The sequence below is a fragment of the Eptesicus fuscus genome, chromosome 22, assembly GCF_027574615.1.
Source record: "Eptesicus fuscus isolate TK198812 chromosome 22, DD_ASM_mEF_20220401, whole genome shotgun sequence".
Classification (NCBI taxonomy): domain Eukaryota; kingdom Metazoa; phylum Chordata; class Mammalia; order Chiroptera; family Vespertilionidae; genus Eptesicus; species Eptesicus fuscus.
In genome coordinates, this window is record NC_072494.1 from 41,571,894 (window position 1) to 41,626,400 (window position 54,507).

The 54,507-nt window shown below is 55.1% G+C and overlaps 1 protein-coding gene across 1 annotated transcript; it reads left to right on the plus strand.

Annotated features, from left to right (window-relative positions):
* The first annotated feature begins 241 nt into the window (after positions 1 to 241).
* Positions 242 to 41,274, plus strand: ILDR2 (immunoglobulin like domain containing receptor 2). The gene is made up of 10 exons (XM_054712269.1): positions 242 to 278; positions 359 to 691; positions 1,538 to 1,657; positions 23,017 to 23,073; positions 25,414 to 25,560; positions 26,715 to 26,891; positions 35,221 to 35,334; positions 38,954 to 39,170; positions 40,141 to 40,741; positions 41,239 to 41,274. Exons 1-10 carry the CDS (start codon positions 242 to 244, stop codon positions 41,272 to 41,274), a joined length of 1,839 nt encoding a protein of 612 aa, XP_054568244.1.
* The last annotated feature ends 13,233 nt before the right edge of the window (positions 41,275 to 54,507 follow it).

The window sequence follows — 54,507 nt, forward strand, 5'->3', positions numbered from 1 at the left end:
GCGGGCACATACCCACTAGGCAGTGTGCAGGAGGCAGCTGATCGATGTTTCTCTCTCATCGATGTTTCTAACTCTCTATCCCTCTCCCTTCCTCTCTGTAAAAAAAAAATCAATAAAATATAGTTTTTAAAAAATGTTTAGAAGGCGGGAAGGGTAGTAAGGATGCTGAGATCACATTGACGTGACTCAGTGACTGGTTGGGTATTGGGAGCGATGGCAGGTTTCTGAACAAGGCGACCGGATGGAGACTGATGCCATTAACTTGAAGGAGAAAACAGGTGGGGGTGGGGGGCAGGGCAGGGAGGGGAGGCAGGAGGGCATGTACGGGTGCCGTATGGACATTCCCTTTGTGTTGCAGCCCTGGCGGGTGGTCTCCAGGTCACAGTGCCCGACAAGAAGAAGGTGGCCATGCTCTTCCAGCCCACGCTGCTCCGCTGCCACTTCTCCACGTCCTCCCGCCAGCCCGCCGTCGTGCAGTGGAAGTTCAAGTCCTACTGCCAGGATCGCATGGGGGAGTCCCTGGGCATGGCCTCTCCCCGGGCCCAGTCTCTCAGCAAGAGAAACCTGGAGTGGGACCCCTACCTGGACTGCTTGGACAGCAGGAGGACCGTTCGAGTGGTCGCTTCAAAACAGGGCTCGACCGTCACCCTGGGCGACTTCTACAGGGGCAGAGAGGTCACCATCGTCCACGGTAATCAAGCCTCTGCTTTGAATTAGGATGGGAGGGACCTTAGTTCCAGTCTCCCATGACCCAGGGATGCTGGCCTCTCAGCCTCTCAGCCCCCCAAGACTGATTTTCTGGGACAGGGGAGCAGCAAGAACCCCATTGACTTGCTTTAATGGGCTCCTGGGGGGAGCATGTGACAGCCAGAGCAGTTGAGCTGAGCTTGGGGAGCGTCCTGCCTGCCCTGCCCTCCAGTTGGAGGGTCTTGCTGTCAGAACCGAGATTAAATAGGTTCTAGCAAAAGAACTGCCTCGGTCAGACACCTTGACGTCAGTCTGCAGGGCCTTTCCTGACTCAGAAAGCAGACTCCTCCCTGGGGGAAGGATGCACGCCTGCGGGGTCCTGAGCCAGGTGGCTGCCATGCCCACGCCCCACGTGGTTTTCTCTATCTTCCACCCTTGCTCCTGCTCCCTACAGCTTTGGACAAGAAAGGGGCCTAAGAGTCTGATTTGACCTATTGGGTTATTTGCATTTTGAAGAACTGCTGTGAAGCCAGCTCCTTTTGCAGTAGTCCAGGTAATTCCAGAATGTACCTGGCTCTCGGGTCCTCTGCGCCCGCTTGGTTGCTTGGTCTTCTGTTCCTGGCCCCGACCTGGAAGAAGACCGATTCTGCCGGGGCGCCTGGTCTCTGGCCTCAGGGACGCTGGGTTTTTATTTTGCATGTTTGTTTAGATAAGTCAAACACCTTGTCGGCCACCATCCAGGTAGACCGGACACTGCGGACTCGCCCCAAGGGCCCCCTCAGCCCCACGTTGTTTATTGCTCTTCTCAGAGGCCAGGTGTAGGATTGGGTTCTTCTTTCTGTGATGACAGATGCAGACCTTCAAATTGGAAAACTCATGTGGGGAGACAGTGGACTCTATTACTGTATCATCACCACCCCCGATGACCTGGAGGGCAAAAACGAGGACTCGGTGGAGCTGCTGGTGTTGGGTGAGTGGAGACGCGAGCATCTTAGCTGCTGGCCAGTTCCTCCTCTCGACACCCTGACAAAGCGCTTCGGGTGTCCGGCGTTTCTCCCATCTCGTTTCTTGGTGGCTATGGCCCGCTACTTAGCAATGTCCTGAACGTTTCTTTTGCTCTGTTAGGTTTTTGTTTTTTTTCCTTTTCCTTCCTTTCACTTGCATCATTAACCCAGCTTTCTCTTGCTCCAAGCTTTACTTATCTTTATATGCTAACCGTGAAGGAACCGCCTGAGGCCCCTGAAGAGGGTAGAGACCCAGGAGAGCTGGGAAATCACTGGTGAGTCAGGACCTCTGAGAATCAGGAATCCTTCCCATTCATTAGCTCCACTTAGGACAATTACGGGAGAGATGGCTGAGAACTGGAGAGTTTCATGCTGAATGGTGCCATTGCAAAGAGCTTCTGGGGAATGTGGCAGCGTTTAATTGGAAGGCCAATTTCTTGAGACCTAGAAGTGTCTGAGTTCTTCTCAAAGCAAATATATATCTAACCCTTATTAATAGCAATTTCTCCATAAATGCCAACTCATTACTTTGGGTTACTGCTCCTCTTTCGTGGACTGGAGGGATGTCAGTGGGGTGACCTCCTATGAACTTAAAACTGAGCACGTATTTCGTGCTCCATAAGTGTTGGTTGAACAAGGAAATTGGAGTAAAATATAGGCATGAAAAAGAGAAACTACATGAATTGTAGGGAAAAAGTTAAACATTCGATGCCAGTTTTTAAAAGAAATTATGTTTTTTGTAGCTTTCAAGAAACCATGTGATAACAATTTGGGGGAATATTTAAGGTTTAAAGGCAAATGAGGTTGTAGGTTAATTTTCACCCTCCCTGGGGAATTCAGTCCCCAGGGACAACTTGAATTGGCTACTTAGGATTTCGTTTCACTCAACCATGACTGTGATTTTGGCAAATCAGTGGTTCTGCTGCCTTAACTTTGTAACTTACAGAATGGATGAGGTAATAATTATTAAAAATTAACTCTTTATTGTGAATAATCAACCCTTATTGGAGGGTTGACTTAATTCAAGTGCATATACCTTGGGCCAGTGCATCATACAGACACACTGCTGTGGTCCGGGAAGGAATGGGAGCGGATTGGAAAGGAAATAAAGGAATGCAGCTTCTGTGGGTTTTGTAAAAGGACCCAGGGAAACCAGATGGGGGTCGGCTGGGTTTTGGTGACTCAGAAGGAGGAAGAGATAAATGTCTGCATAAGCACACACCACTAGCGGCCAGGTCAGAAACCAGCGGCTCGGTGAGCCTGCAGTTAGCTGACTGGGCGGTTATCGGGCCAGTGCTGCATCGTCGGGAAATGGTTGCCTGTCCAGGGGAAGCGGCCAGGTAGAAACCACTCTCAGTAGTCCGGCCCCGGTTCCACGCGTGGGGAAGGAGAGAGGCGGTGCTGTGTGTTTGAAGGGGGTCAGAGAGCCTATAAAGTAACCTGGGCAAAGATGCGGTCCCCGGGATAAAAAGGTGGAGAAAGGAATGCTCAGATGGAAAAGGTCGCCCACGATGGGCAAAAAGATGGAGAGCAGAAATCAGTGCTACTTAAAGCGAAGCAGAAAGGAAAACAGGGCCCTAGCCTGTTTGGCTCAGTGGATAGAGTGTTGGCCTGCAGACTGAAGGGTCCAGGGTTTGATACCCATCAACAGCCCATGCCTGATTGTGGGCTCAATCCCCAGTAGGGGTCGTACAGGAGGCAGCCAATCAGTGATTCTCTCTCATCATTGATGATTCTATGTCTTTCTATCTCTCCCTTCCTCTCTGAAATCAATAAAACCACACACACACACACACACACACACACACACACACACACACACACACTGGGGAGGCCACAACGCAGCCCATCACAGCAGAGGTGGCATGTCTCACAATTCCACTGTGTTCCATGGGAATTAGAAACATGCAGAGCCCAATACATTTGCCATGTAAACTTTTTAGGGCAACTCTAGATGTGTAGTTACCTAAAGGGGTTACTTTGACATCTACAGGAATATTCTGGGTGCCGTAAAGGACTGTATTTACTTTCCAAATGCAAAATTCTGCGTATTCGTGCCTTGACTCCCTTTATGATAGAGTTTTCCAGAATACTGTCAGTTTCTAGAAGCCAGCTTATTTGGTTGTTGTACCCTGCAGGCCCATCTGTTAGGTGTTCTTTTCAGGTGAGACCAGGAGAGCATCCTGATTTGTGAGATCGGCCTCGAGGAGCTGAAGGCCTCCGTGGGAAGGTGACAGGTCCACAATCTGCTTATTTCAGTCCCATGAGCCACCGGCTCGGGCACTGAACTTGACATGAGGAGGGGTTGGAGGACCTGATCCAGGGGAGCCTGGGACGTGTCTCCGGAGGGACTGGAAGCTTGCTGTGTGTGGCCGGATAAAGTGAGAGCCAGGAGTGGACGTCACAGGCTGGGGAGTGCGTTTCCGTGCAGAGCAGGAGCTGCTGACAGCTGGAGACATGGGAAGACAGACAGTCTTCTCCGGAGCAGTGACTCCCGTGTCCATAGGGGGTTGGAAACTTTCTTATGAGTTACATCAAGCATTTACGCTTAGGAAACGGTGCTTAACTAAGTTACTTCTGAGCTTTATTTCAATTCTAAAATCTCACATTAAAGTGTAGATGAACCTGAGTGATGCGACTACCTTGAGAAAATGACCTCCTGGAAATTTGTGGCAGAGATGAAAGGGTTACAGGTTGGTTATAAGGACACGCAGGGTGATGCTCGTTCACAAAGAAGCCAGGGGGCGTGAAGGGTGGCCTTCTGCAGACAGGCCAGGGCTAACAGGGGTGGTCCCACCGCAATGAGAAGACTCTTGATGGTGATTGAAGGAGCTGAAATGTTAGCTCTCCTTGGAGTTGATCACAAAATGGGCAGCAGAAGACTGGTTGGAATTTCAGAGGACCAATCAGTAAAGATGGGCAAATTAGAGCAAAGATCAGAAGAATTTAGTTTTCTGTTTATACTCACGAAGGTGAACATGGAGAAGTGGCTGGAGCAAGATTGTGAAGTGTCTTATACGTAGGACTGAGAAGTTTGAACTTCATCTTGAAGACCATGGGGAGCCGGTGAAGAAACTTTAGCAGAAGAATGAAACTAGATCTCAGGGTGGGAGTATTGATTAGCAGCAGGGTAGACAATGCACTGGGGACGATGTGCTGGGAGAGGGGTCAGTCAGGGGGCTGCTGGAGAGCACAGGGGTGGATTGACAAAAGACAGCGTAGAAACATTTCTGAGGTCACTGGACTCAGCTCGCTGGGTAGCCAACTGTTCCACCAACTCAGAGAGAGGACACAGGGTGGAGAGCAGGTTGGGGGGCAGGAGAATGAGTTTGGTTCTCGATGTGTTGAATATGAGAGGCCTGTGGGGCACCCAGGCGGTGTCCCAATTAGAAATATAGGCCTGGAACTCAGTGGAGAAGTGAGGATGAGAGACAATAGATTAGAGAACCATGAGTGATAGTCAGAACCATGAAAGAATAGATGAGTCAGCCAGGAAGATTATATAAAGTGAAGAGGGCCAAGGACGGAACCCATCAGGCATATGTCCTACTTTCACTTCAGGAGAGTGGTAGCATGGCCACTGCCCATGGGCATGTCTTGATTTCCCCACAACACAGGGAGCTCTCCAACAGCGTGGGCAGAGGTGCGGACCACTCTCATCTGTGTTTGCATCTGCGCTGCCTGACAGAGGGTCTGCAGTAAGGAAGCTTGAGGGCATGTTTTTCCCCTCAAATGATAAATGGGCGGAATCTGTAATTAATACTTACTTTGTTCCTCTTAAACGTTAGTCAGCGCTGAGCATTTATTTGTTGACTGATAGAGTGTCAATACAATAAGCATCTACAGTCTCCAGAGAGAGCATGCTTTAATCTCCTTAGTCCTAATTCTCCAGCTGGGTATTTACATTATTACTCATGGTCGATCCATCGGGGACTGTGGTGGAAAGCAACAGAATTACATGCTGGGGAGCAGAAAGGAAATCATTGGAAGGAAATTGCAAGGAAGACAGGAAAGTCAGTCTCTGAAAAGGATAGTAGTACATCAGGGTAACGCTTGTTAACTTCTGTAAAAGCAATGCCCAAATCTCAGTGACTTACCACCATGGACGTTGGTTACTTCATCTGGTCATAGATGAGGGTAGGAGGCTCACCGATCGCTCCCTTCCAGGTGGTGGTCTAAGGGGTCTGGCTGCTCCATTGTTCAACTCTGCTGCATGGGAGACCGTTGGTCCCAGCCGCACAGAAAGATAGAATGAGGCAGGTCGGATGGGAGTTTTTAGAGACCAGGTCTGGGTCACTTCTGTTTTGTATGTGCCCAGGAAGAGAGTTAGACTGTGTAGATGAACTGCCTAATCCCTGCCCTGCCAGAGATGCCCCGGGGTCTGTGTAGCAAGAATTGGTAGGCAATGTGTTGAGGGTTCCATAGCCAGAAAAAATCAGTTCAACTGTTATATTTTCTGCTCTTGCATTTTCCCACCCAAGAATCAGTCTCAGGAGAGAGTCCCGTTGGCCCAGTTTGGACAGGTGTCCACGGCTTAGCCTTGGGTGATCAGGGGCTCCTGGGTGGCCAGTCTCTCAAGATATGAAAGAGAATTGATTTCCCAAGTAAACTTTGGAGCATGATGACAAAAAAGGAAGACAGGACATGAGATGCCCCCAAAGCAATATGTGTGCACCTAAGTGATGCCATCACTGCATCTATTATTACTGTTAATGTACACAGGTAATAATGTGTAGTTCATAAAACTCTCCTATGATAACCTGGTCAGGTAGGCGAGCAGGCAGTATTGTCCTCATTGCCCAAGTGGAGAACTTCATGCTCATTATCCTGGTGCACAGACACCCAAGGGCGTTGGTTCCCAGCCCCACCTCTTCCCACACGGCCCGACCTGTCCGTCTTAAGCGGCTGTAAAACGTGGCTGCTGCTTGAGGCCCAGGGAACGATTTTTACTTGTCCCAGGTTGGCTTTGGAGTTTCATTTTATTTCTTAATAAAACTGCCTTTGACCACTGACCGAGGCCCCCACTTCAAAGGCATAGCTGTTCTTGTCTAGGCGGCCCCTCCCCACTGCGCCTGGGTCTCCTTTCCCCAAACTTCCGAAGCATCTACAAACCTCCACGGATGCTCCTTCCGGAGGGTTCAGAAATGTCCGAAGACAGTAAGTGACTCGGGAAATGGGAGGACCTCCGCGGACTCGCTGTAAGCACGAGAACTATCTGAGCCCCTTGTCTCTGATGCTTGAGAAGGCAAAGCCGTTCTGGAGTCGGATGTGCTCATGGTGTTTGGGTGCCTCGAGTTGACACTGGCAAGTACCTTAGAAATGGTTAGACGGACGTTTGGGGTTGTGGGGCCGGACCTGCCCAGTCCCGAAAGGTGTGGGAGTGTCCAGAAGTCCGCCACCCGGGATTAGACCTGGGTGTAGGGTCGCTGGCAAGGACAGGGTCTGGGACCTGGAGCCCGGCCACTGCTGGGGCAGGAACGAAGCCGGGGCAGCCCGGCTGGCAGGAAAGGACTCCGCTGGTCAGGAAGGTGCCAGCGGGGAGGCTGTTATTTAAAAATCTAAAAGCAGCTCGCTTTGCTCTGCCCGCTTCTGTGCACAATGTGAGGGCCTGGCCTCTTCCTTCTGAGGCCCCACGTGGCCGCTTGTTTGTTAAGGGCCTTCAAGCAGAAAAGGGAGGGGAAGGGCCGGGCAGAAGTAGGGCGGGATGCGTATTCGTGCCTGTGGCCGAAAACAGACCAGGAGGCCATGGACCAGGGCGTGTTTAGATGGAAGCTAGAGAAGCCTTCCCCATGGGAAATGGCAGTTTTTGGAAACGGTGGTGAGTGAGGGGGAGCGTAGGTGCTGCCCCTTGGTGAGGGGAGGCAGGCCCTCGCCCAGGGTCTGAGTGAGCACGCCCAAGACGGGGTTCAGAGCCCTTGCTCTGCCCCTGGCTCCATCTCCCAGTCCACAGTTTGCAGAGTTAATTCTCCATGCAGGCCTGTGACAGACGCCGCAGACGCTGCTGTCTTGTTCTGTTAATACTGTTTGTTGGAGGGGAGAATAATGCAGGTTTCTTGAAAATTTTTCAAACAAAGTAGGAAAGCACAAAAGGAGAAAATATCTCCTGAACTTGGGCCACGCAGAGCTGACAGGCTGCTCTCCAGAGCTCCCGCTGCACGGGCAGCCCGAGTCTAGGACCGCGTCCAACGGTGTTCCCCGCGTCAGGCCTGGCCGTGCCAGTGTGGGGGGCCAGAGAGCCGCCTCCTGCCAGTGTGGGGGTCAGAGGGCCTCCTCCTGCCAGTGTGGGGGTCAGAGGGCCTCCTCCTGCCAGGGTGGGTGTCAGAGGGCCTCCTCCTGCCAGTGTGGGGGTCAGAGGGCCTCCTCCTGCCAATGTGGGGGGTCAGAGGGCCTCCTCCTGCCAGTGTGGGGGTCAGAGGGCCTCCTCCTGCCAGTGTGGGGGTCAGAGGGCCTCCTCCTGCCAGTGTGGGGGTCAGAGGGCCTCCTCCTGCCAGTGTGGGGGGGTCAGAGAGCCTCCTCCTGCCAGGGTGGGGGTCAGAGGGCCTCCTCCTGCCAGGGTGGGGGTCAGAGGGCCTCCTCCTGCCAGGGTGGGGGTCAGAGGGCCTCCTCCTGCCAGTGTGGGGGTCAGAGGGCCTCCTCCTGCCAGGGTGGGGGTCAGAGAGCCTCCTCCTGCCAGTGTGGGGGTCAGAGAGCCTCCTCCTGCCAGTGTGGGGGTCAGAGGGCCTCCTCCTGCCAGTGTGGGGGTCAGAGAGCCGCTCCTCCTGCCAGTGTGGGGGTCAGAGAGCCGCTCCTCCGTGCCAGCCGCTCCCGCACGGGCTCCCTCCAGCAGGTTCGGCTTCCTGGACTTGAACCCCTCCTACCTCGGGTGGAGTATAAAGTACTTTCCTCCTTAGTTTCAGCAAAAGTCCTGTTGCTGGGGATGGGCCACCGTTTCCAAAAGAAGAGAACGCCAGGCAGGCAAAAGCAAACACTGCCAACTGCCAACTGCCCGCATGTTGTGGCTTCATCGGCTTCTGCGTCTTCCCTGGCCAAACGCAGTGCTACTCCAGGGGCAGGTTTGCCCCGGCAGGCCCTGGTGAGGAGGTGCTAAGTTGGGGTTCACTCTGCTCCTGCTTCCTTCCCCCTCCCCCTGTCCTTTCCCAGGTGAAAGGCATATACCACCTAGGAACAGGTGTGTGTGAACTTTTTAAAATATATATTTTTAATCCTCACCTGAGGATATATTTATTGGTTTTAGAGAGAGAGGAAGGGGGGGGGTGGGGAGAGAGAGAGAGAGAGAGAGAGAGAGAGAGACATGGATTGCTTGCCTCTCATCTGTGCCCTGACCCAGGGCTCAAACCCTCTACCTAGGTGTGTGCCTGACTGGGACGCCATCCTGCAACCATGTTTTAGGGATTAAAAATTTTTGTGTGTTTGTTAGTGACCATTAACACACACTATTGTATTAGTTTCGTGTACAGCATAGTGATTAGACATTTATGTTCCGTATGAGGTGATCACCCCGTCCGTCTGGTACTCGTCTGGCTCCACGCGTCATTGTTAAGTTATTACAACAGCACTGGCTGTATTTGCTTGAGGGTTTTATGGGCGCGTCTCTCAGGCTGTGCAGAGATCCCTGCACTCACCCAGGGTCTGCGCCTACACTTGAGCCCCCCCCCCCCCGCCCCCAGGACATTCCTCTGGCTCTTTAGAAAGGCTACCTGTTGCCAAGGCTCCCCTCCCCGCTCTCGGCCTCTTTGCCAGCCCAGCGCTCCTAACTGAGGAGATTTGCCAATTAAAAGGGCTGCAGCTCCCAAGTTCCCATGGCAACAGCCTCCTTGGAGGTCTTTTTGGCCTGCTCAAACTTTGATCTCTGAGAGTGGCTGCTCTGGCTTCTCTGGAAGGTTTACAAACAGAAAGAGGGAAAAGGAATTGGAGGGGCAGAAAGAAAAAGCTCCCCCTGCAGAAGGGAGACGGCGTTAATTACAGCCACACTCTGGGTGTAAATCTGGGGGTGACGCCTGTGGAACACCCTCGGATTTGGGCTGAGCCCACATTTTCATTTGTCGAATCAACTGCCCTTCAGAGGGTGGCCCCACATGAAAGACCGAAAGCGGAGTTGATTCTGGAGGCGGGTGGAAGGGCCCTTTCTGTCCTCAGTAGACACTGGAGCCTTCCGATTTCTAGAGGAGCTGAGACAGGTGTTCTGGCTCCCCGACGGGAGAGGGAGAAGACTAAAGAGGAGTGACCTTCAGCCTCAGCCCTTGCCCTTTCTCCCAGCCCGCTGCCCCATGCTGGCCTTCCGCCCTGAGCTCACTAGGTGCCTCTGTTGCTCTTGGTTTTGAGAGGAACCAGGAAAATGGGTTGAAGGGATGGAGGAGAAGGAAGACCTGGGAAAGTTAGCCAGGTGCCAATCAACCAAAACCTGATTCTGGCTCATGATTGTCAACAACAAGCCGCCCCCGCAGTCGGAGTGCAGTGGGGGCCGGGAGCCTCCAAGACCCCCGCCAGGCCTCTCTCTCTTTGCAGGAGGTGGGAGGTCGGTGCGGGGGGGGGGGGGGCGGGGAGGGTGGTCTCAGACTCTCCTGCATCCTTGCCACCTTGCTCTTGGGAAGGTACCATGGAGTGCAGTCAGTTTTGCTTCAAATGTGATTTTTATCAAAATTATTTAAACGTAATCAGTATTTTTGCATGCTAAGTGCCTAGCACAGTGAGGACTCAAAATGACAATCTATGACACAGTCTTGTCCCTATAAAAAATCACTGCCTTTTGGTAAAGATAAAAATTATGTATTTGAAGCAATTAGAGAACAACACAAGAAAAGATGAGAACTGTATTTGGTATGAAACATCCAGGCTGCTGATGCTCAGGAGGGGCTGCTTTGCCCCAGGAGACAGTGGGCAATGTCTGGAAACGCTGTTGGTTGGCACACACGTGGGGTGCTAGAGTCTAAGGAGGCTGTTCCAATCCTGCATGCACAGGACAGACATCTCCTACACCCTGCATGCACAGGACAGACAGCCTCCTAGACCCTGCATGCACAGGACAGACATCTCCTACACCCTGCATGCACAGGACAGACAGCCTCCTATACCCTGCATGCACAGGACAGACATCTCCTACACCCTGCATGCACAGGACAGACATCTCCTACACCCTGCATGCACGGGACAGACAGCCTCCTACACCCTGCATGCACAGGACAGACAGCCTCCTACACCCTGCATGCACAGGACAGACATCTCCTACACCCTGCATGCACAGGACAGACAGCCTCCTACACCCTGCATGCACAGGACAGACAGCCTCCTATACCCTGCATGCACAGGACAGACAGCCTCCTATACCCTGCATGCACAGGACAGACAGCCTCCTATACCCTGCATGCACAGGACAGACAGCCTCCTACACCCTGCATGCACGGGACAGACAGCCTCCTACACCCTGCATGCACGGGACAGACAGCCTCCTACACCCTGCATGCACAGGACAGACAGCCTCCTACACCCTGCATGCCCAGGATAGACAGCCTCCTACACCCTGCATGCCCAGGACAGACATCTCCTACACCCTGCATGCATAGGACAGACAGCCTCCTACACCCTGCATGCACAGGATAGACAGCCTCCTACACCCTGCATGCACAGGACAGACAGCCTCCTACACCCTGCATGCACAGGACAGACATCTCCTACACCCTGCATGCACAGGATAGACAGCCTCCTACACCCTGCATGCACGGGACAGACAGCCTCCTACACCCTGCATGCACGGGACAGACAGCCTCCTACACTCTGCATGCATGGGACAGACAGCCTCCTGCACCCTGCATGCATGGGACAGACAGCCTCCTACACCCTGCATGCACGGGACAGACAGCCTCCTACACCCTGCATGCCCAGGACAGACAGCCTCCTACACCCTGCATGCACGGGACAGACAGCCTCCTACACCCTGCATGCACAGGACAGACAGCCTCCTACACCCTGCATGCACAGGACAGACAGCCTCCTACACCCTGCATGCCCAGGACAGACATCTCCTACACCCTGCATGCACAGGACAGACAGCCTCCTACACCCTGCATGCACAGGACAGACAGCCTCCTACACCCTGCATGCACAGGACAGACAGCCTCCTACACCCTGCATGCACAGGACAGACATCTCCTACACCCTGCATGCACAGGATAGACAGCCTCCTACACCCTGCATGCACGGGACAGACAGCCTCCTACACCCTGCATGCACGGGACAGACAGCCTCCTACACCCTGCATGCATGGGACAGACAGCCTCCTACACCCTGCATGCACGGGACAGACAGCCTCCTACACCCTGCATGCCCAGGACAGACAGCCTCCTACACCCTGCATACACAGGACAGACAGCCTCCTACACCCTGCATGCCCAGGACAGACAGCCTCCTACACCCTGCATACACAGGACAGACAGCCTCCTACACCCTGCATGCACGGGACAGACAGCCTCCTACACCCTGCATGCATGGGACAGACAGCCTCCTACACCCTGCATGCATGGGACAGACAGCCTCCTGCACCCTGCATGCATGGGACAGACAGCCTCCTACACCCTGCATGTGTGAGACAGACAGCCTCCTACACCCTGCATGTGCGAGACAGACAGCCTCCTACACCCTGCATGCATGGGACAGACAGCCTCCTACACCCTGCATGCATGGGACAGACAGCCTCCTACACCCTGCATGCACGGGACAGACAGCCTCCTACACCCTGCATGTGTGAGACAGACAGCCTCCTACACTCTGCATGCGTGGGACAGACAGCCTCCTACACCCTGCATGCATCGGACAGACAGCCTCCTACACCCTGCATGCACAGGACAGGCAGCCTCCTACACCCTGCATGCACGGGACAGACAGCCTCCTACACTCTGCATGCACGGGACAGACAGCCTCCTACACCCTGCATGCATGGGACAGACAGCCTCCTACACCCTGCATGCATGGGACAGACAGCCTCCTACACCCTGCATGTGTGAGACAGACAGCCTCCTACACCCTGCATGCATAGGACAGACAGCCTCCTACACCCTGCATGCATGGGACAGACAGCCTCCTACACCCTGCATGCACAGGACAGACAGCCTCCTACACCCTGCATGCATGGGACAGACAGCCTCCTACACCCTGCATACACAGGACAGGCAGCCTCCTACACCCTGCATGCACGGGACAGACAGCCTCCTACACCCTGCATGCATGGGACAGACAGCCTCCTGCACCCTGCATGCATGGGACAGACAGCCTCCTACACCCTGCATGCATGGGACAGACAGCCTCCTACACCCTGCATGCATGGGACAGGCAGCCTCCTACACCCTGCATGCACGGGACAGACAGCCTCCTACACCCTGCATGCATGGGACAGACAGCCTCCTACACCCTGCATGCATGGGACAGACAGCCTCCTACACCCTGCATGCACGAGACAGACAGCCTCCTACACCCTGCATGCACGGGACAGACAGCCTCCTACACCCTGCATGCATGGGACAGACAGCCTCCTACACCCTGCATGTGTGAGACAGACAGCCTCCTACACTCTGCATGCGTGGGACAGACAGCCTCCTACACTCTGCATGCATGGGACAGACAGCCTCCTACACCCTGCATGCATGGGACAGACAGCCTCCTACACCCTGCATGCACAGGACAGACAGCCTCCTACACCCTGCATGCATGGGACAGACAGCCTCCTACACCCTGCATGCACAGGACAGACAGCCTCCTACACCCTGCATGCATAGGACAAACTCAGAATGTCTAGGAAAAGGGACAAGAGGGTCACACCCAGCAAAGAAGATCCGGCCCTAAGTGTCAATAGCCAGGTTGCAAAATCCTGATCTGACCACAGGTCAGTCTGGGGACTGGAGAAGGTCACTGCCAAGAGCATGGCTGTGGGGTCATAGTCCCTGGACTCGGTGCACCAGTGGAGCTTGGACAGGCCAGTGTTGCTGCGCCTGATGTCCTTATCTGTAAAAGCGGAGGAGGAGGAATAAAATTTCCTGGAAAAACTGTTGTGAGGCACATGATCAGGACCAGTAGTATGAGTTCCCTTCCACCCTGCCATCCCCGCATCTCTTTGCCAGCCTGTCACCCCTGGTCTGAGGGACTCCGCAGGGAATTCTTCATTGTGGGACTCCTGCTAGGGGGCCGACTTTCCTAGCCCGTTCCACAGACAGACTTTGAGCCACTGTGAATTGGCAATCCTATTTCTAACAGCCACGTTTTCGCGGTGACATCTGTGCAGTGCCCTGCGGAGGTGACCTCTGCAGCCCTGTGGGAACCTCCTGCCAGGGTGCTTTCGGACATTCCGTCCCAGCGTGCTGTCTTTTGGTTGCCCCCAATTCGCAGTGGATGGCCCTTAGGTAATTACAGGGTGTTTACCACCTATACAAGGATTAGGTGCCACAGGGCCCTCGGTGAAGTCTGGAAGGCTTTGGGGAGCACCCGGGGCTTTGAGGAGAATACGCGAGGTCCTGGAAAGTCTAGATAGGGTGACTTTATAATTTATGGTCCAAACTAAGAGACTCCCAGAGTGAGAAGGAGAGCCTGCTAAGCTATGTCAGACAACAGGCAGAAACTGAGAATGTCTAGGCAAAGCGGCAAGAGGGTCACACCATCTTTAGAGATGACCCCCCTGAAGGTCCTCCTCTCAACTGACAGGAAGTGAAGTTCCAGAGGAGCTGGGGGCAACCTGGTGTCAGCTCAGCTGCACCTGGGAGCCCTGGCTGCAGCTGGCATTTCATTCATGAGCACCTACTATGTGCACATCTCCAAGCAAAGGGCCCATACAACAGATGGTGGTTTGCATAGTATCTTCTAACTGAAAAATTGGCGCTAAGATTTCCTCAGGGTAAGGGAGTTCCATTTAGGCTCTTCCAGTCCGGGGTTGTTAAGAGAACAAAGCAGGTCTTGGAGGTGGGGGTTGGCCCCGCCCCAGCCCCAGCCCCAGCCCCAGCCCCAGCCCCAGGCCTTGCTGCAGTGTGCTCCCTGCCCGCCCCCCCCCCCTACACACACACACACACTCCCACCCTCTTCCACAGCCTCCTCCCAGCTCACTTGTTGCTCTTGGAGGTGGGAGGAAACTGGCCTTCAATTAGTGCGCATTCTTCCAGCCCCGGTTGCCCGTTGCTGTGGTGACGGGGGTGGGGGTTTGGGGGGGCGGGGGGCGGGGAGCAGCTGGGTCCGCAGCCAGCCTCATTGTAGTCCCTGGAAAGGCTGCAGGCCTGTGCCTGTGCGCGGGAGAGGGGGTGTCACCGGAGAGTCGGCTCAGCCCTGCACAGAAAGAATGGCAGCCCTTGGAAGCCGGTCAGGAGACAGTCATCCCATTTTTCTCCAAAGCCAGCTGCCGCTATTCAAGTGCGCAGGGTTGCGTTCACACGGAGAGGGGCTGGCCTGGGAGAGGGCAGGAACTCTGACATCCCAGGGCTGCGGGGGCGTGCCCCCTGCATGCCCCAGACTCCCGGGCTGTTTCGGTTAAGGAGAGGAGCTGTTCTTGGTATCTTTGTAGCTAAGCGGCCTGGGCCAGTCTGATGCAAGGAGCCCCGCAGCTCAGGAAATCCCCTGGAATCACACCAAGAAACTCAGTATCTTCTGTCCATGAGCCCCCCCTCCTCACAGCATTCTGGAGGCCATTGTGGCCGTCCTCTGCCTTTCATCCCAGGCCACCTGGAGCACCTTACATGACTGATCACATTTTACACCTGTGCACTCTCTGGGGCCCGGGCTTGGCTCACTAGCACTTTTGGAAGACCGAGTACTTTGCAGTTGGTGTTGATTGGGTCCAAGCCCCTCTGCCAGGGACTAAACCTCCTGGGACGCCGGGTATTCGATGGAGAAGCCATGAGAAGTTGTAGATAAGTAAGAGAGTCTTTATTGTAGCCCAAGTAGCCATTGCTAACAAGGAGCCACCAGACAAAACAGTTCTTCGAAGTAAAGTCCCATACAGCAGCCACTGTACCTGCAGCAGCAGCCTGGTGGGCAGTAACATAATTTAATACCAACTCAGACAAAAGAGGCTTCTTTCCAAAATACTGACCTCACTATGTTGGGTTATAGACGGGCACGTTTGCCCAGTGTACATAGTCAGACTATTGTGGCCTTACCGTGCACCTGCGTATACTATCTTAGCCTTGAACATTCTGATTAAGAGTCCCACGCTCAGAGTGGCCTTGCACATCCGGCGTACTCTGACCAGGTCCCCGTGGTGTTATCATTGTTTATTTGTTTGTAGCAGCATGGTGAATGCCCTTTCATTAGATCATAGGGTCACGACTACTCAGTAATCGTTTTCTGGCTGCAACTTTAAAAGGTGCTGAAATTTTCAACCACTTCTAACATTTCTTACATCCAAAAATTACACTTTAATTATTTAAATAGGGCAATGATGCCACAAACACATTTGAGGGTCCCTCACTGCAAATACCAGGAGATGAGGAAGCAGTTAAATTTAAGGACAAGCAAATCTGGAGAGGGAGTGAGGTATTGGCAAAAAATAAATCTATACATATAAAGAGGTAATATGCTAATTTGTCTGTACGGTGGGTGTCCCAGTTACGACCAGTCTGTGGACGGGGATGGGGCGGGGACTTCTGGCCTCAACGCTGACGTCACACTGCCTGCCTGCATCCCCGGCTACTGATGTGACACTGCCTGCATGCATCTCCATTCAGTGCTGACGTGAATCTGCGGGGGGGGGGGGGGGGGGAGGGGCAGGGGGGGGAGGTGAGGCCTGGGCTTGACAGGGCACCTCAGGCCACACCCCCTGCCCCAGCGCCAGGCTGGGACACCTCAGGCCATGCCCCCCACCCCAGCACGAGGCCTGGAGACCTCAGGCCACATCCCCCGCCCCGCAAGGCTTAACAGGGGACCTTAGGCCACGCCCCCCACCCCAGAGCCAGGCGAGGGGACCTGAGGCTGCGCCCCCCCACCCGAAGGGGCTTGATGGGGGTGGGGCCGGCCAGGTCTGGGTCTCCTGCGTTTTCGAAGTGGGTATGGGTGGTGGATGGGGACTTGACTCTAGGTCCGGAGGCGCACCCCAGACTCTGACAGGAGGGATATTTTATATATATTTTGCTAATTTTCTTTAATCTCTGACACTTCTATTATAGAGAAAGGTCAAATAGCAATATTAAAATATTTATTCTAATTAATTCCCTTTTAATGTGCACAAATTTCATGCACTGGGCCACTAGTAAAAAATAAATACCGAATGGGACAAGTAGATCTAGGTTCTACTCTTGGTTTGATTGTTAGTCAGCTGTGTGACTTTAGTAAAATTTGTAACCTCTCTGAGCCTCAGGTTCCTAAAAACATGGGTGGGTTACAGATTAGATGACCTCCAAGATCTTTTCTAGTTATCAAATCTGACTTCTGTGTGAATAGAAGTCAGTGATTTGGACCAACCTTACAATCACTGCCAAAAAGCCCAAAGCATTTATGAGAAGTTAATTGCAGATGGTCTAATACTAGTCATTATTAGTATTGGAGAGACTCCAATGTCAGAATTATTCAATATGGTTTAAAGTGAACTAAAATGTAAAGGACACAAAAAGAAAGCGTTCACGTATGAAAGGCTTGCATACGTGGTCTATAAATATGTATAAAGAGAGGGAGGCCAGCTCCAAATTCGTGATGGGTAACCATAAAGTCACTGAATGCGTGGTTGCCGGGGGGATACGGAATAAAAGCAGGGATGTGTGTGCCCTTGGGAAATTTCCTATCTATTTGGGATTCCAAATAGCCATAGAAACAAGTTTACGCTTCAAAGAGCCAGAGAAAGGCATCTTCTCCTCAAAGACTTGAAAGGAAACATTTGAGAGGGTTAGGAGCTGAGATACAGGGTAGGTACTTGTGCATCCCTGAGAACTGACCCAGGGTCTGAGGAAGGCCTGGCCGTGGAGGAAGCCCACCTGTGCGTGAGGCAGAGGAAGGAGAGGGAACCTCGAGGGCGGGAAGCAAGCGCCAGCGGGTCCTTTGTGTAGTGTACTGGCGCAGCCCAGGAGGACTCCACGTGAATCAGCTCAGTGCAGTGAGTGGAGATGGCCGCGCTGTCAGCAGCGGCAGCCTCGCCAGGACAAAGGAAACGCGGTTAACCTTTGCACTCTGAGGGCTTGGATTTAAGTTTCAAGAGTAGAGACAAAAGCACTCTTTTTGGCTGAGTTCGTAAGCACATTGTATCTCTGTAATGGCTGCCTTAAAAATACCCCAGCCTGGTGGTTTACAACTTGTGGGGTGCGAGGTGGGGCAGTCCTTCAGTCCCCTCGACAGTAAGATGATCTTTTGGGATGTTTTGGTGCATCCTCAAGGGATGTTCCTACCATTGAGCCCCCGAGTCCAGGGTGCTCCCCCTTCTCCAGCACATGGACCAGGGCTCAGTGAACGAAGGCTCCCTTCCTGTGCTGATGAAGAGCCAGTGTCCATCTGAGATGGACAAGGGCACCCTTGTGAGCAGCCAATCAGAAGCCAGCATACCCGGGATTTGCTACTGGAAACACTTCACGGTCCAGAGAGTGAGATGCCTCCTCTTGCGAGGCTGCTGCGGACGTCAGCACAGAGCGCAGGCCCTGCCTGGAGGGTTTCCTCCTCAGTGCAGTACTCCTTGCAGCCGGGAGACCAGCTCTAAGGCAGGGTGACCCCGGTGTCCTCTGAGCCTGGCGCACACACCTTCTCAGCGCAGCTTCCTTACGGGCTGTCAGAATCCACATTGGAGGCGGGGAGGCTGTGTGGGGTGAGGACTCACATAAGCAAGGACAGTGAGGAGTGAGGAGTGAGGAGCTGTTACCTTAGGAAAGAAGGGAAGGAAGTCCATGGAAGGGCCTGGCTTACCCTGAAAGGAGCACTCGAGTCTCGGGGAAGTGTCACAAGACAGGGTTTGTTGGGACTATAATGCCGTGGCTCTGGGGAAGGCCTCAGGACCAGGTGGAACCTGATGTTAAAATGCAAGGAAGGCTGATGAACCATTGCATGGGCAGGAGGAAGATCCCTCATCTCAGTTAAGTCCTGTGACGCTGAAGCAGGTCCCAGCGCCGAGCTCTTACACTCACACCGCTGGACAAGCTGCAGGCGAGACCGTGAGCCGCGGGAGTGCAGGAACCTCGTCTAGTTCCCCTCTGCGTCTCCACCTGGCGCCTTACACATTTCTTGATGAATGAATGGGAGACACTCAGAAGTAATGGGTCCGAGGTGTAGTACAAAGCGCTCAGGGGTAACTTCAAGGTGGCTGTGGCAAACAACGGCGGCCGTGGGGATTGTGTAGGGACGATACGTGAGTTGTTTTATCCACTGTGCACGCTGCTGCCACCATGATCATTCAACCCCAGGTATGCGAGAATTTGGGGCTGTGACATGCGTGACGCTTTGGTGTGAAACTGGTGTTCATGTGTGTGCTGAGCTAATGATTTGTGTGCCTGAGTTGTGGGGTTGACTCCTGTGGAAATGTCTTTAAGGTGATGGATTCTGCCAAGTTCGGGGAAACCAAGCGCCTCACGAACAGTTTTCTATAATAGCTTGAACGATGTTTGAAAAGAGAAAACGGCCTTCTGTTTGCAATGTCACCTCTCCATCCTTTTCTCAGACATTCGGTGACATGTAACTGCCGCTCTTACGCCGAACCCTGGAGGACGAGCGAGGTCCCGGCTGGGACAGGCCTCTGAAAGCAGGGCGTTTGCTGCAGTGGTGTGGACTCCCGGTCAGGCCTGCATTGGACATGACGGGTTAGGAAGGAAAGATACAGCATTTCCAACTGGCGAAGGCCGTTCTCGGGAATTGCTAAGATGGAAGCAAAATGCTTTTCAGAAATATAGGGTCCCAGTGTAAACCCACTTTTCGAAGTGCCTTTAATCCAATAAAATAAGGCACGGTGTGCGAGCCAGTGAGCGCATGGTCTCACTGCTGCCATGCTGGGTGGCACTGTCCGCTGTCCCCTGACTCTGGCTGTCCTAAGGCGGAAGCCCTGTCATGTTCCCCCTGGATTGCGAGAGGGTACCACCCGGCCACTGGCCACCACACTGTGCACGTGGGAAGCTGTCCCGGCCTCAGGGAGAATGAGAAGTGGGACGCCTGTCCTTCTGTCTGAGTGACCCTACAGCCTGTGTTCCCTGACGTTCTGGGTAGAGAAGCAAGGTCAGACCACCATCAAGGTCACCCAAGAGCCTGTGGAGAGATCCAGCTTGTGTGTTTCACGTGCCCATAAACATATCTCTGTGTATACACCCTATTTTGTATGCTTATCTGGTGCTCTTTAAAACTGTGCATCAGTTGCCAATGTTCACACATCAGGATATTTCACGTAAAAAATCTGAGGTCTGGTTAATCTTAAGAAACAGGAAGACGTGCAAACACGCAGGCACATTTTTTTTCTGGGGCAACAACTGGCCAGATGTGGGGAGAAACAGCCCCCATGGACACACAGCCTGCTGTTTGCCACCGCCCCCACCCCGCCCCCAGATTGGTCTGGCTGCACATAAATTTGCACTCCTGCTGGTCCCTGTAGGCAGATAGTTGCTTTTGCAGCTCTGTTCACTGCGTATCAGCTTTAAGAATGAAAAATGTTATAGACAGGGCGACCTACAATGAACTGTCCAAACTGGGGCACTGGGAGTGAGAAGAGGCGCTCTGAATCATTACACCAGGGCAATGGTAGCCTAAACCAAGACCATCACAGACCAGCCAGGCCAGGTGGCCTCCTTTATAGAGCACTTCATGGACTGAGGAAAAAACTGAGACCAGACGAGGCCGCGATTTGCCTGCTTAATCACCAGCGAACTCGGGGCGGCGCTGCCCTAGCTCCCCATCGGCTGCTGCCTCCATGGAACATGCCCTATGTGGTATGTATGCGCACCTCCCCCCTTGCATGGCTGGGCTTTTTACAGTTAATAGTCACCACAGAGCTAATTCCCTGAGAGAGCGCACAACTGGGAGCTTATATCAGCAGTAATTTCTATTATGAATGTAATGACTTGAGCCATCACACGTCTAGAGATGTTTAAACACTGGTCGGCTTGAGAACCAGAGAGAAAATGCAAGAGAAGCTTCTCATTGTACTCGCTACAATCAGAGGCACATTTAGAAGTGCTAATCGTTCTCGTTGTTAAAGTAAGTCTCTGATAACTGGCTTACTAAAAACACTTTGTATTGGTTTCTTGATCGTTGACTATTGGCTGGTAATTAATAGCAATTATGTCTTTAAGAGATGTCCCAGATCCCGAGTTCCCAAATCCTTAGCCGGCTGTCTGTTGCCTTGTTGAGTTTCCAAGAGATACTTGTACAGAGAGCGCGCCAGGTGAGACGGGCCGGTGATCTTAGTCACGCCCTCAGACTTTGGCCCCAAGCCCCAGTCCGGCCTCCCATCCCAGAAAACTGGACTGGGCCACGTGTGAGCGTAGAGGCACCGCCTAGCCGGTCAGGAGGCTTAGGCTAAAGACGGGCTGGGGACTCTGGAGGGTGCCTTTCCCAATACCTTGCGTGGCTCGCACGTGTCCTTCCAAGACCCTGCAGGCAGCAGACCATTCTGAGCAGGTAGGTTGCACAAATGGAGAACAGACAGAGGAGGCTCTGCTTGCCCCAAACCAAGCCAGAGCTGGCCTACCCCACCCTCCAAGCTGCCTAGCCCTTGGGATGGGCTCTGGTCCCAGTGAGCTTTTTAAGGGTCGGGCCGTCACCCACGCAGGTGACACGGCCAGGACACTGTCTCCACACTGGCCTTGCGAGTCGAGAAGAGCCAAGAAAAGCACAGTGAGCCAAGATCCCTTCCCGCCCCGCTAACGCTGCGCCCCCGGACAGCGTCCTCCCCACGGCCTGGGCGCGCCTTTTCCTTGACCTCCGGCGGAGCTGCTTTTCGGGGGGGGGGTGGGGGGGGCGGCTGAGGAAGGAGAGGCCAGTGCCCCGCCGTGCCTTTGGACTCAAAATGTACACCACACGCGTGAGTGACTTTTTCTCGGCTCCGCCTCTAGAAACTTGAACAGGAAGGGCTGTTTCTGAACGAACCAATCCGAGTGCATGAAACAGACCCCCCAGCGGAGGTGATGCACGGGGCCTGGAAAGTGCTCACACTCTGGCTATATTGGTGTAAGTAAAAATAGCCATTAATTTCAGTCTTTATACTCGTTTTAAATTTTTTAACTGATTGATTTTAGAGAGGAAGAGAGAAACATTGATTTGTTGTTCCACTCATTTGTGCATTCATTGGTTGCTTCTTGTAGGTGGCCTAACTGAGGCTCGAACCCACATCCTTGGTATATCAGGGTGATATGCTAACCAACTGAGCTGCCCGGGTGGGGCCTCTTTTTGCTCACATTACATTTGCACTGGACAGAGCTGTTCTAGGTGCATTGTCACACGCGTAAATGAAGCAGCATTCAGGTGCCAGGGCGACCCTTTGCCATCCCAAGCCTGACAGGAGGCGGCTTGCGAGCTGTTTCCCAGCGCACCTCGTTGATCAGCGAGACCCCAGTGCGGCCGGGCGGCCGGCGCGGGGAAGTCCCAGCAGGGCCTTTCCGCCGACTGCGACAGGAGAACGTGGTGCGAGCGCTCGGCACCTCTGAGGCTGGTTTGTGAAAGGACTGACCTCCTTCCCCACATCTTCAGAGGCTCCCTTCCTGCAAGCTCCTTGCCAACCGAGCCTCGAGGGGCACCTGCTTGCTCCGACACCAGCCCTTACGCTTCTCTGCCACGTCACGTGGAAGGCAGGTGGGTCCACGCAACGCCAGCTGTGGGTGCCATATGGGAAAGCCATACCGTGCAGAGCTTTTCCGAAGTCGGGGGAGAGGAGCGTGTAACCGATCTAGCTTATCTCTTCTTTGCCTTTGAAATGTTAATCATTGAAATATCTCCAGGCTGTAATTAGAATTATATACGGAGATCATTCCGAGCTAAAACTAAACATGCACTTTGTTTTTCACGGGTGTAGGGATGCGTGTGGATGTGTGGGAATGCAGGTTGACTGTCTGGATGCGGACAGCGTGGGCCCTCCAGTAAAAGGTGCGAGAGGGACGCACACGTGAGTGGATGGCGCGTGTCTGTCGGCTGGTCAGGGCCCTTCGTGGGTGAGGCAGGCATTCCCCCCTCCTGTACGTGGTTGGAGGGGAAGTTCTGTTTCTGATGTAGGTGCAGCGGTCACTTACGTAGCTGCCAGAGGTCGATGGGGAAGGCCATTCTCTTGTCCGAGCCCCACCGCTGGATGTGCCTCGCGTACCACGAAGAGCCTGGCCAGGCCCCGTGCAGCGGCGCCGGCCAGCCAGGCCCCAGGCTGTGTTTTCCCGTGGAGTAACCTCTTTCCTTCTTCTTCCCCTTCTACCTCTTCTAGGCAGGACAGGGCTGCTTGCTGACCTCTTGCCCAGTTTTGCTGTGGAGATTATGCCAGGTATTCAGTCATTTAACTCCTCATTTGCTTAATTTGCTGTCATTCCATCTGCCTGGCTTCCGCATTAGTCACTAATTGCTCCTTTAGTATATCTGCACATTTGTCTATATGTGTCTGTGGTCTTTTCCAGGATGAACTAAGCCCACTGGGAGAGCCTTTAAATTGTATTTCTTCTGTTACTAGATCCTAACAAAAGTAATGAAAATTAAAAATGGCCGAGATGGGTACCCAGTCCTGACCACACATGCCAGGCATGCAGGCTCCCTGGCCACCTCCATGCCCAGTGTCTCAGCTGCACCCACCTAGCACTAAGTATCCTTAACAGAGTCATTACTTGTCTGCGTTCCTTAGGCCCTAAGTTATATGTGTACCCATTCATTAGTGTGCAGCCGTGTTACTCTGAACTTCCCTTATAACTTTATGGGAACCTTTTTCTTCGAACGTAATGAGAGCTATGCACCCCTCCTCCCTTGAAGAGCGCGCATCTACATACCTGCTCTGCTTTGTGTACAACTTCAGCGCCTTCTGGGCCCCTCCGTCCTAGGGGGCTGTGGACTGTCTCAGGGACGCCTGTCCTGCTTTTCGTGTAGCTTAAGTTGAACGCAGCAGCCTAGACAAGCCACCGTCAGGCTGCTGCGTTCATAAGGAAGAGGCTCGGGCCGAACAGGAATGGACCGTGGGGGGCACAGCCAGACTCGGGGTGGGAAGGGGTTTCCTCCTGCTTTGGAGTGTTTCTCCCATGGTTGCCGAGCTGCCTGAGGTTGGCAGCAGCAGTGAGATACACGGCCATTGATTTTGATTTGATTCAAGGCTTCGGAAACACCCAGAGTCTTCCCAGTAGAGCGTCCCTCATTATTCTTCCGTGAATTCCCTGGCCCTTTCCCAATAGCTGACGAGCCCAATACAGACCTTCTTCCTGTTCATCCAAGGTCACACAGAGCTGTCTCTTTGTGATCCCCCTTATCCAGAATTGTGTCAGTTTGTGCATCGGAGAAACAATGTTACATTGCATCGCTTCTTCACATTAGAGATTATTTCCCCCAAGAAAGAGTTGCTGTACTTTTCATCTCTGCTCCTGGATACCTGGATGCCCCTCCCTGTTGGCTGCAAGAATCCTTTCTGGGATAACAGTGTTTCTTCAAGGGCACTGCAGTCTTTTCTCCTTGACGGCCTGACCCGCCTTGTGGCCACCTCGCCACACACCTCATCCCTCATCGACTCCTCAGGGCTCACAACTACCTCAGGGCACGTGACGTTACGTTAGTCCTAAGGCCCAGGCCAAAGCCCTCAGCCATCCCGTGCCTCAGCAGGAATGCTCTCAGGGCCACACTAGTGACGAGGTCTCTCTCTCTTTTCTGCAGAGCGGGGACCTGGCCGCTTCGAACCTGTTTCAGGGGGATGCGGGCAGGGACAGTCAGGAAGCAGGAGCTGTCTTCTCTCTGAGGAAATCTGTCTAAACAAAGATCCATAGCTTTACCCTGATCACAAACCTATGCAACAGTAGCTTTGCCATGATCACAAACCTACCCAACAAAAATGCCACGTTTTCAAGCTCTCACTGAATGGGCACTTACCCAAAGGAGTATTTAATACCCCAAATTTAAGAAAATAACGCGTGAAGTCCATGGTAAAGGGGTTTTTGGTAGATGATTTTCAATCAGAACTGCTGTAGTCTTTTAGCTTTTAAGAGAAAGCCCGCTCACTCGGGCTCCCGCGCCTCCAGTGGGGAGTCGGGCCCTACAGCCAGTCAGCCGCGGGGGCGGGGACAGTGTCTTCTCTGGGGCCTGTCTGTCCTGGTCTCTGGTCGTGGTTCGTTGCACAGGTATCAGCCCCGATGCTGAGTTCAGGAAAGGTGTCCGGGGCGATGGGCAGGGAAGCGGATGGAGACGTCAGGACACGGACCACCTAAACACGTTCTGATATGGACCCGTAGACATGGAGAAGTGTCTCAGGGCTTACACTTCCAGCGACAAGATTAACGACTCCCCAAGATACGTACTCACAGAGCCCACGTTCTCGCTCAGCAGACCCGTCCCCTCCCAGGCACCGGTCTCTGTGCTCCGGCCCCACACGCACCCTGACACTGCAGTCATCGTGGTAAAGCCGCTCCCGGGGCGGCCCTGAGCCACCGTGGCTCGTGCTGGGCATTACGTGCTCATAGGACCTGGTGACCAGCCCTGTTCACGCCCCAGGCCTGGGGGGTCTGCTCTTCTCACTCTCCCAGTGCCTCCCGAGTTTGGGGGCTCTGTGCCCTCTGTCCCAGGCCCCCCGTCTGCCTCTTCACGGGGAGACGCCGGCGAGAGGGCCATCCTGACGCGGCTTCTCTGTGCGTCCTTCCAGAGTGGGTGTTTGTCGGGCTGGTGATCCTGGGCGTCTTCCTCCTCTTCGTCCTGGTGGGCATCTGCTGGTGCCAGTGCTGCCCGCACAGCTGCTGCTGCTACGTCCGCTGCCCGTGCTGCCCGGACTCCTGCTGCTGCCCGCAGGCCTGTGAGTAAAGGGCTGGGGTCGGGGGCAGCCCGCGGGGCCGTGACCCACCGGGCGGCTGTGCGCCCGACCTCCTGCTCCACCTCCTTTCCGTCCGCCCGGAGTGTCGCTCATCCCATGCTCCCTCCCCGCGGGAGCCCCGCTTCCAGAGCCGACACCCTTGTGTGGCGTCTCACCCCTCTCGCCCCTCCATGCTTGTCCACGCCCGTCACCAGCATGTGCCGTCCTCGCTGAGACTGGGATGCGGGAAGGGCAGGTGCAGGAGGCTGAGGCTGGGGGAGAGGCGTTCAGACTGGAGGAGCCTTCTCCGGCCACGCCTCTCACGGCAGAGAACCCCGCTTTGACGAGCGGAGTGTGCGGACCACAGTCTTGGGTACCGTCCAGCCACTGGCGGGCTTTATGTGCTCCCATGACCGAAGGGTCCGCAGAAGAACGAGTCCTCCTTTGGGGATTCCCCAGGTGCCAGGCCCAGGGAGGCATCACGTTTGGAACCCCTGCTGTCAGCCAGACACAGCGCGCCGGAGAGACACGGCGCCGTGGTCAGTACCCTCGGGAGCAGCGCACTTCCGGGAGGCAGGGCATCTGCTCTGCTTTGGGCTCACAAGCAGCCCCTGGCTCTGCCGCTAGAAGAGGCTCCGGCTGCCCTGGGAGCTGCCCTGGGCAGCCCCGGGGCTGGGCCGCCTACAGTGTGGCTAAGAGTGGGCTGCTGCTGTCACGGAGCCGCTCAGTGACTCAGTTGCCAGGTGCCAAACACTGCACTTCCTGATGCCGTCCGCTGACGGAGCCGGAGGAGTCCAGGGCAGCGGGGAGAGGGCTTCCAGTTGAGTGGCTCAGGCCTAGGAGAACACACACATACATGCACACATAGGCACATGCGCACACACACATGCACATAAGCACACACATGCATACATACACATGCATACATAAGCACCCCCCACACACAAATACGCACACACAACATATACGCGTGCATGCGTTAACACGTGTACACACACATCGTACACATATGCACCTGAACACAACATGCACCTGCACATGTAAGCACACACAGGCACACACCCAGGAGGTCCCTAAAGTGCATCCTCAGGGACGTGAGGTGTGAGGGTTGTGAGGGTGGGACCATATAATCTCTCGCTCTTCGTCTCCCTCCACAGTGTATGAAGCAGGGAAAGCAGCAAAGGCCGGGTACCCTCCCTCTGTGTCCTGTGTCCCCGGCCCCTACTCCATCCCCTCTGTCCCCTTGGGAGGACCCCCCTCATCGGGCATGCTGATGGACAAGCCGCATCCACCTCCCCTGGCTCCAAGCGACTCCACTGGAGGAAGCCGCAGTGGTAAATGGTTCCGTTCCGCCCTGCCTGTGCTCCTCCTCGGCTTCCACGCGGGGACTAGCTGCTGGCGACGTCAGCTCGGGCCGCTCCTTCGGGAAATGGTTATCTCCATCCCAGAAGCTAGTCAGCAGTTTGCTCCTCCCTCCCTAGTGCGCAGGACTAGCCGGCCAGTGCCGAGTGCCAAGACGTGTGGGACGTGGTTGTGGCCGGGCCGGGTGCTCCAGCCGCAGAAAGACGCCTTATCAGGCATGTGGGTGCTAAAGAGCGGGACTGGGGGACTGTAGGAGAGAGCTGGCTGCCAAGTCTTCCGGGAAGAGGTGAGGTCTGAGCTGAGCCTGCAGGAATGAGAGGACTGGGGGAGCAGAGTGGGGGGTCACTGGGCACCCCCAGGAGCAGCAGGTGAAGCGCGAGCAGGGAGAACACTGTGTTTGATGGTGTCCAGCTCACCGGTCTGGCTCCCAGAAGAGCTGGGGCTTGGTGCTGGAGTGAGAGTCACGGCAGCAGAGTCCTGAGCGGAGCGGTGACGTGCTGACCGGCACGTGGTTCACGGGGGAGAGTGAGTCGGACCCCGAGCTGAGATGCAGCTGAAGTCATTCAGGGGACACGTGAGCATCTGGGTGGAGGTCATGAGCTGAGATGGGGGCAGTCAGACAGGTGCTTGGAGAGGAGCCCATCAGGCAGGAAGTGGCGGTAACGGTGGTGCAGTGAACTCACTGGTCCGAGGCCTGTTCAGATGAGACGGGCCCACCTAGGGATGATGAGTCATGGTTATGGGCCGGGCGGAGGGGGGTGGGGAGCGCGTTAAGGTGTCGCTCTCCTGGGGGCCTTGATCAGGGCCACAGAGCAGGAAGGTTGAACTGTGTGTGGGAGACTTAGCACGTGATTTGTGAATCCCGGGGTGGGTGAGCCACGGGGGTGGGGAAAGCAGGCGTTTCTGCTCGGGGGCTGGGGGCATCTGGACAGGGACCTGAACTGTCGGTACCGACCGTGGACAGAGCAGACGGCCTCAGGGAGTAATCGGCATTCGTGTTTTTCTCTCCCTGGAACTATTCACAGAATCCTGTCGCCTGAGACCGGAAATGAGTCACAGGCAGGGAAGTGGAAGTTAATGATCAAAGACGCAGGGAATTAGAGAGAGAGAGGCAGCCACTGCCCAGGGGTGGGGGGCCAAGAGCCATCCAGGGAACCTGTTCCCTTTCCTCCGATTCCTCTCCTTCCTGCCTTCCCACCAGAACCCTCCCCCATACTTTTAAATCAACAAGTCTCATAATAAAACGATCCGTGTTCCTAGAATGGCAAGGACTTCCTCTCTCCTGCTTCCAGCCTCCCCAGCCCCTGCTGGTGGCAGTTCCGTCGTTTCGGCCTGGCTGCCGTACTAACCAGTGTAGTTAGAAATGGCTGGGAACGAGGACAATGTCTTATTTCACGCAGTGAGAAGCCCCTGGGGTTGGCTGGTGGAACAGCTCATGGCATCACGGAAGGGCTGTTCTTTCCGCTTGCTCTGTCCTCCTGGCGCTCCCTGGTTCTCCCGCGATGGCCGCCATCGTTCCGGAAACTGCATTCTGAGGCAGGAAGCAGACATGCTTCCTCCCTGCGCCGCTTTGTCCAGAGTGACGGGCCTTTGCCAGAAGCCCCTCCTCCCGCCGACATCTGCAGTCTTAGTGGCGAGCACTGTGCCCCAGGCCCCTTCCTAAACCTGATTGGCTTGGACTAGTCAAGACCCATCTCTTGCCCTGGCTGGCTTGGCTCAGTGGATAGAGCGTCAGCCTGTGGACTGAAGGGTCCCGGGTCCAATTCCGGTCAAGGGCACATGCCTTGGTTGTGGGCTCCATCCCCAGTGTGGGGTGTGCAGGAGGCAGCCAACTGACAATTCTCTCTCATCATTGATGTTTCCATCTCTCTCTCTTCCTCTCTCTTCCTTTCTGAAATCAATCTATCTATAATAATAAAAGGGTAATATGCTAATTAGACCAGACGTCTTCCGGACATCATTCCAGACGTCCTTCCTGACAAAGCCAGGGCCTGAGGGAAGCCAGCCCAGGTCCCGGGTGCCAGAGGGAAGCTGGTGCCAGCAACCAGGGGAAGGAAGGCGTACTCTTGCGTAAATTTTCATGCATCGGGCCTCTAGTATATATATATACACATACATATGTGTGTGTGTGTGTGTGTGTGTGTGTGTGTGTGTGTGTGTGTATATATGTATATATATATATATATATATATATATATATATATATATATATATATGACTCATCTCTTAGACCAAAGCACTTATTGACCTTGGAAATGAACAAAACCAGGGCTCTGTGACGGGAAAGGGGATGTCACACCAGCCTGGCCGTGTGGGTGTCCCCGCTGGGCACATTTCTGTCCTCCTGGTCCCACGACCAGAATTACTGATGATGCCAGCGTTCCGTGTAGATTATTCTCTCAAGCATGTTAGACATGTTAAGAAAGGCCGTTTTATAAAGATGTAAATTTAGCTTACTTTATATTTACATGCCACCTCAATTTTGGGGTAGTCACCTAGCAACGGTAACTTTTCAGATTCTGTTTGTACACAATACTCTTTTGCACTCTGGGTGGTTGCAAAGGCAGCTTGAGGAGCTGCGTATAGAATAGCCAGTTAGCTGCCGCGTGGGAGACGGGAGAGGCACCCGATTCCTTCTCCCGCCCTTCATGGCGGCTGGTGGGGACCTTACAATGAAAGATGGCTGCCTCCTCCTCCCCTGCCTGGACCCACCCCTCAGCTCTGTTTCTCTTCAGTGGACATCCACACTGTGCCCATTCTGCCTCACGTCTCCAGCCTGCCTTCTCCAGGCCTCCTCCTGTCGGCCTTGGAAACCTTCCGTTACAGACAACACCCTCTGACCCCACCCCACCCCCACCCCCCCGCCCGCAGCCCTCTGAGGTCACATCCCACCCCTTGTCGCCTCTTCACTGCCAGACTCCCCAGGAGAGTTTTGAACATTTCATGTCTGCGTGTCCCTGCTCTCATCAACTCCCCAAACATCCATCTTGCTCTTGCCGTCACTCCAGAAGCCAGCCCTCCAGGCCGCCTCTTGCTAAGGCTGGTGGGTCCTCCTCCATCCTGGCTCCCCGAGCGACCAGGGGACCTGCCACCCTCACCCACTCTTGGCTTTGCCTTCCTCCTCGTGGTGTTCGGTGACATTTTCTACCTGCCGGCTGTCCCTTTGTGTGTGGCCCAGTGTTCCTGCCCCCGCCGCCCCCCTCAGGGAAATCGACTCACTCCCAGGCTGTAGCCATGGTCTGTACGCCGATGCCTCCGACCTCTCTGACCCCCAGTCCCCGGGTCCGACTGCCTCCCTCACGCCTCCGCTGGATGCCTGCAGGCTTTTCAATCCCAGCCTCTGGGAAATGGAATTAATCTGCTGTTTGTCTACTTCAACTTGGCAGTTTCTTATTTCAGTGGCTGGCATTGTCCACCTACTAGCCAAAAGCTGGGACTTCACCCTCCTCTCATCCTTACCCTCACTTCCCGCATCCAGTTGGTCAGCAAGTTCTTCAGACTGTAGCTCAGAATAACCTCGAACCAGTTTTCTGCCCTCCATCTCCATCCAATCCCAGGTCCCCCCATCTCCATCCCAGCCCTGGTCCCTCCATCTCCATCCCAGCCTGGTCCCCCCCATCTCCATCCCAGCCCTGGTCCCCCATCTCCATCCCAGCCCTGGTCCCTCCATCTCCATCCCAGCCCTGGTCCCCCCATCTCCATCCCAGCCCTGGTCCCTCCATCTCCATCCCAGCCCTGGTCCCTCCATCTCCATCCCAGCCCTGGTCCCCCCATCTCCATCTCAGCCTGGTCCCCCCATCTCCATCTCAGCCTGGTCTCTCCATCTCCATCCCAGCCCTGGTCCTTCCATCTCCATCCCAGCCTGGTCCCCCCATCTTCATCCCAGCCCTGGTCCCTGCTGCCACCACCTCCCACCTGCTCAAGTGGAATGATCTACCTGCTCTTTCTGCATCCACTTTTCCCTCACTCTAATCCACTTCCTCATCACATCTACCTGCCTCCCCTCACCCTTCTAGCAAAAGAATTGAGTAGGCAGGTAGGGTTTGGAAATGTCATTTTCAAAACTAATGAGGATGTGTCTCTACGCCCGCTGTGTGCACACAGAAAACACGCACATTTCCAGCACCACCTCCCCACAGCTGATGCTGTCATCTGGGGGTGGCATCTGGCAGCTGCTCCATCATCCCCAGAGCCTCACTCAGCTCAGGAAGCTGGCACTCCGAGGCCACGGCCACGGCCATGGGCCTGCCTTAGGGATGGGCGTCTTTTGCAAGTTTTTAAGTTTCATTTGGCTGCAAAGGGGAAATTAACTGAAAAGTAGTTGAGCCTCAATGGGGACAAAAGTATTAGCTCAAATCTTTAACAATAATGTTTCAAAATTATAGTGTGGCATGAAAACAAGTATCCTAATATTCCCTCTCCAGTGAAAGCAGAGTTGGCAAGGCTAATAAGTTAGAGAAGCTGATGCAGAAGCCACGGCAACCAAAGGACTTGAACCCGACTGAACCTGAAGAGAGAAACAAACCACCCACCTAAACTGGAACATCACTGGGGACACACTCCTGTTCCACTGGTCTGGGACAATTCTTACTGAAATAGCACCACCCAGCATAGTTCTCTGGTCTTCAGACTCAGTACAGACAAAAACCAACCAGACACCATCCTATTTATCTTCAAATCAATAAAGATTTCATAAATTGCCCCTCAAGGAATGCATGGTCTAGGCCAGTGATGGCGAACCTATGACACGCGTGTCAGCCCTGACACGCGTAGCCATTTCTGATGACACGCGGCTGCTGAGGCGGCCGCATGCCGAGGATGAAACATTTGCTGCTCCTGAGGATGAAACATTTGCGAAATAATGTTTTTTCCTCAAAGTGACACACTACCCGAGTTATGCTCAGTTTTTGGGCGAAGTTTGACACACCAAGCTCAAAAGGTTGCCCATCACTGGTCTAGGCAGTGGTCGGCAAACCGCGGCTCTGTTGACTAATGAGTTTGCCGACCACTGGTCTAGGGGAGTGGCTGCGGGGCTAGCAAATGGGAATAAATTGAGTGAAGACTGCAAAGCCGTGTGTGATCAGGCCGTTCTCTCCGACCCGCCCAGAGAAAACAGCCCCATCAAGTGGGGGCGGGGGGGGGGGGCGGGAGGGGAGTCCAGGAGTCCAGGAAAGGCCTGGTTTTATGCTCCTGAGCCCCAGGGGACACGGTGGCTCCTTGCAGCACGAGGGGAGAGCCCCAGTGTGCCGTGCCATGGCACTGAGCTGACGGTGAAAAAGCCTTTAAAGGGAGGACTGCCCAGCGTTTTAGCTCCTGGAACCACTGGGGGATGCCTCCAAAGTCTCAGGATCAGTGGTTCGCCTCTGTCCTTTGTGACAGTGAGTTCCATTTCTGGGGTCACGAGCCTGCAGGTAGTGGTGCGGGCGTCCGCGCAACGGGGACGGAGGCACGCCGCTGCCTTCTCGCGGCTGGAACGGCTCCTGTAACACACGCCCGGGGAGCATGTCTGTTGTGTGACAGAACATGTGCTCCAGTCCACACGGCAGGCAGCCCAGGTTTCCAGCGGTTGTCAGGGGCCGGCCTCGCCGCCAGGGGGCAGTACCTGGGCGTGTCCCCAGAGCACAGCCCCGCTCAGTCTTCACGGCTGGAAGTTCACATGGGGCTCCTCACACACTCAGAACACGCAGACGAAGCCACAGCGAAGGCAGGGCAGCCCCTCCCCCACGCCCGCAAACACGCTAGTCTTCTTACCGAGGGGATCACCATCAACAACAACGACAATAAAGCAAAACCTACCAGGCCTGCTCCCTCCAGCTACCATTGGAGGCTTCTCACACGGTCGGGATGTCTGCCCGGTGCCGGCGCTCTGCTAGGTGCTGGGTGAGAGAGAAACAGAACCGGTCCTGTCTGCCCTCGCGGAGTTGACCGTCGAGAGGGAAAGTACTGGAAATACTCCCAAGGAAACCGGGAACCCCACTGCACCCTGCTGGCAGCCGCTCCGCTCACACGCCCTCGGTAAGCGCCTGCTCTGGGTACAGCAAGGTCCTGAGTGTTTTTACACAAAGTGACAAGGACGCCTGTCCCTGCGGAATCTGGGGAGATTACGCATTTCTACAAATAACTTGAAACAAGCTAGAATATATCAAGGGCCGTGATGAAAGTTCAAACTAAATGACGTGTAAGTTAGGAGTGAGAGAGAGAGGAGATAGAACTTCTCGAGTGACGAGAAGCAAAGCCTGTGAGAGGTGGCGACATTGGAGCTGCCCCCACTGATTACGAGAGCTCGACGGTTCCGTGGCTTTGGCCTGTGGTGTCGTCTCTTCTTTATGGGGTTAAAGGGTGGGAACTGGGAGTTGCCTTTTTTTTTTTTTGAGTAATCCTCACCTGAGGATATTTTTCCATTGATTTTCAGGGAGAGTGGAAGAGAGGGGAAGACGGAGAAAAGCACATGGATTGGCTGCCTCCTGCAACCAGGGCCCAGGCCAGGGAGGCACCTGCAACCAAGGAACGTGCCCTTGACTGGAATCGAACCTGGGACCCTTTGGTCTGCAGGCCAACACACTATCCACTGAGCCAAACCAGCTAGGGGCTGAGTTACCTTTTACAGACATGAAAACAGAGGGACCATTTATTCGGGGTCCCTCTATAAACCAGGGGCATGTCCACAGGGTGCCCAGTCCCCACCCCCAGCCCTGTATTCACCCATCAGACGGAACTGCCTCGGAACAGACAGAGCAGCTGGTGGGATGATTGCGTTTTAATTGAACTGTCTGTACTACTCTGCAAACGCCTCTGCGAGGTGGGAGACCGCGCGGCTTGATACATAAAACCCTTTCTTCCAATAATTGCTTCTGCGAAAGGATTATGGGTCTGACCTCTGGGAGGAATCACTAAACAGCGCGTGGAGATTTTCTTAAAGTAACGCCGCAATCTGATGGCCGTGGACTGCCCGGCACGCGCTCACGCACAACAGCAGCGCCTGCCAGAGGGCGTGTGGGCGCCGAGTCCACCCACGTGCCAGGCTGTGGCCCGGGTGCTGGGGAACATACAGTCTCCCATGTACATGGCTGTGGGGGCTTTGTCCACCGTAACGTGACCAGAGATCCGGAGGCACGCGGCTTCTGTCTGGCGTCTGCCTCGCTGTGGGAGCAGGAGGTTGGCGCTGGGCCCCCTGCTTCCACCTCAGGGTACAGTCCTGCCGGGCGGAGACGGACCACGCCTCAGAGCACAGCGCCCTGGCCGCCGAAGGCCTTCCTGCCCTGGGCTCCTCTTCCTCATCCTCTTCGTCTCTCCTTCCTACTGTGACCCTAGACTCCAAGCTGCCAGTGATTCTGGGGCAAAGTTAGGAAACTCCTTGGAGACAAAGTTTTCTCAACCACAAACTGGCTAAGCACAGCGCCTTCCTTGGGTGGCGTGAGGGCCAATGGCCAAGCACGTAGCGAGTACCCAGCACATGCTGTCTGTGGCCATCATTGTTCTGTTCCCATCCCATGCCCTCCCTGCTCTCCTCTCCTCTCTTATCTGTGACGGTTAGACCTCCCCTTGGGGCTGGTATTGGACTAGAGTGATACTTAGGGGGTGTGGGGCTCAAACAGCTTTTGTCCCTGACAATATGAGTGATGGGAATGTAGGAGGTGGGATTATGTCTGATGCTTTAATTTTGTTATTAAGCCCTGAAAATAACACCTGTTTGTAACACATAGCAAGCAGCAGTTTGAATTCCTCGTGTCTAAAAATAATGATAATCACGTATTTTACATCTTATTTTGCACTAATGCCTGTACAGCCTATACTCTAACATTAGCTCCTATGCACCACGCAGGTGTGGAATTTTTACACCATCTCCCAGGCCACTAGAGGCTTCAGGCCACCTCTGTCAAGGTCCCTCATGTTGAGGTGTCTGTGTTGAAGTTACAGGAACTCCCACCGAGTTGAGGTGTGAGCCGCAGGCTGTAGAGCAATCTGTCTCGATCTGGAAAGGGGTCTGTGCTCAGTGAGTACTTAGGTCGGTGTCCTGGGCTTTGAGAGGAGGAGCTCTGTGTGGAGCTGCCGGGGGTGGGACAGGAAGCAGCGGTGACCACATGACTAACACGTACCAGAACAGAACTCTGTTTCGACCTGCTGGTCCCCCGTTCCGAGGGCACCTGTGATTAAGGGGTCTTAAGCGTATAAATATAGATGCCTGTGTCTGGTGACTCCGAAGGGAGCTGCTACACGTGGGGACGTGGTTTCTACCTGGTTAAATACGCGAGGCCCCATCTCCTGAGTTCCCCAGCTCACCGCGTGTCCTCTCCTCCACAGTTCGCAAAGGTTACCGGATCCAGGCGGACAAAGAGCGGGACTCCATGAAGGTCCTGTACTACGTGGAGAAGGAGCTGGCTCAGTTCGACCCGGCCCGGAGGCTGAGGGGCCACTGTGAGCATCTGTGTTGTGTGTGACCGGGCCTTCCCTCGGGCAGGAATTCACAGCTAAAGGGGACTTGGAGGAGGGGGGTCCCCGAGCTTGGGCAGCTTTTGACTTTCAGGGTCAGAACCAGCAGGTGCTGGCGACAGCATCCTGCAGAAAGGGCCTTGGGGGTGCAGCAGGGAGGGACACGGGGCTTCTGTGTGAAGAACAGAGACGTGTCCAGGGGGTTCAGGTTCCGCATCTGTGGACAGGGAGTGTCCCTGGGCTGTGCGCTGGGGTGGAAATGTCTTACAGAAACCGTCCCCTCCGCTGCCCCTTTAAGTATATCCATGTGGAAGCTGGGCGTTGAGTCTTTCCAACACGAGAGGCCCTCGCATTGAACAACAGCAGGCCCCTGGCCGCATGGAGGCCCGCGCGCGAGAGAACAGCTGCTGATGCGTGGCATACGAAGAGGCCTTCGTGCCGCTGAGATGCCCGACGGCAGAAATGAACGGGCAAGCCACGAGGCTGCCCCTTGTCAGAGGACTTTTGAGTCATGGAGTCTGTGGGGCAGGGCCCCACCCCTTCACTCACCCCGGTCCTTGGGGACTTGGCGGCACACACAGCCCATGCTTCCCCATGACCAGCTCTGCAGAGAGGCAGCCCGGGCGGGTGTGCCGGGACGGGTGCAGCGCCGAGCGTGCCGCAGGCAGGGCACCGAGGGCTCCACACTCTGTCTGTGAACCCTCCTCACCCTGGAACCTGCCAGGGATGCGATGGGATTGCTGGGCCACCGTGAACGCAGCTGAGAGGAGCTCCGTGCGGACGAAGGACAACCGGTTCCTCCACGTTTGCGGCTCTGAGTTCCTCCCGCGGAGCTGCATTCGCAGCAGCTTCCTCCCACCACCGACTATAAAAAGCCCGTCTCCAGATTGGGATGTCAGGGATGCAGATGTCACCGCACTTGACAAGCTAGTTGTAACCATGTTGTCATGGATCCCTGGAAGGGGACAGAGTCGGTGATCCAGGAGAGGAGCCCTGGGAATCTCGGCTCGGAGACGAGTTAGGCTGGTTTAGGTGGCACGTCCTGTCTACCTGGATGAAAATGGTCCCCAGGGCCTGGCAGGTCACAAGGTCATGGACTCTTGGTGCCCACGGGGACCTTGGAGATGGCCGGGAACCACCTGTGCGGTGTGAAGACGAGGACACGGAAGCCGGAGGGTGCAAGTGACAGAATCAGACTGGAACCCAGCCCTCCTGACTCTCTGCCCTGTGCTCTTCGCTCAGAAACCTGTGAGCAGGCTGGGTGGCTCCGTGGCTGCTGTGGCCACAGCCTTCCAGCTCGCAGGACTTGAGGGAGTCAAACCTGGAAGAGGTGGAGGTGCTGAGTCTCCCTCCTTATTTTGCAGAGGAGGGGAGGGAGGCAGTGGGAGGTCACCAGTGCCAGGTCTTGGCACCGACGCCAGAACTGGAACCCGGTGTCCTGGAAGCTGCCGGTTGACATTGCGATAAAGGCACAGAGATGAGGCAGGAAAGCAGCTCGAGGGGCTTGGAGAGGTTCTGTCCCTGAAGGCAGAGAACCCTGGGGAGGGCCACGGGAGTGGGACTGCCTTGAAGGTCTCTTCTCAGAGTGGATCCGTAGTCGCAGGTTGCAACAAGGGAGGCATCCACTCTGTGAGCCTTGGTATTCCAGGTCCACTAGCCATGTGACCCTCACTTGCCCTTGGGATGCCTTGAGTCTGGAATCCCAGTGCAGGGATCAGCAAACGACAGTTCCCAGGGCACCCATGTCCCGCCTCCTGTTCTGGTGAATAAATTCTATTGGAGCACAGCCATGCCAAGTCACATCTCTATTAGCTATGACACCTTTCACGCTGCAATGGCAGGGTTGAATAGTCCTGACAGTATGGCTGGCAAATCCTAAAATACTTACTGTGTGGCCCTTTACAGAAGTTTGCCTGTCCCGTCCCTGAGTTACAGGTGTCCGTAAAGCGGAGGAGGGTGGTGGTCATGTTCAATGGGCAGGAACTTTAGAGCAGGCAACCTGGCCCACCCGTCCGCTGAATGGGGAAACAGAGACGGCCCTCCTGACCTGGAGACAGGAAAGATTGCTGCTGCCGCAGTCTGAGGGCAGTTCTGGGACAACAATGCGATTTCTCAGTAGTCACACGTGACTGCTGACAATCCTCACCCTCGGTGCATTTTAAGGTTCTCTCCTCTGTGTTTCCTGGGAGATTGTTGTCACTAAGCTCCTGAGAAAGGAAGGTTCTAGATTTCATTCCTCAAGAGGCTCTGAGTTATTGTCGTTAGTCCATTTTCCTTCGGAGGAAGAAAGGTTTAAAATTAGATTATAATTCAAAACCACTGACCACCAAAACCAATTGATGACCAGCTACCCGGTGCTCCGCCCGTGTCCTGGAGAAGGAGAGGCGGCACGTGCCGCTGTGGGAAGGACCACCCTCCCTTCGTGGGGCAGCAGCAGTTCGCAGGGACACAGGGGAGAAGACGCAGAGGGAACTCAGGCCCACATTTGTGCCTCCCACATCCCATCTTGGCTTACCTCTCGCTCAGCAGCCAGACCTTCCATGTTGTTAATGTTGACTTTGATAATATTTTGAAGTTCTAACCAAAGGATTTTAGAAAACAAATGGCTTGAATTACAGTACAAATAGATTAAGTAGATTTATTTTCTTAAGGAAAATGACATTCGATCCATTTCAAAGCTCTATAAATAAATAGGCGTGTATTTTTCTTTCCGGATTGCAATGCTGGTCTTTTTCATAAGTGCTGTTGCAAATAGCTCCCGCGGCCACCTGAGGAAATGAGGAAGCTGTGCACAGCCCCCTCCCCCTTCTCACAAAGTGGGGCTGGGGCTAGACCACACGTGGAGGCTCAGACCCTGGTGCAGCGGCCTCTGTCCTGCCTGCACCTCCAAACAGCTGTCCTGGCCACCAGGCCACATACACCTAGAATACTCTTTCGGGAGGGGAAGAGTCCACCTTGGCCCTGGAAATGGACCTGGAGCCATCTGGCGAGGGTATTCCAGGTTCCTAGATGAGCTTCCAGTAGGAGGTAGGAGGTGGGCGGTCAGACACGAGGTGTGCATGCCCCCTTGGCCCTGTGGACGCCTTGCTCTGGGATGGCCACGGCTGCAGGAGGCTGGCATGGGTGCTTCGCTGCTGGGGCGGTACTCGCCCTGAAGGCCCCGCCTCGGGACTCGGCCAACAGTAGAGAAGATACTGTGATCTGGGGCTTCTCTCTCCTTTACCCCTTTTGGCTCAACATGCCGGGGGTCGTCACAGCTCATCACAGAATCACGCAAGAAGACACATGTTTGAACAAGATGATGATGTCCGAGGAGGAGACAGCTGCGGGCCCACGTGCTGGGGAGCCTGCCTTAGGTGGAGCAATGACGATTGTTTTCCGAGTCCAAGAACAGAAGCCTCCCACTCTAGGCAAGTGAGCTTCGAGCTGGACCCAGCGCCCGCCGAGCTAAGGACACAAACAGGCTAGTTCAGGTCTTCGCCGCCCTGGACAGACGGGGCTGAGCGCTGGGTGGGGTTCCCCGAGGCTCCTGGTCTCGCTCTGGCCAGCGGTCCTGTCCTGGCCAGCACGTAGAACGCTGTCCTACCTCGTTTCGTCCCTGCAGATAACAACACCATCTCGGAACTCAGCTCCCTACACGAGGAGGATGGCAGTTTCCGCCAGTCTTACCATCAGATGCGAAGCAAGCAGCTCCCTGTGTCCCGGGACTTGGAGAGCAATGCGGACTACTGGCCGGGCGTCATGGGAGGCAGCAGTGGGACGAGCCGGGGGCCCTCGGCCGTGGAGTACAACAGAGAGAACCGGGACAGCTTCAGGCACAGGTGAAGGGGTGGCGGGGCAGCTCGGGGTGGGTGTGAGGGCAGGAGCAGACGGCAGGGTGGATCCGAGGCAGTTCTTACCCGGTTGCACCTCTGCCTGCCATTCTAGGTTTCCTGCCACATTCTCTCTCTATGAGAACACCCCTCCCCACACTTATTAAGCAACGTGACACGTGCAGTCATCCTTCCAGGCGCTGTGACATGGGTCCTCCAGTCCTCTTAGTGAAGCCTGTTAGCCCTTCCCTGCCTTCTCATATATTTATCCCGTGGCCTCCACATACCCCACCCATCAGCGCATCCTTTCTGCTCATTTGTTATGTGAAAGGTAAAATGCCAAACACGACATACTGTTGCATCTGATTGTCATAGCTCTACAGGCAGGTCCCCGTTTTAACTTGCAGACACTGAAACCCACAGGGAGGCTAAGGACTCGCCCCGGGTCACACAGCAGTGAATGCAGGAGGCCAAGGTGTGGGGCCACTCTTGTGTGGCCACTGCCCACGGGGGCGCCTTCCTCACTCACCTACCTCTCCCTTGAAGGGCAGCCCTTTCTCCCCCCTGTCCATGTGGGCCCCTCGGGCCTGCGCCCAAGAGGAGACCTGTCAGTCAGTTGGAGGGAGGACAAGGCCTGTTTATCACCAAGTCTCACAGGGCTCCTTGGGCCGCAGCTGGGTGAACTGCCAGCCACACCTGTGCCCGGGGAGCTGAGGTGTGAGCAGTGGCACAGGCTGCCCGCCCAAGGTCACGTGATAATGCTCGGGCGGCCCCGCCCTTTGGGTCACAAAGTTCCACCCACTGGGCCCCATTGTGATGCTCCGCACTGACCCTGAGGGACACGTTGCCTCCCCTTCCCTGTGGAGAACCTGCCTGAGCGGTGCTGCCGGCTCCGGGGTCCCCAGACCCAGGTCCCCAGACCCAGGCAGACACGTGTCCCTCGCGTCCCGGGCCGCCTGACCGGTCCCCTCTCCCGCAGCCAACAGCGCTCCAAGTCCGAGATGCTGTCGCGCAAGAGCTTCGCCCCGGGGGTGCCGGCCGTGTCCATGGACGAGCTGGCCGCCTTCGCCGACTCCTACGCGCGGTCCCGCCGGGCGGCCGAAGACAGCCTGGACGCCAGGGCGGGGGGCCGCTTCGAGCGCACGGAGACGCGGGCGCGCGGGGGTCTCTTTGGGGACGGCCCCCCCGAGGGGTACCCCCCCGAGGGCTACTCACCGGAGCGGTACTTCGGGGCACGGAGCCACAGCCGCGAGCCCCCCGCCGAGGCCGAGCGCGCCTGGACCCCCGAGGACGCCGCGCTGCCCCGGCTGGTGAGCCTGCCGGCCGCCTGCGAGCGCCCGGGCCGCGGGGGCAGCCTGGAGACCCCGGCCCGGCGCGGCGCCCCCTACTACGCCTGGTCGCCGCCGGCCACCTACCGGGCACGCGCTCCGCGGGGCAGCGACGAGGGGGACTCGGCCGAGGACACGCTGCCGCCCTACAGTGAGCTCGAGCTGAGCCGGGCGCCGTCCCACCGCGGCCGCGACCTGTCGGCCCACGGCTCCTCGGAAAAGAGGCGGAAGAAGGAGCCCGCCAAGAAGCCGGTGAGGCTGCGGCTGCCTGGGCAAGGCCTGTCCCGGCTGGGGGGCCAGAGGAGGGGGCAGAGCAGGTGGGCCCAGACCATGGAGGGGCTGGTGGAGGAGGGGGCCCGCTGCAGGGAACTTGGGTGCCGGCTAGTCCCCCCCACCTCCCTCTCCCTGCGGCAGGTGGGGTGAGGAGGCAGGGGGCCTGGGGAGCTGGCAAGGCAGGCGCGCAGGTGTGTGGAAGGAGAGGTAGGCTCATTAGTGACCATCTCTAACAAGCAGCGTCAGGGATTCTGGGTGCCATCGAGGTGCCTTACATGGGCTGGGAGGCCTGCGTGCAGAAAGAACTTCCTGCACACGCGTGTGTGCACACCCCTCCCCATCCTGTGAGTGCTTCCCTCGGGGGTGCGGGTGCCAGGCCCGGGCCAGGCTGTGGGCTGTGCCCGCAGAACCACCTGTGGCGCTGGTTCTCTAAGCCACGTGTGGTCTCATGCTGGGTTCTTTCTGCTCTCCTCCAGAATGACTTTCCAACCAGGATGTCCCTTGTGGTCTGACGTTTGTTCGAGACATCTCTCTGGATGACGAGAGCCAGAAGCGGACAATGGGGACAAGGCACAAATCCAGGAGCCAGCAGGCCGGGACCTTCTCCGGCCGCCACCTTGGAAGGTTTGCTGATCTTTGCCTTGGCCAGGGATGGGGGAAGCCTGAGCGAGGCCGATTCCAAACCTCAGTGCCATCTGACTGGTTTGAGAAATCCGCCATGGAAGTGACTGCACGCAGGAACCTTCCCCGAGCGCATTTCTCGCCCGCCCGGTCTCCTTAGCCGAACCAGGATTCTTTCCAAGCCTGACAGGAGTGAGCTGGGCACGGCTAATCTCCAGGAATGCCGCTGCCTCCGGCACGCATTCCCGTGCCCCCTGGCTGTGCCGAGAGGCAGCAGAACTCCTTACTGCTATCGAAGGCCTCCTGACCACGGGAGAGAGCTTCGGGCTGAGTACACCTGTTACTCCCATCTCCTCCGTCACTACTCGACCACGGCGGCACACTGAAGTCAGAAGCTGTCAGGGAGCTCATGACCGTGAGCTGCTGGGCAGTCACAGAAATGACTTCAATTTGCTGTTCCGAAGGACAGTTCTTGAGTGGCCGGTACAACACGGAAGAGAGTGTATACCTGTTTGAAAAGCTGTCTAAGTGGATTCCTTTTCCGTTCTGAGAACGTAAGCTGCGTTTTCTCTCTCTGCTGCACACGCCTGAGTCTTGGGCAAGGGCTGGGGCCACACAGAGCCGACAGGCTTTGTGGTAAAGGCTCCAAGTCCGCACGTGCAGGAGAAGCGGGAGCGAAAGGAGAGGATGCGGTAATGGCGTGAAAAGAATACATGTTCTCCTATCTGGAATATGGGCCATTTCCCCCATGGACTCCCGTGATCTCCCTGGGTTTGTACTGCGTTTGCCATGCGTAGTTCCTGCCGCAGCAGCTCCGCTGTTCCCGGACCCGGAGACGTGCCCACGCACCCTGGCCTCGCTGTGTGGCCACGCCAGGCGCCTGGGAGACAAGGGGTGCGGCTTCCAGAGGAGCACTTCCTGTGCCCACCGCTGCCGAAATCACGGCTTTGCCTCCCAAAGCTGGATCACTCTGGATTTTGTCATTTGTGTAAATGGCAAAAAAAAATGGCCACACTTTCCTTCTCACTGAGAAGTGAAGCCTGTCTCTCCACCCTCGAGTCTGGCATGGCCAGGTGATTAGATTGGGCTGGTGGCCCAGTGACAAATGTGGCACAAGCCGAGACGGAAAATCCCTGGGCATGGGACTGCCCTCTCTTGCTCCTCTTGGGCACCTGGCAGTTACCACCAGGGGAATGAGCCGGGCTGTCCCACTGCATGATGGGAGAAAGGGCCCAGTTCCCCCTCCCCCTCTCTGACAGCTTGTCAACTCTCAGATGATTGCAGACATGAGGGAGCCCAGCTGCCCAACGGAAGAACCGCCAGTGAGCGAGCCCACATCGCTGACTCCTACTCAAGGCATGAGACGTTGCTCTCTTTACATGTTCATCCTCTTCTTGCTTCACTGTCCAGCCCTGAATCCCTGACTCCATCCAATCCCTGGCTCCACAGCCTCCACTTTCTTGGACAGACTTCGGCCAAAGCCTTTCTCCCCAGGCTGTTTGGCGGGACTCGTGGTTGAATCCAATCCCTGGAGGGTGCGTGCCTGCCACACTGGTCCATCCTCTCCCTGTGGCTCCCTGGACAGCTTCCTTCCTCAGCATCTCCTTGGGCTTCTCTAGGGCCACCTGCCTGGAGCTAGGCCTCATTCTCGGAGGACCATTCCATTTACATCAGGTATTGCCAAAACAGTCGTACGTGTGCAATGAAACGAACAAGTGGCTGGGTGAGGGCCAGTGGATGGGTTGATACCATTGCTTGGAGAACTGGGCTACCAAGGACTCCACGGTGGCTCTGGCCTGTCCGGGAGGACCCAGGCGGACAGTGCAGCCCAGTGCTGGCACTTCCAAGGGCTGGCAGACATGAGCCATAACCCTGGTGCTGAGTCTTAGACGTGCTGCTGACCCTGGCCTCCAAAAGCCTACGTCTAGTCTGTCCATTTGGGCCCTGGTTCAGGTGGGAAAGACGATTGAAACACCCTTTCTTAGTCACCAGCTTTGCAGTTCGACTTGCTCAGGCAGTCTTGGAGAACATCGGTAGCTGCAGGCGCTATCATCTCTTCATCCGCACCCTGAATCGGGCTTCTCGCCACCAAAGAGCCCCCCACGCCCGCCGCAGAGCCCCCACTGCTCCGAGACGCGCACTCTGGCTTGGGTGACTGGAGGAGGCTGTGGGAAAGGACTAAAATTGGAAACCTGCCATTCCAAGGACAACGCAAGTACGGACAGTGACCGACAGGAAGTAGCCGGGGGCTGGGCCAGCTTGTCCTCTGTAGAGGGACTGAGACGGCAAGGCCTGCAGTGAAGAGAGAAGACCGTCGCTTCTGGGTACGTGGGCAGGAGGTGAGGCTGACGGACAAGGGAAGGCAGAGGTGCCCTCAGCGCCCCGGCTTTCCTGGACCCCCTTGGTCCTGCTCTCCTGAGTCGTGTGTCCTCAGAGGAAGGGCTTGCCCAGCCTCCTTCCCGGGTTTCCTGGGGCACAAAGCCAGTCTGGTGTGAGGCTGGCCTCTGTCCCTGGGACCTGGGGGAACAGGACATGCCCAAGAAAGCATTGGGAGGTTTCATGCATCATGTGAAACACTGCGATGGATAAGTGACAGCAGACCCAGAGATTAAAGTGTGTGTGTGTGTGTGTGTTATTTAAATGGGTATATTTTGATATTTTAGTATTGTGTGCGTGTCCATCCATCTTAGTTCATGATATTCTCAGTGGTCGGAAAAGCCGATGTTAATAAAGAAAGGTGACCTGGGAGAGGGAGGGGGCGGCGGAGGGCCCAGGGGATGAGGTGTGAGCTGCTGTGTTTGCCTGTGAGTCACAGTGAGTCTGGGACGTGTTGAGGGCACGTGGATGCCGGTGGCAGAGTGTCCCCTGGTAGGTGAACTGCGTCTCTGGGCCGTGCATAGACTCATTAGGAAGCCGGGGACGTCTGTCACGGAGCTGACAGTGCGTGCCAGCTGTCCTGCCCACCGTGCTCACAGGAGCGCTGTCCTGGCTGCTCCGGGCTCCGTTCCCAGCCTCCAGTGCTGCCGGCCACCCTCCCGACACAGAACGTCTTACAGAGAAGACGGGCCTCATCTCCTGAGCCTCACTCTGCCCCTGGCACGGGGGTGGGAGGGGGCTGCCACTCACCCCCAGGCACTCCATGCTCACAGCACCTCGCCACGCCTGGCAGTGCTCCTCGTCGTCTCCAAGACTCACACGGCTCCTGGACTAGACTCAGGCAGCCTCTGCCGGAGGCCGCAGCCGTGGCTTTAGCGATGGAGAGGTACTCCGTCGCCCGTTGGTGAAGTCACACACGGAATTTGGTCTCCGGACTCCAAGCCTTAGGTCTTTTCTGCTGGATCCGTGATTCCCGAAATCGCCTGACCACACAGAAGACTCGACTGCCGCATGTGGGGTGGGCAAGAAGAATCAAATCTACATGACCCATCCTCCCAACCCAGGTCCCAGCGCCGCCTGAACCTGACGGGAGTTTGAAAGGGACTTGGGTGTAGGGATCCAACCAACATGGGGTCCAGGTGCTTCAGGGGCCTAGCTTTTCCTCCAGGATCCACCTCCGACCTCCCGGGAAGCTGATCGTGAAGCTCGGAGTTGGGGGCTCTGGACATCCGAGTGGGCGAGGACACTCGTGAGCTGCTGCAAGCAGCCGCCTGGGCCCCCTGCCGGGGCGGTGAGAAGGCGGCTCTCTCTGCCTGATGTTCAGGGTGCTGCTGTTTACAGGCCACTCCCACGTGCCCTGTTTCATTGCGTCTGTGTGTGTGTGTGTGTGGGGGGGGGGGGGGGATGCTGGAGTCCCATCAAACAAAGTGAAAGAGGTTGAAAAGGAGCTTTTAAAAACCCAGAGCCAGGCCTACGGACTGTCTGTCTAGGGTTCTTTCCAGTCCCTGGATTCCTGAGGGCCTGGGGTCTGGCCGACCCTCCGTACCGCCCAGCACGGTGGCAGGAGTCCCGCACTCGAGGCCCACGAGTGGAAGCTGTGAGCAGACACGCTGCCCGTCCTACAGGGCACTGCCCAGCGCCTGCTGATGTGCCGGGGACCCGGCCTCGCCCAGTGCTGGGGGCGCCTTGATCACTGTTACAGATTTTAGACTCCTCCTTGAAGAGGAATTTCTGAGCCAAAGTACAAATTCATCGAGACTCAGAATCCCAGGCCTTGGGGGTGACCTGCTTAGGATCTAACTGTCTGCCACTTCCCTGCATTCGGGGATTTTGAGTAGAACGAAGAGGGCAGATACCGAGGGAGGCGGAGGCGGTTACTCTACGCTGTGTTCGCTGGCTGGTGGGGCTGGACCTGCTCCCGGGAAGGCTGAACGAGAGGAGCCCCGCCCCGTGGCTTCCAGGGAGCACCGCTGTGTGGGCGAAGGGACACACTCGGGCACCTGCGGGAGGACGGAAAAGGGACAGGGGAGCTGGGGAAGGTGCTGCCCGCGTCACCTGCCCCTCCGTTTTTGTGCCTCGTCTGTGCCATCGAAACTGAACTGTCTGTATGTCTGTTGCCCGGGACTGCTTTTCAGTGTCAAATATACAGAGCGAATTTGCATTGTGATGTTTTAAACTGAAATAAAGCATTTTCCACCTCCATGTGTGGTCAAGTCTCATGATGAACACGACTACATCTGATCATGACCTGACAGTCAGAGACCCAGCGGGGAAAACTCACGCTCCGCGCTGCGCAGGTCACTTTAAGCCCCGGGACAGCAGCATAAGCCGCTGCTGTGGGCCTGAGGACGCACCGCGTGTTGCGCAGGTTTGTACGAGCATCGCCGCGGCTCTGCGTAGACCGCCGCCTCAGGAGAGGGGCAGCTGGGAGGCTGCACAGTGGGTGGCGCCCCGCTCGTTGCCAGAAGGGCCACCTGCGAGAAATGGCACTTGGGAAGTGAGGAAGGAAGCAGTTCATGGGAGGGCATGTTCCGAAGGGATCTGGAAAACTCCACGGCACCCTAATGAAGAGGAGGCGTCTGAACAGCCGTTAGCAAAAGAAGGGAACCGCTGACCCTCCTCCTGCCAGGCTCCGGCGTTGCAGATCCCGGGTCCCGGGTGAACAGAAAGCCTGTCCTTACGTGAAGCATCTGGGCTCAGTTCTTTTCTATTAAGCAGTTAACTTTATAGTGTTCACCCGCAGATTTGCCTAAAGATAGACTCAAATGGTGTTGCACTCCGATGCCCTCCTCCGACTTCCTGCTGTTTGGTCCGTTGTTCTAATCCCATCTTGCTCTTTTGCTTTATAGAATAGTGGTTTGATTTAGAAAGTGTTTTAGAATCACCTGCGTGTTGTTCTACGCGTCATTTCTTCCTGCGTTTCGTATCTTCTTTTGAGGTTTTCCCCCTTCTTTCTGAAGGAAGTCTTCTTTAGTGATGGTCTAAGGGTACCATACTCGACTAGTTCTTGCTTATCAGAAAACCCAAGTTTTTATGCCATTCTTGTTCTTGAAAGATAATTCCACTGAGTATACAACTTTAGATTAATAGTTACCTCCTGTCCACACTCTCAAGACATCAGTCCACTCCCTCTGACTTTTGTGGTTGGTTGTTTTGAGAAGTCAGTTACCAACCGAATTATCCTTGCTTTGTAAGCGATCTGTCTTGTCTCTCTGGCTGTTTTTCAGATTTTCTTTTTGTCTCCAGGGTTCTTTGGTTTAAATAACATGTGACCAGGTGTGAATTTTTTAAAAATTTATTCAGATTGGGATTTGTTGTGCTTCCTAAATCAGTATTTTCCATCAGTTACTGAAAACTCTCAGCTACTAACATATCAAATATTTCTTCTCTTTAAACTCTTTTGAGAATTGCAGTTAAATGTACTCAGACCTTTTCATTCTATGCTACATGTTGCTTAACCTACCTTTTGCATTTCCATCTCTTTGTCTATCTGTACTGCGTTCTTAAAATTCATCTCCCAGTTCCCTACTTCTCTCTTCAGTTGGCTCTAATCTCCTTCCAGTTCTATTTTTAATTATACAACTTTATGTTTTTCATTTTTAAAAGTTCAATTTAGTTATTTTTTAAACCTGCATGGTCATTGTTGAGAGCATCTTGCTCTTTACTCCTGTATAAAATTCTTATTTCTTTGAATATATTAAACGCACAAATTTTATATTTTACTAGAGGCCCAATGCATGAAATTTGTGCAAGAGTAGGCCTTCAACGCCTGCCCCCTCGCCCCCCTGCTGCCGGCACCGGCTTCCCTCTGGCACCTGGCACCTGGGCTTCCCTCCAGCTGCGGGCACGCACCCAGGACCTGCCCTCAGAGCCCTGGCTTTGTCTGGAAGGTCGTCCGGAAAGTCGTCTGGTCTAATTAGCATATTACACTTTTACTAGTATTACTCTAGATACTCAGTGGTGCCAAAATCAGCACTGTTTATGGGTGTAAGCTTGAAGTTCATTACTTCTGCTGTCACTCATGCTTTCTTGTTTCCTTATGTGTTTTATATCTTTTTGTTTGTTTTTTTCCATTGCTTTATAGAGAGAGTGGAAGGGAGAGCTGAAGGAGGAGGGAGGAGAGAGAAAAACATCAATATGAGGCATTGATTGGTTGCCTCCTGCACGCGCCCGGACTGGGGCTGGGGATCGACTCTGCAACTGAGCTACGTGCCCTTGACTGGAAATTGAACCGGAAGCCCTTCGGTGCACAGGCCATGCTCTAACCACTGAGCACGCTGCCAGGGCTGTTTCATAGGTTTGATTGTGAACCCGTGTTTGGTAGAATGCCGTTTTACTTTGGTGCCAGCCAGGAGAGACGTTCTTGCTCCTGAGCTGTCGTCCTTCTCTCCATGGTGACGCCACAAAATGTAGCTACCCTCAGGGGCTGAGAGGAATGAGTGGCTGAGCCAAGAAGGAGTGGGAAAGCTAAGGGGGGGAATCTAGAAGGTACACGCATTTCTCTCCAATGCAAGCCTCTAGAGGAGGGGTGGGGAACGTCTGGCCCGCAGGCCATGGAAGGCCTGTGAAATCATTGGGTCTGGCCCTGCCAGGCATTTTGGGTGAGTTAATTAAATGTTGGACAAATAGAGCAGGCCAATTTTTAAGTTGATAATTCTGTATGGCCCGAGAATGTTGTTATAAATATGCAAACGGCCCTTGGCAGAAAAAAGGCTCCCCACCCCTGCCCTTGACTAACATGGGACCGAGATAGGGGAGAACAAGGAGGTTTAACTTCACAAGTTGTTCAGTGTTTGATGGTTATAAAAGAATCACTATTCTAACTAGAGAAATAAGACAATTTGGGGGGTTAGAAGTAAATAGAAGGCCATTCATTATTCAAGAGCAACCAGAGACATTATGGATCTAGGTATCATTCAAGAAGCAAAGAAGGGCTAGACCCATAGGACGGATTAGAATTAGGCAACTGTGGGGACAAAAACCATTATTTTATGTCTACCCCCTGTTCACTTCCATATGATTAGTGTAAAAGGCCTATTTTCATATACGTTTAAGAACTAAAGAAATAGGCTGATTTCAGGTTCTGAAAAATCTTGGCAGAGACATCCTGATAATACGCATCACGCCACTGAGGTGACATGGTGTTTTCTGCTGAACTCGTTTTAAGCATTTCCTGAATGCTTATCAGGTGGCCTGGCCTGCGATGACCACCTCATAAGGCAGGAGGTGTAGGGGTAGCTAGGCAGCCAGCGGCTCGGAGAAGGGGCGTGAGTTAGCCTGCTGCGCCACCTACTGGCACCCCTCGAAGCCCACGCCTCTGGGGCGAACTTGCCAGGACTCAGGTTTTGCGTTGAATTAAAAAGTCTTGCTTGCATTCACTTTTGACAAATCAAGTGCATTGGGCGTTCTTTATTTAGAAGACTGGGTTCCCCTGTGTTCTGAAGCTTTAGACCTTGCCACGTATGTCTTCAAGGCCGATTCCTGTGGAGATCCACGTGTTTCTTGCTTGGGACCAAGTGGGAACGAGGCGCACACCTCCTCCCTTGACGTAAAGCTGTTTTAAAATGTGCTTTTGACGTCATTAGATACAAGCACTTGGTGAAGGCAGTCCAGACTCTGATGCCACAGAATTATCAGGAAGCGAGTTTCTCGTTAACAAGTAAAACTTACATCATTGAACTGTGCGACCCAAGGCCTCAGTAGCCCAGTCCCCGACCTCTCGTAAAAAGAGGAATCCAGTCTGCCTCTCTGGTTCTCACTCTCATTGTCTCTAAGATGCAAGCAGAGAAGAGTCCGTCCTCTCTGATATTAAAACACTTTTTAAAACACAATCCTTGCTTTTGGGAGATGTTTCCTTACATTTGTTCACATGTCTGTGCAGCACCAAAGTGCTCCCTGGCCCATACTCTCCCTGGGGAGAGTTTGCCGACTTCTGTTTAGCACCGTTCTTATAAAAGCCCTTTGCTCGACTGAATGGAATGGGATGCTGGGCAGACAGCAGGCATCCATCCCTGCATCCCAGAGCTTCTTACCCAATAATTAAAGGGCCCTGCGCCCCCTCAGGCAGTCTCCCAATCTGGGGCACCCGGAGGCTGTTTTCCTGGCCATCTGTGGAAAACCCGAAGAGCCTTCCACGTTCCAGGGCATCGCCGTGGTGACACGCCCATCATTCTGAATTTAGAAATCCATCTCCCATCTCCGTCACCACCTGAGTCAGGACTTTGATCTCTCTCCTGTGTTCTCCTAACACCTTCCCTTCTCCTCCACCCACCTCCAGGCTTGTCCCTAATAATTCCTTCCACTTTGTGGCCACAGTTCTTGCTAGTTTCAAGAAAAACACTCGATGTTGGGCAAGGTGCCTTCTCCTTTTGTAAGTTCATAGACCTGGGGACTTCTGGCCTTCCTCTCCACCTCTTCATTCTTCATCTTTTTTTAAAAAAATATGTTTTTATTGATTTTAGAGAGAGCGGAAGGGAGAGGGATGGAGAGAGAGAAATTTCAATGAATGAGAAGCATCATTGGTTGGCTGCTTCCTGCATGTCCCCTCACACCCCCCGACTGGGGATCGAGCCAGAAACCCTTGTATGTGCCCTGACCGGGAATCAAACCAATGACCTCTTGGTTCATGGGCTGACACTCAACCACTGGGCCACACGGGCCGGGCCGCCTCGTCAGTCTTTTCTGTGCAAGCAGGACAGGAGAACTAGCTGGACGCACTGGGCTGCACCCCGTGGAAGGTGAGTGCTCAGGCACCTTACAGCCTCCCTTCTGGTCCCATGACCTCTGTCCTTCCTGTTCTCAGGACAGTCAGCACCTTTGCGCTTCCCTCTCTCCTGGGAGGGCGCACGTGGGTGGCGCTGTCCCTATGTCTCTGGCGTCAGGCCAAAGCTGCATCTCTCCCCAGGTTCCTGAAAACCCTGCGTTTGGGAGTGATCTGCCCCTCACAGCCCTCATTTGACTCATGATCTCTACAATGTCGGGTATGGGGCGTCGGTCACAGGAGACCAGACGGTGTCACCTTAAACCACTATGCTTGCCAAGGTGTTTGTTGACCTCAAAATACTTGTACATGCTCTGGAAAGGATACATATATATGATTCTTACATCATACATATGTGTATATTTATTTACATCATATGGCAGTGGCAAGGAGGGGGAGGATTGATGGAAGTGTTTTAGCTCACAGAATGGTCACCATGGCAACAGGAGCCTGAATCATCTCTATGGCGACACAGTGCTTGAAATTATGCCTAGCGGGACCGTGTGCGTTGGCTGGGGAGGGTCTTGAGGACAGTAAAGGGCTACATTACAGATGTTTCAAAACGACGCTCAGGGGAGGTCACTGCCTCGCGTGTCCCAGGTTCTGCTTCGGGAGGGCTGCAGCCAACAGTCCCAAACAGCACAGACGCCGACACCCACAGCGGCTTTGGTCGTCGCCGCTCGTGAGTGCACTAGCCAGGGAAGAGCCCTGTACTCAAAGCGCCGCCACCCAGGACGACATGCACCGAGGAGACAGCGCCCGGCCCTCCGGCCCGGCTGCTGGCTGTCGGGAGCGTCTGCTCGGACCCTGACCACCCTGCGGCCTCACGGCTCCGCTCCACGCGGAGGGCCACGGACACGGGGGGCTGCTTTAAGGGAAACCTGACCAGGGCTTGAGCTCTACATACTCTTGCGCTAAAGCAGGGCTTCAGATAACGTCGTTTCATTCAACGTCGTTTTGCCATAAGATGCCGTCAGAACTTAACTCCTGTGTATATCAATTAGCCTTGGCAAGCTTGGTTTCTGTAGCCCTCGTTTCGCCCAGTTCCAGGAACCTATGGACAAGGTTCAGTGAGGAGGGACTGATTTGATTGTAGCCAGTGTGGGGTGCTCCTCAGTACAGCTGAGGGGACACTGATCTCGATGCCCAGTGAATAATGCCTCTCCGCCCTCCCTCCTCCCTCCCCACAGAACCTCCAGCCTCGCTTTCAGGGGGCCTGGGGCCTTGGGCAGTCTTGGGGAGAGACTCACAGAGGTTCCAAGTCACTGTGACTCCACGCATTTCTGCCACTAGCTGGCTCTGGCCACGGCTCCTTGCTCTGTCTGTGGTCACTGCCCACGCCACGCTGACCCCGCCTGCTGTGCCCAGCCACCACGTCAGCCTAAACAAGGCCACTGCTCCTCTCTACCTGCCCACGGGGGTCTTCCTGAGCCCGCAGCACAGCTCAAACCAGGTTCACCTTTGGGTGTGAATTTTCTTAAAGCGCAAGGATAACCAATGGGGCAGGTCACCAGATGAGACAGGTCCTCGTATGGGACACTCTGGGGCCCAAGGCCCAGGCTCAGCCCCCTCCATGTGACAGAGGCCAGTTTACCTCCCTCCTGGAATGCCCTCAACACGCCTGTATTCCTTTTTATAAAGCAAACCTGTGACATCGATTTCTGCTGTGAGTCACCAAACTCCTTGGAACGTGCCCTCTAATCCCATCAGGCCAACAGCCGAGCCCCTGTGTGGGGCTCCCAGCCCCGGCCCCTGCACCGGGCAGCACCTGCCGGGTTAGAGGAAACTCCAAGGAATGGCTGCACCTTGGAGTCACTGGCAGGGCTTTGAGAGACACCGAGACCTGGGCTTCGTTCCCCAGACATTCTGACTTAGGCTGGAGTGTGGCCTGGGCACGGCGTTCAAACTCCCCCAGGTGACCCTAACGCCAACGCGGAGATACTGCTCTTATCAAAGTTACAATGGGACAAACTAAACAGAAAGTGTTCTCCAGTACAGCAACAAAGTGCGGTCATCGTTGGCCACATCAGGTTCCAGAAATGGAGAGGAGACACCCTTCGGGTCTTGCAAAGGCCCCGGGGCCCCCGGCCACCAGCCCGAGGGAGCTCCGACCTCGCTGGGAGGACTCAGGGGGTGCAGTGGGCGCTCACCCAGCTGCCATCATTGGCTGGGCCTCACAGTGGGCCTCCTGCTCTCTCGGGGTTGGCAAGCTCTGCCTTCCCCACACATGGCTCCGAGGACCCTTTGGTCCCGAGCTCCCAGGCTGTTCCCCAAAATGACAATTCGTCGCTTTCCTCCTGCAGGTGACAACTGGAGCGTGGCAATGATTTTGAGGCCTCCGCTGCCAGGCCCTTAGGGTGGCCTCATGTCCCCTGGTGTGACGGTCCTCCGACATTCCCAGAGGGCCTGAGAGCTCTCACCATTGGACCGCCTGGCAGTGTGCATCCGAAGGCCAGGATTCTCCGGGCCCCTTCTAATCCACAGGAGGAATGCGCACGGGTCACCCCCGCACCCCAGACCCTGGCGTCCTAGACGCAGGACGAGGGCGCATCGCCCCCTGGTGGCGGTCGAGCAAACAGCAGGGGGCGAGGCGGAGCAGCGCGCCCGGACCGCCTCTCCCTCCAGGTGCTGCGGGGACCTGGGCATCCTCGCTTTGCTCTGCAGAGACAGCTGCTCGGGTGCTGTGCGCCTGCCCCGCAGCGATTCCGACCCCGAAGCCGTCTCCCCGACCTTTCCGGCATTTGCAACCCAGGGACCCTGATCTCCCCGGAGCCGCCCTGGGAGTCGGGCGCGGAGCCCAGGTCGCACGTGGGTCGCCCAGAGCAGCGCTGGCCCGAGGGCTCCGGACTCGGGCACCCGGTCGCCGCTTCCCCGGGAGGAGGTCCGCTGTCTCCCGCAGACATGACTTGGGGCCGCCCTGGAGCGCCTCGGCGGCCACAGCTTAGGGGCCAGGAGGCAGCTAGGCCGCCCGAAGGAGGCGGCCAGGCACCCACACTGGTGTGCAATCCACGAACTTCCTAGTAAACTGCCTCTCTAGGAAGCAGTGGCAGGAGGGCTGGGGCCCCAAATTACAGAACCCGCGGCCCAGTTTTCCTTCACCACGTGACCGTCCGGGTTTTCTTTTGAATTAAATCGCTGCAACTTAGGCCCACAGAGGGGGCCATTCACGAAATTGTGTGTGCTGAGTCCACAGACATGCAAAGAAGCGGGGTGCTGTCAATCCAGGGGACCATCCACCCAGAGCCCGTCCTGACCAGCAAAACCAGCGGCAACACTGAGCTTTAAAACTTGGAGGAGCCCTAACCGGTTTGGCTCAGTGGATAGAGCCTCGGCCTGCGGACTGAAGGGTCCCAGGTTCGATTCCGGTCAAGGGCATGTACCTTGGTTGCGGGCACATCCCCAGTAGGGGGTGTGCAGGAGGCAGCTGATCGATGTTTCTCTCTCATCAATGTTTCTAACTCTCTATCCCTCTCCCTTCCTCTCTGTAAAAAATCAATAAACTATATTTAAAAAAAATAAAATAAAACTTCGAGGAAATGGAAACATACACAGAAAAACACACCAATGAACAAAATAACAAGAAAAATAAGACACCAAATGACCAGGGAATGGAATCGGGAATGTTAAAAGCCTGTCCTCTCCACCAGAGCCGGCTCGCAGGGACTCGTGGAGAGTCTGTCGAACTTTCAAAGGACAAAGAAGCCCTCTCTCTCCCTTTTGGACATTGTTTCAGGGGATAGAAAAGGGGGGGAAGCTCCCCAACTCCTTTCACGATGCAGTGTTTCTACCCGGACAAGGGTGCACTCAAAGTTTTGCATTAATATTATTAATGACCATAGATGCAAAAACCCTAAACATGATATTATCAAATCACATACAGCAGTGTATTTAAAATGCATCTGAATCGAGGAGGATTTATCCCAGGAATACAAGAGCGTTTAACATCAGAAAAATATCTATCGTTATTCAACACATGGAAAAAGTAAAG

Coding starts and splice junctions, on each gene's coding strand:
- ILDR2 (XM_054712269.1), top strand. CDS start 242: ATGGAGACTGATGCCATTAACTTGAAGGAGAAAACAG. Junction 692..1,537: donor AGAGGTCACCATCGTCCACG/GTAATCAAGCCT, acceptor CTGTGATGACAG/ATGCAGACCTTCAAATTGGA. Junction 40,742..41,238: donor AGGAGCCCGCCAAGAAGCCG/GTGAGGCTGCGG, acceptor GCTCTCCTCCAG/AATGACTTTCCAACCAGGAT.